The sequence below is a fragment of the Brassica napus genome, chromosome C9 (genome assembly GCF_020379485.1).
Source record: "Brassica napus cultivar Da-Ae chromosome C9, Da-Ae, whole genome shotgun sequence".
Classification (NCBI taxonomy): Eukaryota; Viridiplantae; Streptophyta; class Magnoliopsida; order Brassicales; family Brassicaceae; genus Brassica; species Brassica napus.
Genome location: NC_063452.1, coordinates 14,386,321 through 14,458,409, shown reverse-complemented (window position 1 = coordinate 14,458,409; position 72,089 = coordinate 14,386,321). Strand labels below are relative to the sequence as shown.

Below are 72,089 nucleotides of genomic sequence, written 5' to 3'. Positions count from 1 at the left end.
GGCCATATCAATATGTATATTTGTGGACCATGATTGCCTGTGTTAAGCAAATTGTGAACCTCTTGAAAACTTTATAAATTTATATTTGAATTTCATCTCATTGACCATTGACTTTGTCTTGGTGTTTTCCTTTTTATTTTAAACCAGACCATATATTTAACTATAGTTTCTTCCGGTTAGATATCATTATCAACACACATCAAAATTTTATCTTGGTGTTTTCCTTTATATTTTAAACCAGACTATATATTTAACTATAGTTTCTTCCGGTTAAATATCATTATCAACACACATCAAAATTTTGGTAAAATTGTGCTAACCAAATTAGTCTAAACGTGAATATTCATATTATTACCCTCTCACTCATAAGAAGGTTATATATATATATATATATATATATATATTGATTCACACGATTAGCAAACAGATTTGGTTAATCTATGGCACTAGCTTTTATTGCTACATTATTTAAAGTACTAGCTAGCATAGTTAAGTTAAATAAAGCACTGACACGGTTAAGTCAAACAATGCACACAACTTGCCAACTACAGTACAACGTTTAAAAATTATGAGTGGAACTGCTTAAAAGAATCTAGAGTTTTTGGTCAAACAATGCACAAAAATAAACGTTGGTTATATAGATTTTAGATAGGTTTATTGCCCTAACACGAGCTCAAACATGCATTGGTGCAATCAAAGAAGTATGACTAGATAAAACTAAAACAAACATGCATTGGTGTAAAATATTTTGTGTAAACCCATAAAATTTGTTCCGTTGTTCTATAAATATCATCATAGACACAGTATTAATATTCGTATCACAGTATTAATATGATCAAGCCATAGTAACCAAGCCATATCATCATAGACATAGTTATATTTTGCCATGTATATCTGAATAATTTTTGTAATAAATTTATGCAGATTAACCAAGCCATAGTAATGTTAAGAGAAGATCCAATGTTTAGAGGAGCTTAGAAATTTGAGCATGTTTGAGGGATTATTAAAAATTTTGAAAAATTTCAAGACAGTGTTGCTCATGCCAAACGTTTCTCTAACCCATGTGGTGTTGAGTAACCATCTTTAGAATCAGATAATCTTAATCTTGATTCTTCAACTCAAGCATCACCAAATTTATCTTCTTCTTCAATAAACTTAAATGATGATAAATTGATAGTGAGAATATTAGTGGAGCTCCCAGTTCACAACTACTTGGAGTTAAGAAATCCAAAATGAAGCGAAATATTGTTGATCAAAGCATTTCGGTTATCAATACGTTAGAAAAAGAAAATAAACACTTTTTGGAGCAACTAAAGAAGTCAAGTGAATAAAAAAGTCAAGTTAATAAAGACAAGATAAGTTGGAGATTCAAAGGTAACACTATGCTTTGAAATAGATGAAAGAAGAAAACAAAATTTTATTTTATGACAAATTTCATAGAAGATTCAAATGTTCGTGAATACTCCGTGCACCAACAATAATATCAACAAGCTCCTCTTCCATCCACCTCATTTGGATAATATTTTAACGATTTTTACAGATCCAAAAAATAGTTTATCAGAATATTAAGCTATTATAATCAAGCTGATTATAATATGTTATATTAATTAATATTTAAGTTCAATCTAGTATCAATATATAAAATCTATGTAAATTTTTTAATAATTACATGATAACTAATAATTTTAAAATTTAAATATAAATTTTAAATAATATTTATTAAATAAAAAGTTTGACTTTTAAATAAAGTAATATTTTATTTACAATTATAAAAATTAAGAATTATTATGTAAACAAAAAGTTGTGTGTCTTATACAGTGTTGGCTTAGATAGGGGGACAAGCAGTGCGACCGCCCTTAGTCCAATCATTTGTCCCTCTATTTCTTAATAGATGAGAGTACAATTTTTTATATGAAAATAGTTTCTTATATGAAAATAAAAAAGGGGTCCAAATTTTTTATATGAAAATAAGAAAAGGGGTCCAAATTTTTTTATATGAACGTTTTTATTTTTTAATAACAGTTTATTTTTTTTAATAAGTCTGTTATTTTGTTTTAAAGAAAATTAATTTGGAGATTTAAATTTATTTTTTGCCCTAGGGCTGATGACACTATTGAGCCAATCTTGGTTTTTATATTTTAAAAAAAATACAGTTTTCTATAAATATGTATTTTAGTTATAATCACAAAAACTTAAAAAACTATTTTATAAACAAAAATTATGTTTCTGTTATAGAGGAAGTCTATATTTCCCCTATATATAAAGCACAAAAATAGTAATCTTTATTTAATAAGAAGACATAGGGTTAGATTTTACTATATTATAGTATATAAAGTCAAAAATATCAATAGGTCGGAGATCATGGGATTGTCACGTTGCTCATCATGTTGAAGTGGTTTCCAACAAAAAAAATCATCCGACTATACATGTGAACTGCTGTAAATTCCCTAGACTATATTTGTGCAGTAAAAAATTTAAAATATTTTTAACAGATAAATATAAATTATATTTTAAAATAAAATTTTATTAGTATTGTAAATTTTCTTTTTCATATCAATATTTTAATATAAATTTGATTTAATTAAACTTAAAAATTATATTTAAGAATATGCATGTATATATTTAAAATTATAATCTTAGATAGATTTTCCTATCTATTTATTTTAATTAAATATATTAAATAAATTTGTAAAAGTTGCATGATTACCAAAAATTTAAATTAAACAATATTTATAAAATTGTAGATATATAGGAAAATAATGATTTTACGATTAAATTTTTATAATTTTCTAAAAAAATTGTATACATTTTTGAAAATTTTAGTAATAAATTTGTATAATTTAAAAATATATAATAAAATTATATTTCGAAATTTATAATGCTATATTTGAATATATTTACTTTAATGATGATTTATGAGTTATTCTCATATTCTAAAAAAATTTCCAAAATTATAAATTGACATTAAATGTAATATATGAGTTATTACCATATTTTAAAAAGTTTACTAAAAATATAAATTAACATTAAATGCAATTGTCCTTGTAATATTAAGTTATAAGACATGTCATCAATTTCAGTAGACATGTCATATTTGTTTTGTGAAATTGATTGTAGAAATGACAAGTGGTAAAATCACTTCGCAAATATAGTCTAGGGGATTTCACAAAACAAATATGACACGGCTACTGAAATTAATGACATGTCTTATAGCTTAATATGACATGGACAATTGCATTTAATGTTAATTTATATTTTTGTAAACTTTTTAAAATATGGTAATAACTCATATATTACATTTAATGTCAATTTATAATTTTGGAAATTTTTTTAGAATATGAGAATAACTCATAAATCATCATTAAAGTAAATATATTCAAATATAGCATTATAAATTTCGAAATATAATTTTATTATATATTTTTAAATTATACAAATTTATTACTAAAATTTTCAAAAATGTATACAATTTTTTTAGAAAATTATAAAAATTTAATCGTAAAATCATTATTTTCCTATATATCTACAATTTTATAAATATTGTTTAATTTAAATTTTTGGTAATCATGCAACTTTTACAAATTTATTTAATATATTTAATTAAAATAAATAGATAGAAAAATCTATCTAAGATTATAATTTCAAATATATACATGCATATTCTTAAATATATTTTTATGTTTAATTAAATCAAATTTATATTAAAATATTGTTACGAAAAAGAAAATTTACAATATTAATGAAATTTTATTTTAAAATATAATTTATATTTATCTGTTAAAAATATTTTCAATTTTTTTACTGCACATGGCGCAGAAAGACACTTAGTTAGAATATATATTGCTTAGCAATTGTTAATTAGGTTTGACTTTACCTTGGCCATCATAATTGTTTAAACTTTCTACAAGTGCCATGCTATTGGTTTCTTTTTAAAAATGTGTGCAAAAGAAAAGGTAAAAAAGGGAGAGTATTGCTAATAGACCATGGATTTTACCCACTTTCAGCCATGGTTTATAAGTGTTTTGGTATATATTTACTGCTATATAGAGTCTATTTAGAGTGTTTACAGGTTCAGGTACATTCTGGAGAAATATGGTGATTTTGGAGCTTTTTGAGTGCAGATTTGCACATATGTTTAGCTATGGATGGAGACATTCCCACCGTTAGATTGAGCCCATCTTTTGACAAAAGATAGATATTTGATTTATATTTCCAATGCCACCGGTTTGAGGTCAATCAACATTCTGTAGCAGAAGTTATGCCCGTTTTACTGAAGAATGGTTAGTCTGCCTCGCGAGAAGAAGCTGTCGAGAAAATGAAGGACTGTCGATCGATGAAACATCATTGGTGTCGGTCGACAGTGATCCAAGAAAACAGGCCAAGGCTGTTTCGTGACCAATTTAGGCCCAGAAGTCACCACATATTACCAATATACCCTTGGACGGCCTGAAACCCTATTTTACTGTTTCTAAGCCATTGTTGACGGCTATGCTTCATACTATTCTAGAGAGAGAGAGCTTAGGATTGGAGAGAGAGATCTGTACACCTTGAGAGAGGGAAGATCTTGAACTCCCTTTGTTTCTTTACTCTGTTCTGTTTATTTATCTATTGCAATATTATCCAGACCATCATGACCATGTCTTTTATGAATATGTCTGAGTAATCTCACTATTAGATTTAGGATTCTCATAAGGTTGATATATGTATTGCTAGCTTAAATTGTTGTTAGGATGATTTAATTAGTTCTTCATCTAGTTGTTCTTACTACTAAGCTTAGGGTTGATAAACCCTGAATCTTAGATCTTATGATTAATTGAGATCAAGCCATTGCTTGACTCAATACCTGAAAATAAACTAGTACGATTTAACTGACTAGATACAGACGAGCGTTAATCTAGTGAGTTATAGAATATAAATCAAACCTTTCCGTAAAGCTTTCTGGAAGAAGTATCGAACGACGCAGCGACAGCCCTGTCGATCGATATTTTGAAACCTAGGATCCAGCGTGAATCTCATGCCACACTCTATCGCGATATCCCTGTAATACGACGAGTTCAAACCCACCAAACTAACTTTGGTTCTTCCTGATAGATCCATTAGAATACCTGAGGGAGTGCTAGATGACGTGCCGGTAAGAATTAAAAACTGCCACGTACCAATGGATTTCGTTGTGTTGAAATACCAGAATGAACCAAAAGATCCCCTCATCTTAGGTAGACCATTTCTAGCTACCGCTGGTGCAATCATCAACGTCAAGGAAGGTCGAATATGTTTAAACATTGGAAACATTCCAATGACCTTCGATATTGAAAAACTGATAAAACGACCCTTAATCGATAAACAAGCCTCTTACGTGGACGATATCTCTGAGTTGGCTGAAGAATCCTTCATAGACCAATTCTCAGATGATCCCGTGAAAAAAGTGCTCACATCTACCGAAGAGGAAACATTTAGCATTGACATCAGAGCTGATGAATACGCAAGATTAATGGACGCAAGTGTAGGAATAGCATGTCGATGATGTGGAGGATGACGATTCGGAAATGAAAATCGATCGAAATTTAAGGGCCACTGTCGATCGACAACCATCCCCTCTAGAGAATTGGAATCCCGAAAAAGCACCAAATATTGAGTTAAAGCAATTGCCTGCCGGACTAAAGTATGCTTTTCTCTACAATAATTCTTATCCCGTAATCGTAAATGCCAACCTAACCGACGGAGAACTTACGTTGTTATTAAATAAACTGCGCAAGTATAGGAAAGCCCTCGGATACTCTCTCGAGGATATTCTTGGTATCTCTCCAGATCTGTGCTTGCACCGGATTCACTTAGAAGACGATTCCAAATCGTCAGTGGAACATCAAAGAAGGCTAAACCCGAACTTGTAAGAAGTTGTTACGAAGGAAATTATCAAACTTCTAGATGCTGGAATCATCCACCCAATTTCGGATAGTAACTGGGTGAGCCCCGTGCATGTTGTACCTAAGAAAGGCAGAATTATAGTGGTTAAGAATGATAAAAACAAACTCATTCCCACGCGAACTGTCACTGGACATCGAATGTGTATCGATTATAGGAAGCTAAACGCTGCCACCAGAAAAGATCACTTTCCCTTACCCTTCATTGATCAAATGTTGAAAAGATTGGCAAATCACCAATACTACTGTTTTCTTGACGGATACTCTGGATTTTTCCAAATCCCTATACATCCTGACGATCAAGAAAAGACCACCTTTACATGCCCTTACGGAACATTTGTATACCGTAGAATGCCATTCGGTCTTTGTAATGCCCCTGCCACTTTCCAACGATGCATGATGTCAATCTTTACAGATATGATAGAAGATTTCATGGAAGTCTTTATGGACGATTTTTCCGTATATGGATCCAATTTCAAAAACTGTCTCGATAACCTATGTAAAGTCTTGGCAAGATGTGAAGAAAAGAACCTTGTTCTGAATTGGGAAAAATATCAATTTATGGTTAATGATGGAATCATCATAGGACATAAAGTGTCCGCTGCTGGCATAGAAGTAGATCGGGAGAAGATTGAGGTAACGACCGGCCTGTCTGCACCCGCAAACGTAAAAGACGTGAGAAGTTTTCTCGGGCATGCCGGATTTTACAGGAGGTTCATACATGATTTTAGCAAAATCGCTAGACCTCTCACCTCCCTCCTCTATAAAGAAGTTAAATTCGACTTCTCACCAGAATGCGTAAAGTCTTTTGAGGAAATAAAGAAAGCCTTGATAACTGCCCCCATCGTACAAGCACCTGACTGGAATCTTCCTTTCGAAATCATGTGCGATGCGAGCGATTTCACTGTAGGAGCAGTTCTAGGCCAAAGAAAAGAAAAAAAGCTACATGCAGTTTACTATGCCAGTCGAACACTCGACGAGGCACAAAGGAATTACACAACAACATAAAAAGAACTGCTTGCTGTAATTTATGCATTTGAAAAGTTCCGCCAATACCTGGTTGGTTCGCGAGTCATCGTTCATACTGACCACGCTGCAATTAAATATTTAATGAAAAAGAAAGATGCGAAACCACGACTCCTGCGATGGATCCTTATACTTCAAGAATTCGATATCGAGATTAAAGATAAAAGAGGAGTAGAAAACGGAGTTGCAGATCATCTTTATCGGATACGAATAGAAGATGACGTTCCTATCGATGACTTCTTACCAACAGAAAACGTTTACCAAACGGGTTCATTCGTCGGAAATATTTGTCTCACTTCTGAGGAACTGTCGATCGACGACGACGATGCTATGTCGATCGACGACGACAATGCTATGTCGACTGACACTCCAGATGATCTAAATAAATAAAAAAATCCCATAACCCTCACCTTCGATATAAAAGTAAACGTCGCATACAACGAGCTGTACCCTGACCATGATTCCCCCGTAGATGAAAGTCTGCATCGGGAAGTGCACGCAGTCGGACAAGGTTCAAAGAGCATACTTTGGTACGCTGATATAGCGAACTATTTAGCTGCTGACATAGAACCCGAAGAGTTGAGAGTGTATACAAGAAAGAAGTTTTTAAGAGAAGTGAGGAGACATAACCGGGACGAGCCACATCTCTATAAACATTGCTCTGACGGGATATATAGACGTTGCGTCGCCGAAAATGAAATCCATGATACTTTATTCCAATGCCATGGATCCGACTACGCTGGACATTGTGCAACCTTTAAAACAGCATCAAAAATCCTTCAGGCTGGATTCTGGTGGCCGACCATGTTTCACGATGCTCATGCATTCATAGCACAATGCGACAGATGCCAACGAAGGGGGAAAATCAGTAAAAGACATGAAATGGAACAGAAGTCTATTCTAGAGGTAGAAGTCTTTGATTGTTGGGGAATAGATTTCATGGGTCCTTTCCCTTCTTCGTACAGGAACAAATACATACTAGTCGCTGTTGATTATGTATCAAAATGGGTCAAAGCAGTAGCTTCCCCAACAAATGACGCATCTGTAGTTATCAAGCTTTTCAATAGCATAATTTTTCCAAGATTTGGAGTTCCTAGAATAGTCATAAGCGACGGTGGCTCCCATTTTATTAACAAAGTTTTTGACGGATTACTCCGGAAGAACGGAGTTCACCACAGAGTTTCTACACCCTACCATCCGCAAACAAGTGGACAAGTAGAAGTTTCAAATCGACAGATCAAAGAAATCTTAGAAAAGACCGAAGGAACTTCTAGGAAAGATTGGTCTTGAAAACTGTACAATGCATTTTGGGCCTACCGAACTGCATACAAAACCCCATTAGGAACAACCCCATTTCACCTACTCTATGGAAAATCCTGTCACTTACCAGTTGAGCTAGAACATAAGACAACATGGGCTATACAATTACTAAATTTCGACATCAAACCAGCTGCCGAAAGGAGACTAATGCAGCTTAACGAGCTGGATGAAATAAGTCACTTAGCCTATGAGAGTTCAAAGATCTATAAAGAGAAAACGAAAGCATAGCATGATAAAAAGATCATCTCCAGGCACTTCGAACCAAATGATCAAGTGTTGTTATATTACTCTCGGCTTACGCTGTTTCCCGAAAAACTCTGATCTCGTTGGTCAGGTCCTTTCACTGTTGTGGATGTCAAACATTATGGAGCCATCACACTTATAAACGATAAAGGAGAAGAATTTACAGTGAATGGTTAACGAGTGAAACACTATTGGGCTAAACCGCCAATTAGCAGGCCTTTAAACTTAGGCCTTCTTCCTAATAATTAGACAGATCGGACCTCGAGTTGAGCTCAAGACTTAAAATAAGCGCTGAATGGGAGGCAACCCATTTCTAGTTTTAGAATATTTAGGATTTAGTTTAAGTTAATTAAAAAAAAAAGAAAAAAAAATCCGAGTTGAAGATTATAAAATCGAGCGATAAGAGCATGTCGATATCGATCGACAGTACATCACCTGCAGCGACCGATGGTAACTCCTTTCCATCGATCGACACTTAACCCGGTCAGGTATATCGTTCTAACATGTTAAATTGTGTACTTATGATTAGTTCTCACCATAACTCCGACTGGATATACACTGGGGACAGTGTAATTTAAGTCTGGGGGATGTTTACTGATATCTAGTTTATTGTGAGTCTTATCAAAGGTTTTCAAAAGAGTTTTATTGAGTCAAGAAGGGGATAATGAACTTATTAGATTTTTGTTTGTTATCTAACCACTCTTTAGCACCATTCTAGACTTACTGATTGCAGATAGTACTAAAGATACTAAAGTGGATCAACCTGTCAACTATTCATACTTGCTGAGATTGTTCGAAGGAACCAAAGCTGACCTCCAACACTAAACTTGACACAACTGCTTGTCTTGGGGCTTGGTATACATGAGATCGGATTCTTCAAACAAGTCTTGAAGGTAAAGCCTTGTGTAGATTTATCACATTTTCTCTCTCTATTTCGACCATAGATTTATAGGTAGAGATATTTATTTTCAAAAAAAAAAAAACCGAAATGAAAAGAAAAAAAAAGAAAAAGATATATATATAAAAAAAATTATATATATATAATAGGTGTTAGTTAGGTGGAATCCGAACATGACTTGGTGGCTACAACCATTAAGGCTTACTTCATAAGGATTCCAACATAAAGAATTCGAACGGGACTTGGTGGTGGCAATCATCAAGGTTCGATTCACATGAATTCTTGGATATAGGTCAAAAAGAAGTGAACAAAACTTGGTGGCAACCACCATTAAGGCTTGATTCATGGAAGCATGTCCAATTTTGGTCAATGATCCTGCAATAGAAGCAGACTTTGACTAAAGAGAGAAATTAATAGAGAGAAAAGATATGAACTAACTTTTACCTGCAGATCCAGATACTTATTTGATAATCCTTGCATGTTGTGATCGATACTCCCGAGGTAAAGCCTGCACTTTTATTTATGCTAAGAAATGAGGTTGGTAGAGGGGAATGTCAGACATGGTTTGGGTAAGTTTTTGGCTAGGTGAATTTGGTTGCTAAGCTAGGATATGGTATAATGTGCTTTTGTGATTAGGACTTTTTAGATGTGGATTGCAATATTGCAGATGTGATGATTCTAAGTTTTAAATCATGAGAATCCCTGCTGTTTTCAAACCTCTCTCAGAGAGACTGCTCTAGTATGTTTTGCTTGAGGACAAACAAAAGAGTAAGTCTGGGGGAGCTGATAGACCATGAATTTTACCCACTTTTAACCATGGTATATAAGTGTTTTAATATATATTTACTACTATATAGAGTCTATTTAGAGTTTTTACAGGTTCAAGTACGTTCTGGAGAAATATGGTGATTTTGGAGCCTTTTGAGTGCAGATCTAGACAGACGCATCAGATGTTTAGCTATGGATGGAGACCTTCTCATCGTTAGATTGAGCCTATAGTTTGACATAAGATATATCTTTGAGTTAGCTTTTCAATGCCACCGGTTTGAGGTCAATCAGCATCCTGTAGCAGAAGTTATGCCCGTTTTACTGAAGAGTGGTCTGTCTGCCTCTCGAGAGGAAGCTGTCGAGAAGATGAAAGACTGTCGATCGATGAAACATCATTGGTCTCGGTCGACAGTGATCCAAGAAAACAGGCCAAGGCTGTTTCGTGACCAATTTAGGCCCAAAAGTCACCACATATTACCAATATATCCCTGGACGACCTGAAACCCTATTTTACTGTTTCTAAGCTATTGTTGATGGTTAAGCTTCATTCTATTCTAGATAGAGAGAGCTTAGGATTGGAAAGAGAGATCTGTACACCTTGAGAGAGGGAAGATCTTGAACTCCCTTTGTTTCTTTACTCTGTTCTGTTTATTTATCTAATGCAATATTATTCAGACCATCATAACCATGTCTTTTATGAATATGTCTGAGTAATCTCACTGTTAGATTTAGGATTCTCATAAGGTTGATATATGTATTGTTAGCTTAAATTGTTGTTAGGATGATTTAATTAGTTCTTCATCTAGTTTTTTTTACTACTAAGCTTAGGGTTGATAAACCCTGAATCTTAGATCTTAGGATTAATTGAGATCAAGTCATTGCTTGACTCAATACCTAAAAATAAACTAGTATGATCTAACTGACTAGATACAGACGAGAGTTAATCTAGTGAGTTAGAGAATATAAATCAAACCTGTCCGTTAAGCTTTCTGGAAGAAGTATCGATCGACGCAGCGACAGCCCTGTCGATCGATATTTTGAAAGGTGTATCGATCGATATTCGTAACGAATAATCGATCGATATTTTCTCGTGATTAACATACGAGAGTTGAAATCCGAGATCCAGATTAGATAATCTAATTGTTTATATCTGAGTTTGAATTCAAGAACAATTAATATCAATAAACCCCTAAAGACCCGAATTAAGTTATTTACTTATCATACCTGAGAATATACCTAAATCTAGCTATTCTCCCAACTGTTAACATCCTCAAAACAAACCAATCGAGCAATAACCTTGCTCACCAATTCATTTAGTGCTTTAAAACCTATAAACCAATTAATCTAGCATATTTCAAAGACCATAATCTATTGTGTAATCCTAGAGTCTCCGTGGATTCGATCCATAAGTACTATATCTGAACCTCTTATTTGAGAGAGTAATTCACTCCTTAGGGTAATTTGAGTGATATCAATTGCATCGGGTTTGCCATACGAGATCAAACTCTCCGAACGTCTCCAAGTTTGCTTCAGAGAAATCAATTTGGGCCCAAAGCCTAATTATATTATCAGAAGCCAAAAGCCCAATCAAGACCATCGTCTTGATTGAGCTTGCCATGAATATGGAGTTCATCGTCTTATCACACGATTACATCTCGGCATTCTCGAACTTGATCAACATCTCTGAATTATCCTCGAAACTTCAAACCAATTTGATGTTGAGTTCGTCGTATTAACACATGTCGTGATCTATGCAGTAACAGTTCAAACTCACCGGTCTCGGCAGTACTTATTGTCTATCAAACTCGAATGCATGAACTCAAAGATAATAAGAACTCACTCTAGTTAGTGCTTAAGAAATTCACACAAAACTTAAGCTCTCTAAACTCACACACTTAGACAATGCCACAACTCGACATTGCTATTTATAAGACCACACTTATCCTAATCCTAACTGTAAACACATATATTTAGATAACTCCTAAATATAACTTTGATCATAAACTTATTAGGACTAGGGTAGCTTGACACTCAAGCTTCCTTCAAACTTACAACATTTTTCCCCTTAAGCTTGAATTTCATGTCTTTCAAATCTTGAACTCCAATCAACTCTCTCATCTCTTTATACTTGATTCTCCCCAATGCCTTTGTTAAGATATCTGCCTTTTGTTCACTTCCAGGTACATGCTCAACTTCAAGTAGTTTCTATTCAACACATTCTCTTATAAAATGATACCTTGAACGAGTCGGTCGCTACGTAGCGACCGACCAAGCCATTCGTTTGGTCGCTACGTAGCGACCGATCCAGCGCGGATCAGGTCACTTCGTAGCAACCAAACTGTCTCGAACGTCGATCAACGGGTACGACCCAAATCCGTGCATTCTCGTCTGTTCCTTAATGCTAGCTCCTATGTACCACAGCCATATCATTTCTCACTCCCATCGATTGGAGTTATCACTTAAGCTTTACGATAAAGATCACGGAAAGTTTAGTTTTATCGATAAAAATCGTAATAAACGTTTCGAGTCGAAAGACGGTCCAAATTGGTCTAAAACATGATTTGAAACCCACTTACGATTTTTTAAGGAAAAAGCCATAGATACTATGACGGTTTATACTCAGTCCGTAAGAAAAGTTAAAACGTAAAATTTCCGCAGATAAATGTTAAGTTTCCGCGGATAATCACGAAGATAAAAAAAATGGAATATTTCCATTTTCGAGTTATGACGGCTTAAGGGTAGAAGAGGAAAGCTCAAACCGACCTTGGAGGGAGTATATAAGGAGTCCTAGGCGAGAGGCACAAGGGAGAACTTTTTTCAGAGCAAACTTAGCACTTAAAGCATTTAGGCAACTTTCTGTTTTTTGTTATCTCGAGCTGCAACTCAACTAGGTTTTGCAGTCTTAGGTTGTTAGAACTAGGAACCTCGCCGACAGCTCTCGTAGCCGAGGCTTCTACCTTGTTGTAACGCTCATACGCAAATTAGGAATAAGACTTCTTTTTGCTCTCTTTTTACGATTTTCTTATTTTTCTCGTCTTTATTTCGTCTTCTGATTGCTTGGCGCGTGGTTTAGCAGATATCCGGGACCTCTGGGAAATTAGGGTTTTCCTAACTTTCCTAATTTAAACGGAAATCGACAGTGCGAATTTCGGTTCCCACAGTTTGGCGCTAGAAGGAGGGGGAGGGGTACAAATCAATCTAACTCTCAGCCGCAAGACGCTCCACCAGACATGACAACTGACGACATGAATAACCTGCAGACTCCTCTCAACGGAGGAAGCAACACCAATCTAAACACTCCAGCGGCAGATGTCTCCGCGGCCAACGCACCAGCCAACGCCGAAACGCTCGAGGAGTTTAAAAAGATGTTTGCCACCTATGAAAAAAAGTCGGAAGAACATGATAAACTCGCGAACACCTTGACTAAACAGGTCGAAACCTTAACAGCAGGGACTCGAGCAATCCGTCCCCACGGAACCACAAAGATTTGCGGGAAAAGACTCGACTTCAAAACTCCACTCGAGTGTCCGGGAACGTCGCAGGAACGTCCTTCGGGTCAAAACCCCAGCGAAACATCCCCTGTTGAGAAACGAAACTCTGAAAACCCTCTACCTCCCTGATATACCATGAATTTTACACATTATTAGCCATGGTATATAGGTGTTTTAATAACTAATTACTATTATATAGAGTATATTTAGAGTATTTACAGGTTCAGGTACATTCTGTATAAATATGGTGATTTTGGAGCCTTTTGAGGTGCATAACTACACAGGCGTGTCAGATGTCTAGCTACGGATGGAGACCTTTCCACCGTTAGATTGAACCCATCGTTTGACACAAGATAGAGCGTTGGGTTAGATTTCAAATGCCACCAGTTTGAGGTCAATCAGCATTCTGTAGCAGAGGTTATGTCCATTTTACTGAAAAGTGGTCAGTCTGCCTCGCAAGGGGAAGCTGTCGAGGAGATGAAGGACTGTCGATCGACGTTGTAGCATTGGTATTGGTCTACAGTGATGACAGAGTATGGGCTGAGCATATTTTATGACCGACTGAAGCGCAGAAGCAACCACAAATGATCAGAATACCCTTGGACGACCTAAAACCCTATTTATGTGTTTTCTAAGCCATTGTTGACGGCTAAGCTTTATTTTATTCATATTTCTAGGTTAGGAGAGAAGAGAGGAACTCCTTCAGAGTCCTCTTGGAACTCCATTGTTTTGGTTTTATTTGTATTTTATGTTATTCATCTATTCATCTATGATTTCTGTGACAAACATCATGCATGAGTAGATCCACCTGCTAGGTTTAGGAATTTCTAGGGTTTTGAATGAATTTCTGAATTATATAATTGTTAGGATATCTAAAGATCTCTACATCAGGATGGCTTGCAATACTAGGATCTAGAGTAGTTGGAAAACCACGAGAGTGTGACTAATTGCTTGAACCTAGAATCATAGGATAATTGAGAGGCACGAGAGTGCAATCAATTAACGGAACCCGAATCCTGCTGGATTAGATACCTAGGCGCATACGAGAGTTGGTCTAGGAATCTAGTTGAACATAATCGATCAGATCGATAACGCTTGACTAAGGCAGTGTCGATCGACGCTTATACCATAGCATCGATCGACACTCAATCCGTAGCATCGATCGACGCTCATACCATAGCATCGATCGATGCTCGATCTGTGTTAACATGCGAGAGCTGAAGCACTGAACTTGGTCAATAGATTAGACTCATAGTGAGAGCTGGTTGTCTTTTGCATTAGATATCGAGTTCTAGAATCAATCCTTAGCATCTATAGTTTAGAGTTCTAATAACCTGAATGAAACCCTAAGTCTAGTAACCATCCTTCGATCAAACAACTCTTTGCCAAGCTGAACAATTGTTTTGTTCAACTTGTTTACTATTTACTGCTTTGCATATATTTATTTACTGCTTTAAACTTATTAGCCTAGCTTAATCAAACGAATTAGATTTATTTGGTTCCCTAGCTCCTTGTGAATTTGATCCCTAAGTACTACAACTCGACTTCTTATTTGAGAGAGTATAAATCACTTTTTAGGGTAATTTGAGTGATATCACTCCCGCAAGGGACACATAGGTCGATGAAATCGAGCCTGTCAACTTGGATCCCAGCGACGTTTCCGACGATACAAAAGAGGACGCTGACGTACATCCAAGAAGAACCAGAAGCCGTTCGGCTCGGGAAGACTCTCTGTTCGATAAACCTATGACGGAAGAAGAGGAAAACCTCTACTGGGTCAAACAGAAGGAGTTAGCCGAAAAACAGACCGCGATTACTCGCAGCAAACGCCGACAGGCTCGGAAAGCTGCTGGCGAAAAATCGGACATACGCGACCTTCGTGATTACATAACTAAAACTGCAGCAGAAGTAAAGGCCGTGAAGTCCCAGATTCATCATGCTACCAGGGTTGCCCCAGAGATCGACAGATTACTTGAGGGAGCTCGGAAAACACCTTTCACTGCTCACATCTCTGATACCAAGGTATCTGACCCGGGAAAAATCAAAGTACCAATATACAATGGTACGACTGATCCTAAAGCACATCTTCAAGCCTTCCACATCACGATGGGAAGGGCCAGAATGAAGGAGAGCGAAAAAGACGCCGGGTGTTCGTCGAAAATCTGGAAGGAGCAGCGCTCGAATGGTTTGCACGCCTTAAACGCAACTCCATCAGAAGTTTTCGCCAGCTGGCATCTGAATTTCTCAAACAGTACTCGATTTTCATAGATAGAGAAACATCTGATGTCGATCTCTGGAGTCTATCTCAGAGAGAGGACGAACCTCTCCGCGAGTTCATAAGCCAATTCAAGCTGGTTATGTCAAGGGTTTGCAGAATAAGCGACAAGGTGGACATGGACGCACTCAGAAAAATGCCCTGGTACAAGTCAAAATTCAGAAAATGGATAACCCTCGACAAACCACGAACGATCCAAGACGCCCTTCACAAGGCAATGGACTACATCATAATCGAGGAAGAAACCAAAGTTTTGTGGAAAAAACATAAGCCGACAAAGACGTCCTCAAAAGATGCAGACCAAAAGACTAAAAAGAAAAACTCTTGTAACGACAAGTACGTCCATCACGAGGGGGAAGAACTCCAAGGGGCGCATAACTACGCAGTCAGTTCGGAACAAGGCAGAACCTCAGGCAATACATGGACTCGTAATCCAGGATACGACGAAAACATCTTCTGCGAGTTCCTCCAGACCCGAGGACACTCGATGACTAACTGGAAAGTCTTGGGAGCGAGACTGGCCTCAAAGCTACTAGCTGGACAGATCTCCGAAGTAACCAGCGTTAAAGATCTCGTCCTTGAGACCGATCGCCCTCCAAAAACTGACAAAAGTCCACCCGCAGAAAATTCTCCTCGAAGAAATCAAGTAGGGGATAAACGCGGATGGAGATCAGACCACAAAGGAAACGATAAAAATCGTCGCAGAGTGAACATGATCATCAAAGGATCACAGTACTGCAACGACATGGTCTCGGCCATCAAGGCCTACCAGCGAAAGGCCGAGTCAAAGGCAGAGTGAACATGATCTCGTGGTCTCCTCCCCGAGATGGTCAAAGCAACTCATAACTTTCACGGAAGAGGAAGCCGGCGGAATCGATCAGCCTCACTGCGATCCACTCGTCATAGACCTTGTCATACGAGATTCTGGAAGTCGCAAGGGTCCTCATTGACACAGGGAGCACAGTTAATGTTGTCTTCCATGACACTCTCAAGAGGATGAACATCGAACTTGAGGAAATTACCCCGATACCAAAACCATTGACGGGTTTTTCAGGCGAAACGTCAATGACTCTCAGATCAATCCGACTACCAGTCATGGCCAAGGAAGTCACCAAGATCGTCGACTTCGCGGTAGTCGATCACCCTGCTATCTTTAATTTGATCATGGGAACCCCATGGCTGAACCCCATGAAAGCCGTTCCGTCTACATATCACCTGGGCATCAAATTCCCGACCCAGAGCGGGGTTGCTGTCATCTGGGGTTGTCAGAAACAGTCGCGACTTTGCTTTCTTGCAGAGCATAAGCTAAGACAAATCACAACCACTGCGATGATAACTCGCAAACGCATGAAGTTAACTCAGCCTTCGGCCGAAAACACTTCAAAGAAAGACGACCAGACATCGTCTGCTGGAGAAAATGCCTCGGATATCGAAATTCAGCCTGATTCCAAAGTCAACCCTGTCACTCAACCGGAAAAGAAAAACCCGGACAAAGACATTGATCCTGCCACAGTCACCACGATTAAGGCGATCAACACAGCACCAACCGCCGAGTAGAAACACTCTCGGCATAAAATAGAACTACGAGATGGCTTGATCCTCGAAAGAAGTACGTAGGCAGCTCGTCGAAAGATGAGTTCAGCTATCCCCCTCTCTAAAATGGGGGGGGGGGGAGTGGGTACGTATACTCGTATACTCCCACGTTTTAAAACATGCATTATTGTACTCGGGCTTTTTAAAACTTTTACTACAAATACACATTTTATGAACTCTTACGCTTTAGCTACACAAAAATCTCTACAAACATTAAATTCTTGTCAACGGCCGTATCTGGTCCAAGTTGCAAAACATTCGCAAACCTTTCAGAACTTAAAGCGAATTTATAACCTTCGAAGTAACAGCGAGACGTCGTCAAAGTTAGAATCGAAATTATACGAACAACGGTCCAAACGCGACAATAAAATTTCAACAAATATTTACATCCTACCCGACGAGCACATCAGCCGTCTTAAACAAACGCACCCTGATCATTCTGATCCTCAAACATCCGACACCAGGATAAAAGCGCGCTATATAAAAAATCAAAAATTTTGGTCAAGCACTTCTAGTTGGCTTAAAAATTGTCTCTGGAGAGATGCTCGATTCACACCATACAAGTTGTATAAGCCGAGAACCTATCGCGGACTTTAAATCGGTATGAATCAGGTTGAAATCGCAACAGGAAAATCGATAGCCAGCTAGTCACCGCATAAACCTTAAAACCGAAAGTAAACCTAGGTCTTGCCTTAAACCCATCGCACTGGTCTCTAACATCTCAAGACATGATATCTAAAAAATGATACGAGATCTTAAAACATGTCTCTCCGTCCATATCTGAACATTCATGAAACTTCGTAAAAATAAATAATTAACTTTTACGAAAATTCACATCTCGAGCAAACCAACAGATTGAACGTCTCGCTAGAACTAAATATGAGACGACAACTTATATTTATTTCAGACATATTCAGAACAAAATAGTTCGATAAATATTTATCATATATAAAACCGCAAAACGGTAGAGATTCGAAGCCACCACCGGCCAGTCTCGATAAAATCGAAGCAGCCAAACAGGCCCACACAAAGTCTAAACATAAAGGCCACACTCGGCCAGATACAGATAATAAAGGCCACACTCGGCCATAAACACAAGATAGGGGGAAACCTCTTCCCGTCAAATGCTAACTTTGATTCTCACAGATCAAAGTTAAAACCCCCGGACATGGAAGCTCCGAATGCATCCGCGGGACAATCCACTTCCTCATCATAACCAGCAGCCTCGGTCGCGACCTCCTCCGTATCGGGAGAAACCGGAATAGGATCCCAGAATCCCTGAATCCTCCCATCAATCGGGGAAATAAGTGCCTCAGCGTGGGTATGATCAGTCATGCTACCTTTCATGATTTTCATCTCATCCTTGAAAACGAAGTCGTCCACCTGCGTCTTCCAGAGGGCACCAACCGAACCACGACACTCGCGAAAATCGCCTACCAGGGAATAAGCCTCCTTAAGGTTTCTATACTCGGTCTTGAACTGAGAGGAATAGTTTCTCATCACCTCGACAACCTCTCTCCTACCTCTCCTTTCCGCTCGACGGATGGCCTTGTCATGATCCTTGGCAAGCTTCGAATCTCGCTCTAAAAATTCGTTTTGCATACGCGCAAGGTCCTTTTCCGCTTTCTCTGCCTTGAAGCGGTAAACCACCATGGCCTCCCTGTGGCTCGTTTCATGAGCTGAGCCAAGTATGTTCAAGCCCTGCAAAAATGACTAAACGTAAAGAAAAAGAGAAGCGCATGTTTCTATCCGCAAAGTTCCTAAAGAAGAAAGAGACTAACCCCGTTGATTATGCGTGATCCTTCCGCGACTACCTTGGACCTTCCCAATTCATCCTTGGACGAAGGAGTATCAAAACTCGAGGGTAAGCTGGCAAAGAACTCGTCAAAAATCCAGAATAGGTACCTCGCTCGAACCGCTACCGTCACCATAAGAAAGGTCCGGATCCCATCCTGGAAGAATAGATTCATCTACGGAAAACTCTATATTACCAAGATCAATGCCTTTACCCTTAGAGGACCTCACGTTCGTCTCCTCCGCGGAACGTCACAAGGAGCAGGATCATCGGACTCGGAATCATTATCCGCTTCTACGGCCACTCCAAGATTGAGATGCACGAGTCTCAACGCCTTGCGAACCCTCCTCGGTGTAAAGAAGATCCAGAAAAATGGACCATTCCTGAGGAGATCCCTCATTTCGATTACGTCTTCGGGTTGATGAAGGGACTGTCATTCGGCTTGCTCCGGAACAGTGGAATGCAATTCTCTTCGACGGACGCAGCATTTACACGAACAAATAAGAAGAACTCCGTCCACGAGTTAGAGTTGGAAATCAGCCCCTTAATCACCGTCATGTATTTCCGAGGAACCAACCGGTAGAGGTGCAGTTTCGAGACAAGTTGCATCCTGAAGATCGCTTCAAAGTGGTCAGTGGTAAGGGAGAGGCCATGCTCATAGCTCAAGATTACGACGCCAATGAGATGCTGAAAACTGTTGGGACTCAGCTGGCTTATCGATACCTCGAAGCGGTCCAACACACGGACTATGATTTCAGGGATCGGAAAGCACAAACGACAGCGCACTAAGAATGACTCGTAGCAAGTAAAGTAACCCTCCGGGGGATTATCAGAACTTTCCCCTCGACAAGGAATTCGAAACTCTACCGCATCTAAAATTCAGTAGAACACCCGCACGGCCTTAAGAAATTGAACGGTTCTTCTGCTCGGCGCGCCTTTTTCGACCGAACGCTGGTTCATGACAGGAATTGACTTGTCAATAGGGGGAGTATTCAAACCATATCTCACAATCCAGTACGCCTCCCCATCGGCAGGATTGATCGAGTGAGGCAAGGACTCAGCCTTCGGGACAAGAATATCGTCATCTTGAACACCCTCGGACGAAGAACCGTGGGAGGTACCTCTTTTCAAAGTTTTTTTTCTGCTAGACATCTTTTAAACTTAAAAAAAAATAAAAAAAAAGAGAAGGAGAGGGAAAAGGAAATTTTTTCTCAAGAAACTTCTTATGAAAATAAGTGAGTGAAAATTATGAGGAAAGTTACCTCCTTTCTTATAGGCATTAAAAGTTACTATTTGTCCACGGATTCTTGGATATAAACTTCGTCCAAATACGCCTATCTTGTCCAAATCGCCAAAACCGCACGCTAGAATCTCATCGCAATCCACGATTCTAACGGGGTGGGGGGGCTAACTGTTGGGGGTAAAAAACGGACACGGTGAAATTATCATCCAAATATCCGTAAAAATTGGCATGAACGCTTTTACGAAAAAGAAATCTTCGTAGAGAAATCTTTACGAAGACCCTTGCGGTGAAATCTTGCACTAATCTCGGTTGATCCATCGAAACTAAACACCCATAGTCCAAGAACACGTTCATAAAACATCAGAAAAGGATTCAAACAAGGTCGCCTCGTAGCGACCGGTCAGGAACGAGCCGGTCGCTACATAGCAACCGATAGCGACCGACCAAGCCACTCGGTCGGTCGCTACGTAGAGACCGACCCGCGAACGAGTCAGTCGCTACGTAGCGACCGACTCTATGTAGCGACCGACCCGCGAACGAGTCGGTCGCTATGTAGCAACCGACCCGCGAACGAGTCGGTCGCTATGTAGCGACCGACCAAGCCATTCGTTCGGTCGCTACGTAGCGACCGTTCTAGCGCGGATCAGGTCTCTACGTAGCAACGAAACTGTCTCGAACGTCGATCAACGGGTACGACCCAAATCTGTGCATTCTCGTCTGTTCCTTAATGCTAGCTCCTTTGTACCGCAGCCATATCATTTCTCACTCCCATCGATTGGAGTTATCACTTAAGCTTTACGATAAAGATCGCGGAAAGTTTAGTTTTATCGATAAAAGTTGTAATAAACGTTTCAAGTCGAAAGACGGCCCAAATTGGTCTAAAACGTAATTAGAAGCCCACTTACGATTTTTAAGGAAAAACCCATAGATACTATGGCGGTTTATACTCAGTCCGTAAGAAAAGTTAAAATGTCAAATTTCCGCAGATAAATGTTAAGTTTCCGCAGATAATCATGAAGATCAAGAAAAATGAAATATTTCCATTTTCGAGTTATGACGGCTTAAGGGTAGAAGAGGAAAGCTCAAACCGACCTTGGAGGGAGTATATAAGGAGTCCTAGGCACTTAGAGCATTTAGGCAACTTTTTTCAGAGCAAACTTAGCACTTAAAGCATTTAGGCAACTTTCTGTTTTTGTTTTCTCGAGCTGCGACTCAAATAGGTTTTGCAGTCTTAGGTTGTTAGAACTAGGACCCTCGCCGACAGCTCTCGTAGCCGAGGCTTCTACCTTGTTGTAACGCTCATACGCAAATTCTGAATAAGACTTCTTTTTGCTCTCTTTTTACGATTTCTTATTTTTCTCGTCTTTATTTCGTGTTCTGATTACTTGGCTCGTGGTTTAGCAGATATCCGGGACCTCTTGGAAATTAGGGTTTTCATAACTTTCTTAATTTAAACGGAAATCAACAGTGCGAATTTCGGTTCCCACACTTCGTATGAGACTCCAATGATCTCACCAAGAAGATCTTTCAACCAAATCGCTTGTCTGGCCGCTTCAGTCCCAGCCATGAATTCAGCCTCACACGACGACAGTGCCACCGTATCCTGTTTTTGACTGCACCAGCTTATTAGGCTCCTTCCGAGGTAGAAGATGTGACTAGTAGTACTTCAATCTGGATCCGTATTATAGCTACTATCACTATAAACAACCAGCTTCGTTGTATCCTTTGTTGGCCAAAAGTCAAACCGAACGTAGTAGTACCTCGTAGATAGTGTAAGCATTGTTTTATTGCTACTCCATCTGATTCTCTGCTCAGCACTCCAATACAATAAGACAAGTCTGGTCTAGTGTGCAATATATATAGAAAGCACCATATAACCTTCTTGTAGTTAGTCGCATCAATGTCTCTCTTTGTCTCAGACTTGGCTAACTTGAGCCCTGGTTCCATAAGTATGTGAACAGAGTTGCAATCTCTCATTCCATATTCCTCAAGTATATTTAGAGCATAACAAATTTGACTCAAGGTTATACCCTCTTCATGTTGCTTTACCTCAATACCAAGATAGTATGTAAGATTTCCTAAATCACTCATCTCAAATCTCTTGGCCATCTCTCCTTTAAACTCTTCAATCATCCTCATACTCGTTCCAGTAACAAACAGATCATCCACGTACACATCAACAACTAGAAGATCTCCATTCTTGGACTTTCGATAGACATATGGTTCTTTCAAACATCTCTCGAACTTCAGCTCTAATAACCACTTGTTCAACTTGTGATTTCATGCTCTAGGTGCCTTTTTATGACCATACAACGCCTTTTTCAACTTATAAACTTTGTTCTCACTACCTTTCACCACGAAACCTTGAGAAACATACACTGTCTCTTTTAGTTCTCCATGTAGAAACGCGGTTTTGACATCAAGATGGTGAATATCCCATCCGTTTGCGGCAGAAAGATTAATTAGTAGGCGCATGGTCTCGATTCGCGCCACTGGTGCAAACACTTCTTCAAAATCTATACCATACTGTTGTATGTATCCTTTGGAATCTAGTCGACCTTTGTATTTGACTATGCTTCCATCTGCGTTATGTTTGATATTGAATATTTACTTAAGACCGATAGGTTTAATTCCTTGTGGTGGAACGACAAGACTCCAGCCGTCGAGGTTGGTGATATATCGTATTTCATATTCATACGCAAGAATCCATTACCTTAGTTCCTTCGCTTCTTCAAAGCAACGTGGCTCATCGTTTAAGGTCAATAGCAACTGCTCTCCTTCGTATTAAGCGATGAAAGGTAGTGAGAACAAAGTTTATAAGTTGAAAAAGGCGCTGTATGGTCTTAAACATGCACCTAGAGCATGGAATCACAAGTGGAACAAGTGCTTATTAGAGCTGAAGTTCGAGAGATGTTTGAAAGAACCATATGTCTATCAAAAGTCCTAGAATGGAGATCTTCTAGTTGTTGCTGTGTACGTGGATGATCAAAACATAATCATCCAAGTACTTTGGTTTAGAAGTCTGTCTGTCCGATCTCCTTAGTATTGGTTGATGACTCTCTGTCGACTCTTGTTCATTCTCGCTGGTCATGTCTCCATCTTCTTCGTTCTCTTCTCTATTAACCTCTTCCTACTTTTTTTCAGGTTTCTCTTCATCTTGTATACCATGATTATCGAAAGTTCCCAATGTCACCTTAAAATCCCAACTTGATTTTTCTCTGAGACATCTTGCTTCTAGTTCCATCCCTTCGTCTCATCAAATACCACATCACGACTGTCAACTACCTTTTGAGTCTGAGGATCGAGCATTCGATATGCCTTTGATCCGGGCTCTGTCCCGAGATGAACTAACAAGCGTGATCTATCATCGAGCTTCCTCAACAACTTTGATTCACTCTTTGATCCAGGCTCTGTCCCGAGATGAACTAACAATGCCACAACTCGACATTGCTATTTATAAGACCACACTTATCTTAATCCTAATTGTAAACACATATATTTATTAACTCCTAAATATAACTTTGATCCTTATCTCTAAAGATCATAAACTCATTAGGACTAGGATTGCTTCACACTCAAGCTTCCTTCAAGCTTACAACAGTAATGGCTTGATCCCGACATAGAGAAAGGAGCTTGTAGATAGGAGAATCAAGTCAAAACACACAACATACTCAATAAGTCAACAATATGGGGTCATGTACAATTCATGAGAATAATGATATGATCACATATCTACGTGACAAGTTTGCTGCCTCAAGCAATATCTTAGTGACGAGTTTGTCGCAATCAGCTCCACATTTCTTCGAATGCTTACTCAGTTTCATCGCGGCAGGCTCTCAGACTTGGATTTGATCTGATCAACAGCTCACAAGTATATCGCAAAACATACAAACCCAATACAGAACCAGCTTCTTATTCAAATTCTTTCGGGTTCGTTGTACGGCACCAACACCGGCGCGTCAACAAGCCATCATGCAAATTCCATCGTCGCACCAATATCCTCAAGACGTTGATCGAAACAAGAGCTTGCCTGTCCCCACGTCTCATGGAGCAATCCAGTATAGACCCGTTATAAAACATGGACATTTCTAGCTTTATTTAATTGAGATAGTATGTAAGAGACCATAAAACCATAGGAAAGTTGAGTTATGCCTAGTTGTACCGAAATTCAATCCAACCTAATTGAAACCGCGACCCAAACTAAACCTAAACCGTAAATCATTCTTAAACCGATTCCACCCAGTCCGATTCCACCCAGACCTAATTAATGAAACCTTAATTTCGGATGTAACAAAATCAAACCGTTGAAGAAAAAATTCTCTTGTTCTTCCCCTTTTGAAATCCGGTCCCCGAATCCCCTCTCTTCCCTATTTGTGTGTGTGAATCGATAGAGTGAAAAGAGATGACGGAGACGCCGGAGGAGGGGCCGCAAGGGGGACCAGCAACGACGACAGAGACAGATGGGGTCCTCTCGGAGCCGATAAGTGTCCTCGTCGAAGCTGCAGTGGCAGTTACATCTGGAGAGGAGAATAACGGTGAGGATAAGGGTTCGGAAAGTGTAGTGGAAAGAGATAAGAATGGGGACAAGGAGGAGGACGACGACGAGGTAACAATTTAGGAGAATTCCTAATTAAGGATTTGATTTTGATTCGTAGGTTTTTTTTGAATTGGTAATGTTGGTGAAGGAAGGAAGGGAAGGAAGGAAGGAAGGAAAGAAAGGAAGAATGAATTATGGTAATGATGTGTAGAACTAGGAATTACGGTATAACTATACGTAATACCCAGGTTCTAAAACGCAGCCGCACCGCCGAGTACTCGGCCGGAGAAGCGCTACGCGGTGGTGAAGCGCGGCGATTTCAACGTAGGCGGCCATTAAATCGGAGTCAACAAAATTATTCATGTTTTTAAGTTTTGAAAGCTTGAAATTGGAAGATACATGCTAAATCTACAAATTTAAACCATACCCAGCAAGAAAAACGCAAAAATAATGGACGAAATCAAGCAAAAAAAGCATGGCGGCTCTGTAAAAATGTATCCGTAACCCTAAAACCTGTTTGAGGAAAATGATGACTTATTTATGGTTATGCCATTAAAGAAAATAAACACTAAAAAGAGAAAAATGCGCTAATTGGGGCTTGAACCTGACAACCGGGCAACATAAACCTACCCAATTCCCACTGGGCCGCTTCAATAAATGATGTCCTCTATGCAAATCGTTAATTAATATATACAATTTTCAGAAAATTGAAAAACCGTGTTTAGAATTAATCCTTGATTAATCAGCGATTAATCTCTGATTTTTTTCAACTCGCTAGGCCCAGACCGACCGCTCGACTCACGCCTAGCGAGTTTACGAACATGGCGTAATACTAGTACCACTAGGTGAAAAATTGAGAAATTGGTAAAATTAGTAATAGGTAGGTATACTAGGAAATACTACAATAACTTTGGGAAACTATTTGGTATTACTAATATAACTGACGTAGAAGTAAATGTAACTTTCAGGAATTTGAGCTCATCGAAGCAATCAAAGAAGTGTGGTTCATTTTCGATAGTGTTCCCATCTGTTTGTGAAGGAAGGGCAGAAGGAATCAAAGAGAAAGAGAAGAAAGGAACCCGAAGTTGTTTTGTTGATGTTTCATGGGAACTGTTTCAAGTCGGATTATTTTTCAAAACTCTATGCTTTTCGGTATGTAGAAGTTTGAAACTATCATTTTCTGGCATTTTCTTGATGTTACGATTTCAATTTCAATTTCAATTTAATTTTCGGGATGTTGCAATTTCATGAGATCATGTTGCAATTTCAATTTCATGCTATCGTTAACCACAAAATAAATTATAGAAAGTTTGGAGTTTTACAAGTCTTAGACAAACAAAAAAATAAAGACTTGTAAGCCTATCCGCCGAAGCAAAGAAATGGAAAATAAACAGGAAAATACCGACCTGAAATGAGGAAAGATCGACAATCCAAAACACTTAAACATAAAATTCTTCAAACTTTCTAACAATCTCATCTTCATTTTCGTCATTCACTGTCTCTTTGGTCTCCAAATTGATTTTCTTTTCTGAGATGGTTTTAATTAATTGCTCAATAACTCTTGTCTTCTGCTTGATCTCATCACGGGCTTCAATCATCAAAGCTCTTCTTTGCCATTTTGTACCTTCCTCTTCATCAAACAAAGAGAAGTAATTGCATTCATCTCCAAGTTGCCACAAGGTCCAATTTCTTTTTAAATATATCTTTCACATCTAAAGTTCAATTATCATATCATATCTCATACCTTAAAACGCTGACAGCTATAAAATCGTTGACCTGAGTTTTTGTCAGTCCAAGCTTGCGTTATATTCGTCGGTAAGCCACAAAACACAATCTCCTACAAGAATTCCGGCTCCTCGTCGACGATCCCAAACCCATGTCCATCTTCGCTTTTTCCACCTTCGCTTTTTCCATCTTCACTTTTTCCATCTGAGAAGAGAGAGAGAGAGAGAGAGAGAGAGAGAGAGAGTAAGAGAGAGAGAGAGAATTGGTGTCGGTAAATGGAAGATTCGGGAAATGGACCGGTTTGACTCTCGAAAGGAAGGAAGAGAGAGATGGATAAGAAAAAGTGAGAGGATCTTGTGTGGTTGAGATGAGAATTCCGAGAGAGAGAGAGAGAGAGAGAGAGAGAGGGAGATTAGGAGGAGATTGAGATGGATAAGAAAAAGTGAAGGTTCTAACTGTTGGGGTCAAAAACGGTTACGACGAAGTTAACGTCCAAATCCCCGATGAAGAAAAACGTAGAAAAATTCTTCGACAAATATATTTTCGAAATAGATTCTTCTTTATGAAAAACCTTTGCGGAAGAAACGTGAATCATCGGACAAGAGCTCAAGAAGGATCGTTATGCAGCGACCGAACGCGTGCTCCGCTCGGTCGCTACGTAGCGACCGAGTTCGAGCCAAAGCTCAGTCGCTACATAGCGACCAAACGTCCATTCCGCTCGGTCGCTACGTAGCGACCGAGCTCGAACCAAAGTTCGGTCGCTACGTAGCGACCGAGCTCTTCCGAAACGTCGATACGACATCAGTCCATGCATTCTCGTCTACCATTCGATGCTATCTCCCGAATACCGTAGTGAACCCATCTCACGTTCCCCGCCATTTCTAAGTTATCAATCAAACTTTACCGTAAAAACCGTGGAAAGTTCATTCTTTATCGAAAGAAGCCGTAATAAATGCTTCGAGTCGAAAGATGGCCCAAAGGGACCTAAGACACGACTCGAGGCCCAACTTACGATTTCTTAACCAACAGCCCGTAAACCGCATGTCGGTTTACGCTTGGTCTGCAAGGGAAGATAAATGTCAAGTTTCCGCGGATAAATACGAAATTTTGAAGATAATTACGAAGATCGGGAAAAATGGAATATCTCCATTTTTATGCTATGGCGGCTTAAGGGCAGAAGAGGAAAGGCGTAAACCGACCTTGGAATCAGTATATAAGGGGTCCTAGGCGAGTGACATAAAAAAGAACATTTTCAGAGCAAACTTAGCACTTAGAGCAATTAGGCATATTTCCGTTTTTGTTATTCGAGCTGCGACTCAACTAGGTTATTGCCGTCTTAGGGTTTTAGAACTAGGAATCTCGCCGACAGCTCTCGTAGCCCAGGCTCTTACCTTGTTGTAATGCCCAAACGCGAATTCGGAATAAGATCTACTTTGCTCTCTTTTCGATTTCTTATACTTTATCGTTGTCATTATTGTATTCTGATTGCTTGGCGTGTGGTATTAGCAGATATTCGGGACCTCTGGGAAACTAGGTTTTTCCTAGTTTCCTTATTTAAACGGAAATCGACAGTGCGAATTTCGGTTCCCACACTAACTGAGATGAGAAATTTCTTTCGTTCTTTTTTATTGTTTAGGCGGAAAAAATATCATTTCCCTCCTAAGATTTGTTCTTAGTTATACAGAAAATACTAGTGTTACAAAATTTGGTCATAGTTCTACTTTTGGTGGTTTCTAATTTATTTAGTTTTACTAATTTTTTTAATTTATTTTTTTTAGTTTTGCTTTCAATTTTAGTACTTTAAATTGTAATTTATATTGTTCTGTACAATAATGTAGGTTTAATAGATATAACTCGAAAAATTCATTTGTAAGAAGTTCTTCATTGAGAAAGTGTGATTGAAATTACAAGGTTTTATAATGCATACATTACAAGTTTTCAAAATTTTGCAAAAACATTTGTCATGTTTGTAAGAATTATAAGTTAGAGTATAGAAATCAAATGTAAAACTATGATAACCGAGTTTTGATAATACTAATGTCATTACAAAACAAAGGAAAAAAACAAAGCAGATAACCAAGTTTTACACAGTTTTTCTGAAGCATACAACACAAAATAAACAAATAATAGAGCTAAATGCATTACTCCTAATTCATCCAAATAACTAACTTTTAAGTCTTTTCCTTCACTTTCGTGTGATGCGATCCGGAGGCATGATCTTCACCTCCTTGATGTTATCCGGTTCATTCCACGAAGACCTGTCGGGCACAACGTAGAGTGTCCTGGAATACGCCAATGCCAACAGTTCCGTCCAGTAGTATTTTGAGCACAGCTCATGGATATCGATGTGCATGCCAACGTTTGTAGTGAAATATATGTAAGCAGCCAGTCCGTGCAGACAATGAAATTTTCATAATCCCACACCTTGCAAGTACAATTTTTCTCAATCAAGCTCGCCAAAAACATCTTTCCTTCAGTGTCGGTGACCTCGTACTCATAACTATCAAGCTCCCCAACAGATAGCTTCTGTGCAACAGCCCACAGATCGTGCAAGTAGTTTTCAGCCCGAGGCACCAGTTTCGTATCGATTAATCCAGAAACAGCATCCTTCCGTTGATTGAACCAATAAGAGAATTTCCTGATGATACAATCTAGCATTAGTATTAAGGCCCACCTCGTTGCCTCTATAAACAAATTCTTCATTGATTCCACACTGTTGCTTGTATCCAAGTTGTAACTGTCATGTGGGGAAAAAACCCTTGCCCATTTGTCTTTTTCAGTATGCTCTGCCACATACTTGTACGCAGCAGGATATCTTATCTTAAATGACTCGTAAGCAGAGTTGAAGTCACCCACTGTGTAATATCTGCCCAACTCCATAAATCTATGTCCGACTATATTCTTGTTGACGTTACAAGCATATGCCATTTCACATTTTCCTTCAAATTCCATAAACAATGACCATGGTTAGCCTGTGGAAACACGTTTCCTATAGCGAAGATCAGGCTCTGGTTTCTGTCACTCATGAAAACAAGTTCAGAAGAGTCTGGTATAACACTTTTAAGCATCTCGGAAAACCAAGTCCAACTAGCATGACTCTCACCATCTAGTACTGCAAACACAAGTGGATAACTGTGACCATTAGGATCCTAAGCTTTCGCGAAAACTAGAACACCACCATATCCATTCTTCAGCCATGTCGCATCCACAACAATCACTTTCCTCATAACTGCAAACCTTTCAATGCAAGCTCCCAAGGCTACGAAGAGGTACTTGAATTTACATCCCTCAACCAATTCTACACAGGTTTTTGTTCCTGGATTCACTTTCTCTAACATGAACAAATAGCTATATATCATCTTGTGGCTCTCTTCCGGACTACCACGTATATCACAAACCGCTAGATTATTTCCGGACAACTATCTGACGTGATTTCTCATTGTACCCTGCCAAAAAAGGAACAAACATAAGAAACTGACTACCGTTATCCAAAGTTATACCAGTTGTTCCTAGTTTTTCCTAGTTTTTCCAGTTATCCACAGTTCTACTAGTTGTTCCTAGTTTTCCAATTATCTACAGTTCTACCCGTTGTTCTGAGTTATACAATTATATTACAATTATCAAGAACAAATTGAATTAGGTTTCAGTTGCCCCAGATCGATCTAGGTCCAATCTACTGCCTATACACTCTCATTCCACCACCGAAATGCATTATATATCAATTTCATTTACAAATCAACCCCCAAAACAAGACAATGCCGTTGTGCATACTCCTAATTAGATTAAATTGCAAACCCATTAAAACCTACTTCTGAAAGAAAGCTCAAGACGGAGACCACAACTTACGGAATGCTAGACATCGGGTGTGGGAACCAAAATTCACACCGTCGATTTCCGTAATCGGAGGAAAGTCAAGAAACCCTAACTTTCCCTGAGGTCTCGGATTCTCTGCGAGAGCCAACGACAAATGACCAAATAAATGCGGAAAATATGAAATGATAACAAAACAAATTTATAGAAAAGGTAGATCTTATTTCGAATCCGCGAAAGAGCGTTGCGATCATTACAGGAGATTATAAAAGCTTCGGCCGCAAGAGCTGTCAGCGAATTACCTAGCTCTAGCAACCTAAAACCTTAAACCTAGTTGAGTCGTAACTCGATAACAGAAGACGGAAAAGATATGAAAATGGTTTTGATTAATTTTGGACTAAACTTTATGAAAGGCTGCCTACGTACCCCTTTCGAGGATCAAGCCGAACATAGTTCAAGAGTGAACCAAGAGATCGAACTGCTTGTGCGCGTTCGTCTGGTAATCGGACGCCAGTCATAGAAACAGAGCATGTCGAGAATAATGCCTCAAAGTTTCTAAGTGCCGAGAGTTCTCGTTTTGTTCCTCTCGCCTAGGACTCCTTATAAACTCCTCCAAGGTCGGTTTTAGCTTTTCCATTCCTACCCTTAAGCCGTCTTAAGTGAAAAATGGAGATATTTGTTGGGGTCAAACGGTCACGACGGAATTAACGCTTGAATGTCGTCAAAAAATTACTTAAAAGAATGTTTACGATAAAATTTATTGGAAAGACTTATCCGAAACACTGTTGGGGTCAAAAACGGACACGACGAAGTTAACATCCGAATATCCGTAAAAATCAGCATGAATGTTTTTACGAAAAGTAATCTTCGTAAAGATATCTTTACGAAAAACTTTGCGGTAAAATCTTGCACTAATCTCGGTTTATTCGTCAAAACTAAACACCAATAGTCCGAGAACACGTTCATGAAACGTCAGATAAAGATCCAGACAAGGTCGCCACGTAGCGACCGGTCCACGAGCGAGCCGGTCGCTACATAGCGACCAACCAAGCCACTCGGTCGGTCGCTACGTACCGACCTACCCGCAAACGAGTCGGTCGCTACATAGCGACCAACCCGCAAACGAGTCGGTCGCTACGTAGCGACCGACCAAGCCACATGGTCGGTCGCTACGTAGCGATCGACCCGCGAACGAGTCGGTCGCTACGTAGCGACCGACCAAGCCACTCGGTCGGTCGCTACGTAGCAACTGATCCATCGCGGACCTGGTCGCTACGTAGCGACCGCATTGTCACGGACATCGATCAACGGGTACGACCCAAATCTGTGCATTCTCGTCTGTTCCTCAATGCCAGCTCCCATGTACCACATCCATATTATTTCTCACTCCCATCGATTGGAGTTATCACTTAAACTTTACGATAAAAATCGCGGAAAGTTTATTTTTATCGATAAAAATCGTAATAAACGTTTCGAATTGAAAGACGGCCAAATAGGTCTAAAACGTGATTAGGAACCCACTTACGATTTTTTAGGGAAAAGCCCATAGATACTAGTGCAGTTTATATTTAGTCCGCAAGAAAAGATAAATGTCAAATTTCCGCAGATAAATGTTAAGTTTCCGCAAATAATCATAAAGATCGAGAAAATGGAATATCTCCATTTTCGAGTTATGACGGCTTAAGGGTAGAAGAGGAAAGCTCAAACCGACCTTGGAGGGAGTATATAACGAGTCCTAGGCGAGAGGCACAAAAGGAGAATTTTTTCAGAGCAAACTTAGCACTTAGAGCAATTTTAGGCAACTTTCCGTTTTTGTTATTCGAGCTGCGACTCAACTAGTTCTTGCAGTCTTAGGGTTTTAGAACCAGGAATCTTACCGACAGCCCTCGTAGCCCAGGCTCATACCTTCTTGTAACGCTCATACGCGGATTCAGAATAAGATCTATTTTACTCTCTTTTCGATTTCTTATTTTTCTCGTCTTTATTTCGTGTTTTGATTGCTTGGCGTGTGGTTTAGCAGATATCCGGAACCTCTGGGAAATTAGTATTTTCCTAACTTTCCTTATTTAAACAGAAACCAACAGTGCGAATTTTGGTTCCCACAGTATTCCATTTTCTCCGATCTTCATGTTTATCCGCGGAAACTTAACATTTTTATTTGTTTTTATAATAAAAACATAAACCGCCATAGTATCTACGAGCTCATTCTTAAAGAATCATAAGTGGGCTTGTAGTCGCATTTTACACCTCGTTGGGCCGTCTTTCGACATGAAATGTTTGTTACGATTTTCTTTTCGACAAAAACAAGCTCTTGCGGTTTTTATCATAAAGTTTCAACGGTAACTTTGATCGGAATGATGTGAGAGATGATATGGCTGCGGTACATAGGAGCTAGCATTGAGGAACAGACGAGAATGCACGGATTTGGGTCGTACCCGTTGATCGATGTCCGAGACAGTTCGGTCGCTATGTAGCGACCTGGTCCGTGCTGGTTCGGTCGCTACATAGCGACCGAATGAAAGGTTTGGTCAGTCGCTACGCAGCGACCGACTCGTTTGAGGGTCGGTCGCTACGTAGCGACCGACTAGCTCGCGGGTTGGTCGCTTCGTAGCGACCAACTCGTTTGCAGGTCGGTCGCTACGTAATGACCGACCGAGTGGCTTGGTCGGTCGCTACGTAGCGACCAACCGAGTGGTTTTGTCAGTCGCTACGTAGCGACCGACCGGGTGGCTTGGTTTGTCGCTACGTAGCGATCGGCGCGTTCGCGGACCGGTCGCTACGTAGCGACCGACCAACATAGCGACTGACTCGTTCGCGGGTCGGTCACTACGTAGCGACAGACTCATTCGCGGGTCGGTCACTACGTAGCGACCGACTCGTTCGCTGGTCGGTCACTACGTAGCAACCGACCGAGTGGCTTGGTCGGTCACTACGTAGCGACCGACTCATTCGCGGGTCGGTCACTATGTAGCGACCGACATAATGGCTTGGTCGGTCGCTACGTAGCGACCGGCTCGTTCACGGACCGGTCGCTATTTGGTGACCTTTTTTGGATTATTTTCCGACGTTTCATGAACATGTTCTTGGACTATGGGTGTTTAGTTTCGATGAATCAACCGAGATTAGTGCATGATTTTACCGCAAAGTTCTTCGTAAAAATCTATTTACGAAGATTTCTTTTCGTAAAAACGTTCATGCTGATTTTTACGGGGACTTTCAGACATTGATTCCGTCGTGACCGATTTTGACCCCAACAGTTAGCCCCCCAGCTCGTTAGAACCGTGAGCTTCTAACGTGAGGTTCTAGCGAGTGGCTTGGCAAGTTAAGCAAGTTAGGTAGGTTAGGCGGAATTAATGTTTGAAAAGGTCTGTGGTAAGGGCTCATCTCGCTCTTCTAAGAGTGGAACGCGATAAGATTGGGGCTGCACCTTATGATGGCTGCCTACGTATCCTTGTTGAAGGGATCAAGCCTTGCGTAGTTTGTCTTGGAGTTAAGGTTCTTATGACCTGTTTTCCAGCGAGACCTTTACGGTCTAGTTTATATGTAGAGGTTATCTGGCATGTTTTTGCCTATGGCATTTTATATGGGTGTAGAGGGAAGACTACGAGTTGTCATCTCGTAATCTAACTCTGTATAAACTGCTATATTCGTTATCTGTTTCGAGAGTTTTCCGTAGTGTGTAAACTTGCGGGATTTCTGAAGACACTCGAATATTGACCAAAAGACAAATTTTGGGATCTCGTATCAGGGTGTTTGATACTATGCCTAGAGATGTTAGAGACCAGTGTGCTGGGTTTAGGGCAAGTCCTAGGTCTAATCATGGATTTAGGGGGTGCGATGATTACTTCGACTTACGTTTCCCATATCGTTTTCGACCTGATTCCATCCACTTTAAAGTCCGCGATATGTTCTCGGCTTACGTGACTTGTATGGTAGGAATCAAGCATCTCTTCGAGGACAATTTTTAAGTCTTCCGAAAGTGCTGACCAAAATTTCGGATTTTTTTTATATAGCGCTATTACCCTTGTGTCGGGTGTACGAGAGCTATCTCTACGAGATGGCTAAGTCTGTTTAGGATGTTAAGAGTTTGTTGTGATCAGCAACAAACTTATCGGTAGATACTACCGTTTTCGAGTCTTCGCGAAGAATACGTATTTGAGAAGATGTTAGTATGTATGACTGTTTGGTCTTCCAAGATGGTGCCTCTATCGAGGAAGGTAATTTTGTCGAAAAATGGTTCTTCAGGCGTCTGCGACGTCTCGCAATGCCGAAGATTGATTTCTTCTTTCGTATGCCGTGTTTCATGCTTGAAATGTTCGCGGGCTTGAAGATGTTTCGCGATATTGCAAGGGTTTAGTCTTAGCCCTGCGTTTGAGAAATATTCTGGTTTGTCTACGGTTGTTCGCAACCAAAATTGTTGTTCCTGTTTAGATGCTAATAATTTGATTTGCGATCGAGGAATTAGCACTGAGGGGTCGCGTAAATTTGTCTATGGGAAGAAGTGTTTTCATTCATTGTGCTTTGTGAAGTGTTGGTCTTCCGAGATCTATTTCGTGCAATTTTGAGGATGTTTCGTACAGCTCTAGAAGCTTTGTTACGAATTTTTCCTTACATGCCGCGTAATATAGGTAAAACATAGCGGGTTTAAAGTGAATTGTGGAATGTATTGAACTTGGTCGATTGTCGACAAGTTTTGGTTTTCCGTTAACCGTTTGATTGTTAGGACTGAGTTTCGTTACGAAGAATTTATCATATGATTTCCGACTGTGAGCTATACGATAATTATTCTCTTAATAGTCACACGACGTTTTCAGGCGAATCGTAGATAGTCGTTTAGCCGTTAAGTGATGGAGCGATGGTTTCTCAAATAGTTTGGCTTGGCGTGAAGGATGTGTTCACTCAGATAGCCAAAGATGTTGTAGGTCAAGGATTAGACCATGGTACTTTTAACATTTAAGGTCATGTTATTTTACGATCGTCCTTAAAGGGGATGGCAAATTCTGGTTTGGACCTTCACTGGAAGGCATAATTGACCGAGGGCCAAAGAGCGCTTGTCGAGATTGATTGGCCAAGTTTGCCAGAGTTATCCGTGTTAAGATAACTGATAGTCATAGAAAACGATTCTATGCTTTAGGTTTCAGTTATACGATGAATTTTTCGTATAATGTTACCTATAGTCTTATGAAAATTGATTTGTTTTTGTCTGAGGAAGACGTAGCCTAAGAGGTTTGATACAGAACCAGTGCGGAGTCAGTTGCGGGATGATGAGATCTATTAAATCGTAATGCGAAGAGATCTCTCTTTAGATACGAAACGCAGAAGCCAGTGAGCCGCATGGCTAAAATATGAGATCTATTAAATCGTAATGGGAATAGATCTCTCTTTAGATTGGTCATCCAAAGTCAGATTTTACAGCCTTGTGTTTGCTATACAAAATATACTTCTTCGTAAAACCAGTTATGTTTACTTTCAAAAGTTTCTTCGTAAGACTTGGTCTGATTGTACGAAGGATTTTTCGTGTAAGTAATCGGGACCGGTTTTACGAAGATTGTAAATCGGTGATATGTATACACATGTCAAAGTAGCGTTGTTTCTGCGGGTTTTACGAGAAACGTTTCTGCTGTGATTTCGATTTTAAATGAAAGTTGCTTGGAGTTACTCATGGAGTGTTACCGAAGTTTATTTCAGTACGATCTAGTCGCAGAACGTTTTTCATTGGGTTTTTGAGAGGATTCTCATGACACATTCGTTTATGGAACGATTGAGAAGAAAATGTTCCCTTTAATGTGCTCGATGCTACATTTATTTTCGAGTTTTCTTCGTCACAAATGTTCTCGATTCTTTTCCGTGACTCACTTGGTTCAACGGAAACTGAAAGAAGTGCTTTGATGCTTGAAGATTTCTCGTAGAAATTTTTATACGAAAATGGCTTTATAAAGCCGGAAAGGGCTTCAAGACTTTGGCGAATCGTCGAGTTTCAGTTTGATATTGGTGCAGGTTTTCTGTACGCATGATTGCGACAAGAAATGTTATATAGTCTTTTGAGATATGTTCATGAACGTCTGGATATGTTGCTAGCGTTTAGACGAATTTTATATTGTCATTTGCTTTTCTGGGATGATTTATGGAGGCATCGTATTGCCTAAATGATTTTCTGCCTATTGTTGCGAGAGTTTGCTTTAACAAGGCAAAAGTTTTTGAAGTTTGGGAGTATACGAGTATAGTATATGTACCTACTCCCTCCCCCTTTTTTTTACGAAAGAAAAAGGTTGAACCGATACTTTCAAGGGTTGTGTACGTTTCTTCTTCCGAGGAATGGAATGATCGACAGTCTTGGTCGATTTAAAGACGACGTTGGGACTGTGAATTGGATGTTGACGACTTGGGATATGTCAGCTTTAAGAAAATCGCTAGAAACGAATCGGTTTTAAGACGAAGTTCGTGTCTCTAGTTCTTTCTCTCTTTAGGAAGTGATCTGAATATGCATGGCGATCGTTTCTCAATTTTCAGAGAGTTTAGATCGTTTTGCAAGATCTGCCTGAACAGTCATGGAAAAATATACCGGGACAGGAAAAATCGCCTAAGACTTAGTTCGTTAGACTATCCACCTAGGTTTTAAGTTCCCTAAAGTTCTACAGCAGTCTCAAAGGCGTTTCTATTTCTTAGTAATCTCCTACAAAATTCCAAGAATGATTTCAAGTAGGAAATACCTTAGTTCTCTCGAAGATTCGGGTTAGCCTCTTCTCCGTTTTGCTTGCTCATTTGCCCTTACTCTTTTCGTGTCTGTCTGCCCATTTCAAGAATATTGATTCTTCCTGGACTTCTCTGCATTCCTGGCCGTGTTTAGGCTGCTGCCAATATTTTCGGTTTTCGTGATCCATGTTTCAATCTTAGATTGGATTTATGAAAAATAAATGAGCATCTCGTCGAAAACCTTTTTTTTAGCGTTTAGGAATAGCCAGGGATGATCAAGAGGTGCCAAGGATGATCAGGAAGACTTGCCAGGTGATGAGATTTTGGCGACAGATCAAGGCGAGACAGGAAGGATAGTGAGACCGTGGAGAGAGGCGGATGGGCGAATTTTGATTCTCGGATTTCGCTCCATCTCTTTCCTTATCCGAGATTCTTTTTCTACGATTGTTGTTAGATTTTTCGAAGGTTGTCAAATGTTACCAACTTTAGTTTTACGAAAGTTTTTTCGAAAAATAATATCGAATTTAATTTTGAGAAAGTTATTCCGCAAAATATCGATTTTAATTTTACGAAAGTTGTTTCGTAAAAAGTTTTCAAGTTTTGGTTGTACGAGAGCCGTGACGAGGTTAATTATTGCAACCAAACTTAATCAGAAGTTTTTCTCATATCCGTGGGATTGATCCGTGGAAGTTTCGAATAGTTTTTTCCGAATTACGTGACAAACATCGACAACTCGCGGAATTTGTTACTATGGAAGTGATACTTGAATTCTTACGAAACCTTAGGCTTCAGAAAACGTATTAGCGGTGGGGATACGATCTCTCGTTTTGCTTTATTTAGTCTTCGTCAGCCGTTTTAAGTTTCAAGTGGTTCTATAGAAATTAACTTCGTTTCTCTAAAAGTTATTTGGTAGAAGTACAACCGTGGGGGTTTCATAACCGATTTGCTGCGCTTCATTTTTCCACGATAAATCTAGGGTTTTTCCGAAAGATATTCGGAAGAAGTACAGCGGCGAGTTATGTACCTGATTTGCTGTGCTTCCTTTTTTTCGCGACTAACCTAGGGTTTTTCCGCAAGATAGTCGAAAGAAGTACAACAGCGAGTTATGTACCCAATTTGCTGTGCTTTCTTTTTTCGCGATTAACCTAGGTTTTTCTGCAGTTTTGGGGAGAGGAAGTTTTACTTTTCCGAAAAGTTTTCGGAAAACGTGTTTTGGTAAAACCCTTACACGTTGAGATTTCTTTAGTTCGGTAATGAGCCAAACTTACGGGGTTTGATAAGATTTATCGTTTCCCTTTATGTTTAGAAAGAGAAATCGCGAGCTCGTTTCATTGCACTTCCTGTGGTGAAAGGTCGCGGCAAGGTTTTCGATTTTCTCAAGAACTGTGGCGTTTGCGTAAGCGTTGGCCATAGGCGCAGTGGCGGCTGGAGTTGTTTTACCAGCATTGTTGTGAACTGCGATTTTGTCTTTCGTATTTCCAGACATTGTTTCAATCAAGATTAATCCGTACCCCCCCCCCTCCTTCTAACGCCAAACTGTGGGAACCGAAATTCACACCGTCTATTTCCGTAATCGGAGGAAAGTCAAGAAACCCTAACTTTCCCTGAGGTCCCGAATTCTCTACGAGAGCCAACGACAAGTGACCAAATAAATGCGGAAAATATAAAATGATAACAAAACAAATTTAAAGAAAATGTAGATCTTATTTCAAATCCGCGTAAGAGCGTTGCGATCATTACAAGAGATTATAAAAGCTTCGGCCGCAATAGCTGTCAGCGAATTACCTAGCTCTAGCAACCTAAAACTTAAAACCTAGTTGAGTCGCAGCTCGATAACAGAAGACGGAAAAGATATGAAAATGATTTTGATTGATTTCAGACTAAACCTTATGAAAGGCTTCCTACGTACCCCTTTCGAGGATCAAGCCGAACGTAGTTCAAGAGTGAACCAAGAGATCGAACTGCTTGTGCGCGTTCGTCTGGTAATCGGGTGCCAGTCATGGAAACATATCATGTCGAGAATAATGCCTCAGAGTTTCTAAGTGCCGAGAGTTATCTTTTTGTGCCTCTCGCCTAGGACTCCTTATATACTCCTCCAAGGTCGGTTTTAGCTTTTCCCTTCCTGCCGTTAAGCCGTCTTAATTGAAAAATGGAGATATTCCATTTTTTCCGATCTTCATGTTTATCTGCGGAAACTTAACATTTTTATTTTTTTTATAATAAAAACATAAACCGCCACAGTATCTACGAGCTCATTCTTAAAAAATCGTAAGTGGGCTTGTAGTCACGTTTTAGACCTCGTTGGGCCGTCTTTCGACATGAAACGTATGTTACGATTTTCTTTTCGACAAAAACAAGTTCTCGCGGTTTTTATCGTAAAGTTTCAACAGTAACTTTGATCGGAATGATGTGAGGGATGATATGGCTGCGGTACATGGGAGCTAACATTGAGGAACAGATGAGAATGCATGAATTTGGGTCGTACCCGTTGATCGATGTCCGAGATAGTTCAGTCGCTATGTAGCGACCTGGTCCGCGCTGGTTCGGTCGCTACATAGAGACCGAAAGAAAGGTTTGGTCGGTCGCTACGTAGCGACCTACTCGTTCGCGGGTCGGTCGCTACGTAGCGACCGACTCATTCGCGTGTCGGTTGCTACGTAGCGACCGACCGAGTGGCTTGGTCGGTCACTACGTAGTGACCAACTCGTTCGCGGGTCGGTCGTTCCGTAGGGACCGCCAGAATGGCTTGGTCGGTCACTACGTAGCGACCGACCGAGTGGCTTGGTCGGTCACTACGTAGCGACCGACTCGTTCGCGGGTCGGTCACTACGTATCAACCTACCGAGTGGCTTGGTCGGTCCCTACTTAGTGACCGACTCCTTCGCGGATCGGTCACTACGTAGCGACCGACCGAATGGCTTGGTCGGTCGCTACGTAGCGACCGGCTCGTTCGCGGACCGGTCGCTACGTGGCGACCTTGTTTGGATCCTTTTCTAACGTTTTATGAACATGATCTTGGACTATGGGTGTTTAGTTTCGATGAATCAACCGAGATTAGTGCAAGATTTTACCGCAAAGTTCTTCGTAAAGATCTCTTTACGAAGATTTCTTTTCGTAAAAACGTTCATGCTGATTTTTATGGGGACTTTCAGACATTGATTCCGTCGTGACCGATTTTGACCCCAACATCGGGTTACGATAGATCTACGCCGACAGACGGTGGCGATGGAGAAGCTAAGGGAGAGAGGAGCTGGGGTTCCGGAGGAGGAGCTGAGCTGCGGGAGAGAAGAGTGGCCGAGGAGCTGCGGGTTTCTTTTTCCAGGTTTTTATCAATTTTTTTTTAATTGATAAAATCCAAACCGATTTTTAATCAAACCCAAATACCCAATCCCCAAACCAACCAAACCAAACCTCAATTTTTGTTTTTTCAATTTTTTTTCTTAAAATATGAGGGCATTTTCATCAATTTTGCATTTCATTAATGAATTGGGGGTATAGGAGACTTCATGAAGGCATATACGATTGCTCCATGAGATGCGGGGGCATGGGAGCCATTGTTCCACGTTGATCGCAACATGTAAGGTTAGTTTTATCCCAATGATCACTTATACTTGGGATTTCTAAGAGCATCTCCAATGGTGCATCAAAATGAGGGAGAACATCAAAAAATGAGAAAAATACATCTCGAATGATACATCATTTTGAGGAAGAAATGAGTATATGAACAGTATTCCCTCAAATTTGAGGGAACACTATTCACAACATCATTTTGATGCCAAGCTTTTTTAATTTACATAATGGTCCTTTATTTTTTGACAATCTTTATTTTATGCATAAACAAAACATTAACACTAAACATAACTTTTATAACTTTATATCCAATATGTATATACTAATTAAACTTCTTCAAATATAATTACCAATAATTAGTTATTAAAATATAATTTATAATTTTATAAATTATACTATATAATTAAAAGAAAATAAAATAGAAAACAGTTCCATTAAGATACATAACTAATACAAAGTTACGAAAAACACAACAAACTTAATACAACATTTAACAACTCTAAACATAAGACAAACTTAATATAATATTGATTAAAATAACTTAATAATCAGGTAGGTTATTTCCGGATCCACCAAGATCATTAAAATATTGACTAAATTGGTAGATGATGAGGAGTTCCTTGATCTTGGTGTTGTGTAGCCCTTTTCTTTAAAATCCGTGTTTGTTCAGCTTGGACATATGCACGAATATTTGGATCTTGAATGGAAGCTAAATCTCGATGTAAATTTTGTTCTCCTCCTTTAGTTCTTTTAAGGCATAATTCCGGTTTTGAATTTCCAAGTGGTATTCTCTTTGTGCAGTTGTCTTTTTTAGTTGCTCCAAAAGTCACTTGTTTCCTTCTTCTAAAGTATTGATGAAGATAGATGTTTGATCAGCACATTTTCTTTTTAACTTAGATTTTTTTCACTCCAATTGGTCTCTGAGATGAAGTCCCACCAGTAACATCTTCATTGTCATCTAAATTTAGAGAAAATGAAGACAAACCTGGAGATACTTGTGTAGCAGAATCAGGAGTAGGATTTTCTGATTCAGAAGACGTATATCCAAAACCACATGGATTTCTCACTTGTCTAGCATGAGTGTCTTGATCTTGAAATTTCTCAATTTTTTTAACAATATTCCAAACATGATCAAACTTCCAACCTGATTTGTATTTTGGATCTTCTATTAGCATCACTTTGGCTTGATTAAACTGCAAAATATTTTAAACTAATGATTATTTATTCAAATAAAACATGAAAAAATTACAAGTAATATATTATCACTTACAATATCATCATTTGAAGCACCACTTGGACGCCTATTTTCGCATTGTCTGATGCATGTATGTAATATTTTTGTTGCTTTTTAAATAGTCAGAACTCGAGCTTGGATGGATCTTCTTGAACGTTCGCTCCAATTTGCATTTTTCTCATTCTCGTAGGTTTCTACCACACGAGACCAGAACTGATCAGATGTTTGATAAGCACTTTTGATTGGATCTTGAGAAATTTGCATATAAACTGGACATATAAGTTTATCTTCTTCTTGGCTATATCCACATGTACGGAGTGGCATTTTGTAGATAGATATAAAATTTTATGAAATGTTATAGTGTTGTGAATGAAAACAATAGGTCATGTCATGCTATTTATAGATTTATATTCTTTGAAAGAAAAATAATATGTCGTTGTAATGAACAAACATTTTTTGCATGATTAGACAATACAAAGAAAAGTGATTCCAAAAGTTTTATATTTTTTACCGATTGTCAGCAGATATGATAACACAATACAAATAATTTAAATATTTTAACACTAGCAAACATATTGTGACAAGATAAGACAATACAAAGAAAAATGATTCCAAATTTTTCACACTTCTCTGCAAAGTTTCAGCTGATTTGAAAACTCAATGAAAGTAATTTAAATTTTTTTTGACTAACATAGATAATGTGACACGATAAGAATACAAAAAGTGATTATAAAGTTCTTGCACTTCTCTACAAATTCAGCTGATTTGATAACACAATAAGAATAATTCAAATAATTTTTCACTAGCAAATATATTATGACAAGATAAGACAATACGAAGAAAGTGATTCCAAAGTTCTCACACTTCTCTACAAAGTTCCAGCTGATTTGAAACACAATAGAAATAATTCAGACAAAATTTTCACTAGCATACATATTGTGATAAGATAAGAAAATACAAAAAGTAATTATATAGTTCTTACACTTCTCTTCAAAATTCAGCTGATTTAATAATACAATAAACATAATTTAAAATTTTATATTTCTCAATTTATTTTGTCAAGATTAGACAAATACAAAGAAAAGTGATTCTAAAGTTCTAATAATTTTAAATTTATTTGTAACAAAACTAGACCAAAAAATAATAAATAAATTTGTAGAGGTTTCACATTATTTCTATAAATACCACAACGATTATATGTTTTGTAAACATAAGAAAAACTCAACCAATATGATGGCATTTACATGGTGTTTTGCTTTCTCAACTTCTGCCTCTCTAGCCAAGGCTTCTTGCCTCTTTACAGTGTCTCCAGTCTGAACCACTTGCATTTCAAGCTTCCTCATCTGAGTCCCTAAGGTCTCAATTCTTGTGTTCAGACTGTTGTACGCGGAATCTATCTTCCCATTGAAATCCATAGTGAGTTGTTGCTGTTCTTCCAGAACTCTGTCGAGCATTGCTTTAATCTTGTTTTCCTGAGTCTGTGGTGGTGGATTCTGGTAGAATGAGTTTCCATAGCCTCTGCTGTTGTTGCTGAAAGGTTTCTGGAACTCTGAACTCTGGTTACTCCTCTGACCATTGCCATAGAAGTTTCTGTTTCCACCCTAGTTTCCAGACCTCTGAAATCCAGTACCTCCAATGTAGTTCACATCTTCTTCTCCTTCCATGTCTACAGCTTCTTCTCCTTCAGCTCAGGAGACCTGCTTCCTAAGAATCTCATGAACCACATCTAACATTGCTCTAACTTCGTCCATCTGCTCCTTCCCTAGGGATGCAACATACTTCTTCCTCTCAAAGTCAGTGTTCTTGGTGCTGCTGTTGTTTGCTAGATTTTCTATCAGTGTCACAGCTTCCACCGAATTCCTGGTGTTAAAGTTTCCCTCGCTAGCTGTATCAAGAGCCATCTGATACCTCAAGGCGATAACTCTGAAGAAAGTGCTCAGCAGTTGCACTTCGTTGAATCCGTTGTGTGGACAGTCTCGCTGGAAGAACTTGAATCTGATCCACGCATCTTTGAAAGACTCTCCAGTCTCCTGCACGAATGTAGCGATTTTTCTCCTCAAGTCTTCAGCACGTGCCTCATCTAAGAAGTTTCGCAAGAAAGCATTCTTGATTTCGGCCCATGATGTTAGAGATCTTGTGGGTAGCTGCTTAAGCCAGTGCATCGCTTCTCCAGTAAGAGAATACTTGAAGAGCTAGCACAATAGGTAGTCCTCAGGGACTCCATCCAAATGAATAGCAGCGATAAGATCCTCGAACCTCTCTAGATGGTCCATAAGATCCTAGAGTAGGGTATCTGTGACACGAGTGTGTAGTACTGAGGATTCAGCTCGAAATTCTGGTTTTGAATCTCTGGAAGTCGAATAGCTGATATGTTGGGGTAGTACTCATCTGGACGATTGTAGTCAGCCAGTGCCCTTCGTCGAGCAGCCTCTTCTACAGGTTGAGCAGCTCCTGTAGCATCAGTATCAAGGATTACATTCCCCTGAGCATCTAGTTTCTGACCTGTTGCATTACGCAGATGACCATCCTGGTCATACATGTTTCCATTCTCGTCCTGTCTGAGAATAACAATCGCAACCATGTTTCACGACTGATGATCGATCGATGTACGCGGTGTAGTATCGATCGATGTCGAACGATGTAGATCGGTCGACGATGAAGGTCAGGTGTCGGTCGACGGTTGGGTGCGAGAATCAGTCGACGTGAAAGCTATTGCGTCGATCGATATGGAATGTTGGTCTTTGCGGATCGTTCGTTCCAAGTTAGTAGGATCTTCTGAGAATAGCAGGTGTTTGTCCTTGTTGGTTCTGGTACTGCTGGGCATGCATCTGAAAAGACAAGAAATTTTTTTGTGTCAGAATGGGGGTAGAGAAAAGAATAAGAATTAATAACACTAAATCTAATGGCGATCAAAGCTCTCCGGCAACGGCGCCAAATTTGATACCACTCAAATTATCCTAAGGAGTGAATTACTCTCTCAAATAAGAATTTCAGTTGCAGTACTTAGGGATCAAATCCACAAGGAGCTAGGGAACCTATTAAATCTAGTCAAGTTATTAATTCTAGGTGTTTGTTGTTTTATGGTTTAAAAGTAAATAACAATCCCAATTGAGCAAGTCTATTGCTCGACTATCAAGATGATTGGGGGTGTAACTTATTGGAAGATATTAGATGCAGGGTTTCTATTCAGGTGTTGGAGATTATAATCCTAAAGATGCCTAACAGTTGCATGCATGATATATTAGAGCTCAACTCCTTAATCACAGTGATCAGCGATGGCAATGTTTCACTGGTTAACTAACTAGATCTTGGATCTCAACTGTCGTCTTTTGATCACAAGAAAGTGTCGATCGATGATCCTATATGGATATCGATCGATACACTTTTCGCAAATATCGATCGATTGTCAGAAGACAATATAGATGGATGCTTCTAGCTAAGCTCTAGGCGCAGGTTGATAATGCTCACTAGTCTCCTAGATCAGCGGTTAGCATCTCTCTAGTAGTCCTAGCATGACAGATTAGATTCAGGACAGGCTAAAACAAGCATTAAGAACAATCATTAAGAACAATCAATCAATGAATATCAATCAATCAATGAACAATCAATCAATGAATATCACAACTTAGCAAATCTATAGTTGGGGCTAATCCCTCTAACCTATTTGAACCTTGAATCTAACAAGTGAACTACTCAGACATAGCTAAGCAATTCATGACACAAAATATAGATAAAAACTGCATAGAATAGAATAGATGAATCAATGGAGTTCCAATCACAAATCTCTCTATGATTTTCTCTCCTAAAACTCTCTGCTGAAAATAAAAATACAATGGTGGCTAAAAGATCTCTTGCCTCCTAACACTTAAGCAAGTATATAACTATTAGGTTAAAAACTCGTCAGGGGTAATCTTGTAATTTGGTGAAGCCTTGGGTTTAAAGTCGGCTGGAACCAAGTCGCGCATCTCGCGTCTTGACATCGATCGATGGTACAGGAAGTACATCGATCGATTAAAATCTTCAATCGTCGAGGCTTCTCTTCTGTATCGATCGACGGCACTGGATGTGCATCGAACGATTGATGGGGTTTCGAGGGAAAGGTATCGGGGTGAATGTTTTGCAGCCACTGGTGGTCTATCCTTTTGTTTCTCACGGGTCGCCATTGTTCCTCTGGTCAGATCATGCACCCTTGTATGTTCTTCTTATTAGGGCTTGATCTTGTCAACTGTTATCATTATGCTCGCTCTCTCTTCTCTGAATGTAAGGCATTAACGAGTAAGGGGCTGCGTCAATCATGTCCTCTCCGACCTTTTTGCACATATCTGCACATATGACATTGAAAAACAGAGTGCATGAGGGTGAAAATAAAGGCTTAGGTACAAGGTTGGAACTAGCTAAAGATGAGCTAGCCACTCAGGATCAGCAAGATTGGTACAAAGAATAAGAAGCCCTGAGCGTGGGTCTCGTTTCCCTGATCTTGTGCCCATAACAAGAAGAATTTCAGTCAGGATTAGGTTCAAGTTAGGTGGAGTTGAGTCTACCCAGTGTAACCTGATCGGACGAGAGCTTCTGGAGAATCAAATTAGATAAGTCAGAGGGTGTTCCAGGTCCAAGTGTGGGTCTTTCATCACTGCTAAGGTCACTGGATAAGAATGTTAGAGCACGAGGTGGTTAAAAGAATATATCACAAGGTCCTAATTTCCACAAGAGTTTTAGCTGACTCGATTCTAAACTGACTCAATAAAACATTCAAATGACATAAGGACTGACTCAAAAACAAAGAAATAAAGTTTCAGCACACAGTGCTTCCCTCAGACTTAATTTACACCATCCCTGGTGTGAAATGAATCTGAGGTCAGCCTAAAATCAACACAAGGCATAAAAATAAAACATAAAAATAAAGAGTTCAGATGGATAGAGAATAGTCCTCGCGGACTCAGTCTGACTCGCCGCTCTCGGCTGGATCAAACGAACGTCTGTTGCGCGAGCGATGAACCTCCTCGGTTGAAGTGCCTGTTCTAATAGGCGCCTTTCCTGGTCGGGGCGATCGTGGAGTCTGCTCTGCTGGAGGCTGTCGCTGGTTACTTCCGCCAATGCAGCCCCCAGTGACGAGACTGAGGATTCTCCGCATGAGGCTGTTGTTCTTCTGCTGCAAGTCAACCATCCAGCGTCGGTAAGCCTGATCATCGGTCACATCAGCCAGCTCTCCGAGGTCGTATGACGGTTCAGCTTCTGGGGTGATGTCCTCAACATCTTCCATGTCCGCATCAGGTGCTGAAGCACGTGGATCAGTGCAAAGGAGCTCAGGTGGAGGGAGGAAGCGTATGTTGTCGAACACGCTAAACCTGGTGATCTCGGGGTGAGGCAGTTTGGTGAACAGCTGGGTACCGGCCTTATCAAAGAAGTTGTAGGTCTCTTCATCACGCATGATGTGGCATGCCATAAGGTACTTGATGTCAAGGTATTGAACCTCTTTGTTGACGCTGTACTTGCTGAGATCAATGCCGAAATGCTTGAAGAGCGGTGTGAGCAAGCTACCGCTTCTGTCCTTCTTGTTCGAACCGTGCATAAGATACTGCCGCCTCTCACAGATCATGGTCATGAAGTTGAAACCGGGGTTCGTCTTGACCATTTGAATTGGAATGCCGGACCCAGAAGCTCGGATTTCATCCTCAACACCAGCGTACAGGGTTTGCAGCTCCCCGTTGGTGACCTTCGAGGTCAGATCTTTAGCGAAGAGGAGGTTTGTGATGATCTTTGCAATGACCCGAAGCGTCGGGTTCCTGATCTGCGACTGGTAAGCCTTTCCTGGTGTGAAGTTCCCATTGGCAATGCAATCCCAAAAGGCGTTAGAAGGAGAGAACTTTTTCGCCACCGCTACTCCTTTCGGTTCATTGGCTGTCTCATAGATCTCATTGAGCTTGTCGAGGGATAAGGAGCAGTACTCTCCCTCGGCCATGAAAGAGAATGAGCAGTTGGCGTAGGAGGATGCATTGGAATCCTCGTACGTGATCGTGGCGGTGGCGAGCAAGGTCTGGGTAGAGCTCATGTGTTGTATGGCACAGAGGAGCTATCCCTATGGTGTGTAGCGTCTCAAACACGTCCTCGTCGATCCCAAGATCAGCCAGAGTCTCCGCGTGGCAGAAACGAGTGGGTATCATGTCAACCCGGAGGAGGGCGTTGTAACGCGCTGCTGTTCCCTTATCCCATCCCTCGCAGTTGAAGTCCAAGAGCAATGGGCTGTCGAGATCAATCGGTTCACCCTCTTGTTCACGGGGCCATGGGTAGGTCGCGGAGGTTTGTTGTTGTGCTTGCGGGGGTGGCGTACTGCTCGGCAGGTCGCTCGCGTTCTCTTGGCTGATCGCTTATTGCGTGCCATCTGCAAAGCAAACAAAATAAAGCTTTAGTTCTGGTATGTCGCACAGAAGAAATGGAATAGAACAATTTCAATCTCTCCTTATGCAAACCGCAAATTGCCTTGACACGACAACCAACAAATCGAAACTCAACCCAATAACTCCATTCAACTATCCACAAACCGAATCCAAACAGTCCTATCAATCGCAAATCGCAAATATGAAATGAATTATGAGTTCATCTTCTAAATCAACCCTAACAGCAAAAGGGAAAATCGAAATCAAGTAGTTAAAAAAGAATCGATCTATGAAACGGTTAGAATGATGAACTTTGCAAACCGAGTTTTGCGATTTGGATGGGGATTGTCGAGCCTTTTACCTGTTGAAAATGGTGAAATGGACTGCAAAAACAGAAAGAACTCGAAATTCCAAATGAGTGAGAAGCAAAAACCACTTAAAATGGATGAAGATCTGAGCTTTGGTGGTTGCTTAAAAATCGCAAGGGTTGGGGAACAGTGTACGGCAGAGTGAAAGGGGAAAGTGGAAGGGTGGGGCCTTAAATAGGCAAAGCCCTAACTGCCCTTTTTTTTTCGTTCAGAACACTTACCTGGAACAGGCAATGGAATGTTCTACCAGAAGAACAGTCCTTTAGTAGTTCTGACTGAAGTGTCTGATTTTTCTTGTTTTCGACATACAAAATAAATCTGAAAAGAAATAAAATAGACTATAGAAAACAATATACACACTAATCAGTAGGTTGCCTCCCACCAAGCACTTGGTTAAAGTCATTAGCTTGACTTGGATCAGCCGATCAGGCTGATGGGGGATCGCTTAGGGGAATTTCTTCGCCCTCTGCGATAGTGGAGTCAGCAAGGTAATGCTTTAAGCGCTGCCCGTTCACTACGAACTCGTCTCCTTTTCTGTCCAGTAACACAACAACTCCGTAGGGTCGAACTTCCTTAACAGTGAAGGGTCCGGACCATCTAGACTTCAGCTTGCCTGGGAACAACCTCAGCCTTGAATTGAAAAGCAAGACCTTATCGTTGGGTTTGAAACGTCTGGCAATGATTCGCTTGTCATGGTAGGCCTTGGTCTTTTCCTTATAAATTTTGGAGCTTTCATAGACGAGGTGCCTTATCTCTTCCAGCTCATGGATTTGGATCATGCGCCTCTCAGTTGCTGGCTTGATGTCGAAATTCAGTAACTTGACTTCCCATGCAGCCTTGTATTTGAGTTCGACAGGAAGGTGACACGCCTTACCATAGACCAGGTGATAGGGGGTGGTCCCTAGCGGCATTTTGTAGGCCGTTCTGTAGGCCCATAGGGCATCGTCCAGCTTAAGTGACCAGTCCTTTCATGAGGTGTTGACAGTTTTCTGGAGAATGCTCTTGATCTCTCTGTTGGAAACCTCAACCTGTCCACTCGTTTGTGGATGATAAGCAGTCGCCACCTTGTGCCTTACTCCATTCTTCTTTAAGAGGCCCTGAAATGCCTTGTTGATGAAGTATGTTCCACCATCGCTAATGACCACTCGAGGCACTCCAAATCTCGGAAAGATGATGGAGCTGAACATCTTAGTCGCCACTTTTGCATCATTAGTGGGACTCGCCATCGCTTCTACCCACTTAGATACATAGTCAACGGCAACGAGGATGTACTCGTTCTTGAAGGATGGAGGGAATGGGCCCATGAAATCGTCTCCCCAACAGTCGAACACCTCAACCTCAAGAATGTAATTCTGAGGCATCTCATTCCTCTTGCTGATGTTCCCAAGTCGCTGGCATGCATCGCATCTGGCTATGTAGGCGTGAGCATCCCTGAACATAGTTGGCCACCAGAAACCCGCTTGAAGGATTTTGGAAACCGTTTTGAATGTACCGAAGTGGCATGCGTAAGAAGAACCATTGCAATGATGTAGTATTCCTGGGATGTCTGCCTCTGGAACACACCTTCTGAACAAGCCATCCTTGCAATGTCTGTACAAGTACAGTTCATCCCAAACATAACGCCTCGCGTCCCTTAAAAATTTCCTCTTGTCGTTTCCAGTGAACTTAAGAGGTTGCTTTTCAGCAGCAAGAAAATTCGCAATCTCAGCAAACCACGGGAGGTGAGAGTACTGCTTTTGGATCGCGGCGACTGGCTGTTCCGCGATGCGAGAACAGTCGGGTATCATTCCCAGAGGTTGTTCCGCGAAACGCAGACCAATCGCGTTGACGTGTTCCACTGGGTGTTCTTCATCAAGAGTTGTGTCGTCCTCAATCTTCATTCTGGACAAATGGTCTGCAACCCCATTCTCGACCCCTCTCTTATCTTTTATCTCAAGATCGAATTCTTGGAGAAGAAGAATCCACCTCAACAATTTTCGGTTTTGCATCTTTCTTTGTGAGCGGGTACTTTAGAGCAGCATGGCCGGTGTGCACAATCACCTTAGATCCCACCAGGTAGGATCTGAACTTCTCGAATGCAAAAACAATAGCCAGAAGTTCCTTCTTAGTCGTAGCGTATCTGCATTGAGCTTCATCCATGGTTTTGCTTGCGTAATAGATTACATGAAGTTTCTTATCTTTGCGCTGCCCAAGGACTGCTCCAACAGTAAAATCGCTGGCATCAGTCATGATTTCAAAAGGGAGATCCCAGTCTGGCGGTTGTACTACAGGCGTGCTGACTAGAGCTCCTTTGATGGTATGGAACACAACTAAGCACTCACTGTCGAAATTAAACTTGATCTCCTTGCAGAGCAGTCTGCTGAGTGGTCTCGCTATCCTTGAGAAGTCCTGGATGAACCTTCTGTAAAACCCCGCGTGACCCAAGAAACTCCTGATAGTTTTCACAGTTGTTGTTGGTTGCAAGCTCATCATCACCTCGATCTTTGCCTTATCCACCTCAATGTCTTTCTCGGAGATCTTGTGCCCCAGAACAATCCCATCCCTGACCATGAAGTGGCACTTCTCCCAATTGAGCACTAGATGTTTCTCCTCACACCTTTTTAGTACCCTGCACAAGTTAGACAACCAGGCAGTAAAAGAGCTTCCATAGACGCTGAAATCGTCCATGAAAACCTCCATAATGTCTTCAATCAGGTCAGTAAAGATTGACATCATGCAGCGCTGAAATGTTGCTGGCGCATTGCACAAGCCGAATGGCATTCTCCATAGATCACACCCGCTTCAAGAAGTTTCATAATCTCTTTCTTAACAACATCTTTTAGATTCAGGTTTAACCTCCTCTGATGTTCGATAGAAGTCATTGATTCATCTTCTAGGTGTATTCTATGCATGCATAAATCAGGTGAAATGCCAGGTATGTCTGCTAGTGAATATCCTAATGCCTTACGATATTTCCTAAGCTCACACAAAAGCAATGCAGTTTCCACATTATTTAGTTCAACGTTCACAATGACAAGGTAGGTGGAATTCAGACCTAAGAAAGCGTACCTGAGCCCCTTGGGAAGGGGTTTTAGCTCAACCTTGGGAGCTTTAAGCTCGCTCCAGGGATCATCTGGTTGGTTCGGCGGAACAGGCAAGTTCGGTGTAGGGGTCGCTCCAGCTGGAGTGTTCTCGTCCCTGTTGCTTACCTCCCCCAGACTTAGACTCGCTACCATTCTTCCCATACTCCTTGCGGAATCAAGCATCTTGGCATACCCGTCTGCATAAATGTTTACGACACTCTACTCGACCTCAGCTCTTACTACTGCAAGCTCAAGTGGGTCTTCTGTAAGAATCTCCTCGATCATTCCTTCACCAGGTTGCAGCGGGTCAATCCCTTCATCAACCTCAAAGGTCTTTCCATCTAACATTGGCTTTTTAGTAGTTCATCCATCTCGAATTGCATTACTATGTCCCCAAGATTCAGATCAATCTTCCCTTGTCGCACATCAATGATGGCTCCAACAGTACATAGGAATGGTCTTCCCAAGATGAGAGGATCTTTAGACTCTTCTTCCAGCTCCAGAACAACGAAGTCTGCTGAAACAGAGGTGTTTCCGACTTTTACTTGGAGATCCTCTAGTATACCAACTAGGGATTTGACTGATCTATCCGCGAACACTAAGGACATCTAAGTTGGTTTGAAATGCGTGTATCCTAGATGTCGTGCTACAGAGTAAGGCATGAGGTTCACGCTGGATCCAAGATCAACCAAAGAGCATGCAAAAACTGTCTTTCCAATCTGGATAGAGAGGACGAACTTGCCGGGGTCTCCTCGCTTCTTTATCTGCATGTTCTGAAGCATTGCGCTGCACTCCTTGGAAACTGTCATGAATTCACTCTCCTCTGATATTTTTCCTGAGATCAATCCCTTCATAAAGCTGCGCATGGAGGGCATCATCTGGATCGCATCCATCAAGGGGAGTCGGACGGTTAGGTCCTCCAGCATCTTCCTGCACTTCATCTCCTCTCTGTCCTTACGAGTGGCCTTTGCCGGAACAGGGTAAGGGACTTTAGGAATGTATTCGCGAGGAGGAACAACCTCTGGGATTGGGCGAACAGCTTCAGCTGGTTGTTCTGGCCCTGGCGAACTTGTTCCAACTGCTGGTTCCGTATTCCTCTCAACTGTCGTGGTTTCGGCTGGTAGTTGTTCCGACTCTTTCTGCTTCCCTTTCTCAGCCATGGTGAACCTCCTCTTCTCCGGCTCGGAAAGTTGCTTTCCGCTCCTCAGTTGAACTGCATTGCACTCCTTAGGATTTTTGTCTGTTTTACCAGGTAGAGTACCTTGCTGCCTCTTGACACTCTCAGCAGTCTGAGCTGTCTGAATGTCCATCTGTCTCATATGGCTTGCGACATTATCGTACTTGGTGCTTAAATCTCCGAACATATGGTTCCTTCTGGTATTGATCTTGGTAGTAACCTGGTTCTGAGCATTCCCTTGGAGTTGTTGTCCTTGGAGCAGCTGCTGCAACATGACCTTTGTCTCATCTTACGGAGCAACGATAGGAGCGGAGGTAGCTGGTTGAGGGTTCTGGTGTTTCTGCATCTGGGGTGTGTTGTTCTGCGGTTGGCTTAGAACATAAGCCCGGGGTTGGTAGTTCTTTTGATACCCGGCATACTGACCTTGGTTACTCTGTGCATGATCAGTTGGTTTATCTTGCTTAAGCCAGAAAAGCTGTTGGTTGTTCCGCACGTTAGGGTTTGGGTGGTAGTTTTTGAGCTACCATCCTTGCCCATTCACGTAGCTCACCTTTTGCTGATCGTCCCCTGATAATTCAGCTTCAAACGCCAGGTCACCGGCACTCTTCTCTGGAGTTGCTTCTTCCATTATGAACACTTGGCTTTGGTTTCCCTTAAGCAGTTGGTCCACCTTCGCAGCGAGATCATCTATGCTGTTCACACTCTTCGAGCGGTCATGCTCCTTGTTCTTGTTCAGTGAACTTGATGCCATGTTCTCAATCAACGCAAACGCACCAGGTGTGGTTTGAGTCATGAAGTCTCCATTACTAGAAGAGTCAAGGGTGTTTCGGAACTCATAACTCACTCCATCGTAGAACACCTCCAATATGTAATCATCATCAAACCCATGGTGTGGGCACTCTCTCTGGTATTCCTTATACCTTTCCCAAGCTTCATGTAAAGGTTCATCAGACTTCTGCTTGAAGTTGGAGATTTTGTTCCGTAGAGCCGCGGTTTTGGACTTTGTGTAGAAGTGGCTCAGGAATGCTGATCGAACCTGGTCCCATGAGGTGAGAGAACCGGTTGGGAGAGATTGCAACCAGCGAGAAGCTTTCCCTTCAAGAGAGAATGGGAACAACGTGCATTTGACATAATCTGGTGGCACTCCATTAGAGCGAGATAAATTGCAGATCCTCTTAAAGGCCTCTATGTGGTCCATTGGAATGTCTGAAGTGAGGCCGCTGAACGTGCTCTTCTGTACCAGACCTATCAGTGCAGGTTTGATCTCATAATCTTGTCGAGTACAGGGTGGAGGATTGATGGGGGAGCGGTTAGTAGCGAAGTTCCGCAGAAGGTTTCGCTCCCCAATAAGAGCACCACGCTCTTCTCGCGTGGCGTTCACGGCTGCTTGTTCCTGAGCAGCTTGTTACTGATTTTGGATGGTCTGCTACATCTACACTGAGTCTGCATTTGTTGTTGAATGAGTGCCAATGCAGCAGTGAGGTCATCCATATTGCCTTGATCACTCATGTTGGTGTCGGTTGTTCTTGGCTGTTGACGGTTCTGTCTTTCTAATCTTGCGAGTTCGTCGTTGGTCAGTTGATGTAGTGGTCCTTGTGCATTGCTCCGAGTATGTCTACGGGTCATGCACTTGGATCATCTGTTCCAACAAAGAAATAAAGCAAGTTAGATATCTCAGACTAAATATTAAACCGAAAAATAAAGGTAAAAGCTTAGTCCCCGGCAACGGCGCCAAAACTTGATACACTAAAAATGAATCCTTGCTACTGTCAAGTTAATAGTGGTAATTGTAATATTTGAGATTCAATCCAGAGGACCAGTTTACTCTTTACTCTTATGAGTTCAATACTAAGCTGAGAAACAAGTGGGGTTTTGAGAATTAATTGTGACGCAAGTAACTAGAATACCTAGATGGTTCAAATTTGATTTAAATGAAGCCGGCTTAGGGTTATTAATCGGGTGTCAATGCAAAACTGAACAACTATTCAAGTGCAATGAGGTGCAGTCTAGAACTCAGATCACTCGGCTAGAACAATCCACTATCGTGGTCTTGCTCCCTTTGCAGATCGGTCTTGAATCCTAAGTTCTCACTTGGAACAAGACGCGATAACAAGCCTTAGAGACAAGATCCGATTAGTTCACTTAATACCCTAATATCTACTCTCGCTGATTAGGGATACAAAGCTCATTCAATATATGTCAATTTATCTCCTAAGCGGTTAGCTAGGTAATTAAAACAGAAATCGAACATTAAGTGATCAATTCAATGTAAGCAGTAAGAACAATATGAATGAAGAACAGTTAAGATCACTTATTTGTGTTCAGTTCATGCGACTAACACCCTATAACCCTAAGCAAGCTTAGCCTACTACTCAATCATAAAGCAAGATGACACAGACATGGTTTCTGAATAATACTGCATATAAAATAAAGTAGAACGAAGCTACGACATCACCATCGATCGACATCACCATCGATCGACGCCAACAAAGCAACATCGATCGACGTCAAGCCACAGACATCCTAGATTCCTGCAGAGCCGGAAAGTTTGGCAGAGAAGAAGGATGAATGGAAGATCGCATACATCAACACGAGGATTAACGACGTATACAACCCTCTCAAAAACAATGTGGACTGGTTAAGCACGAGAATTGATCTGCTACAGCAAGATTTGGACACCATTCGCAAGAAGGATCCACAACCAGCCACATCGATCGATATCTGCACCATTACATCTATCGACAGCAAGTTCGCAGCCATGGAAGATAGGTTACAAACCTACGAGGATATGCACGACCGGTTCACCTCACCTATCATGCGATACTTGGACACCTTTTCTACACAGATGATGAATGTCCAGAGGGACCTTGGCAAGCTTAATGATCAACATGATTTTCAGGAAGAAGATTCAACATCGATCGATAGGTTCCGCAGGGCATCGCTCGACGGTAAGAAACCTACAGAACATCTTCCCTACACAGCAGTAGAAGTTGATCAGATCACATCAAAGCTTTACACAGCTATAGACACCATGGAGGAACGACTTGAGAAGCGGTGTGATGACATCTACTTTCCATTCGACGTCAGACTCGGTGGACTGGATAGCCAAGCAGAGTGGTTACAGAAGGTAGTCAAAGCCATTCAGAGGCAACTCGCATCTCAACACCAGATATCAACATTGATCAACAGAAAACACTCCAAATTGATCGACAGTACGGCACCAGCATCGACCGATAAATACTTGGTCGCATCGATCGATACCACGTCTACACCAGACGACGAGCAGCTGATACAAAACAAAATGGAGTCAATGCATGAAGAACTGAACGAGCTATCAGCATACGCATTGTGGGAACCGAAATTCGCACTGTCGATTTCCGTTTAAATAAGGAAACTAGGAAAACCCTAATTTCCCAGAGGACTCGGATATCTGCTAATTACCACATGTCAAGCAATCAGAACACGAGAATAACAACGATAAGAATAAGAAATCGAAAAAGAGAGCAATGTAGATCTTATTCCGAATCTGCGTATGAGCGTTTACAACAAGGTATAAGCCTGGGCTCGAGAGCTGTCGGCGAGATTCCTAGTTCTAGCAACCCTAAGACGGCTAAACCTAATTGAGTCGCATCTCGAAATAACAAAAACGGAAAATTGCCTAAATTGCTCTAAGTGCTAAGTTTGCTCTGAAAAGTCCTCTGCCATGCTCCTCGCCTAAGACTCCTTATATACTAGCTCCAAGGTCGGTTTACGCTTTTACTCTTCTGCCCTTAAGCCGTCATAGCATAAAAATGGAGATATTCCATTTTTCCCGATCTTCCAATTATCTTCAAAACTTCCGTATTTATCCGCGGAAACTTGACATTTATCCTTCCTTGTGGACCAAGCGTAAACCGTGCAGCGGTTTACGGGCTTTTGGTTAAGAAATCATAGGATGGGCCTCGAGTCGTGTTTTAGATCCCTTTGGGCCGTCTTCCGACTCGACACGTTTACTACGAATTCTTTTTGATAAAGACCGAACTTTCCGCGGTTTCTAATCTGCGAAGTTTGATCGATGAATTTGAATAGCGGAAAACATGGACTGAGCTTGCTACGGTCTTCGGGAGATAGCATTCGAAGGTTTGACGAGAATGCATGGATTGATGTCGTATCGATGTTCGGAAGGGTTCAATCGCTACACAGCGACTGAACTTCGGCTCGAGCCCGGTTGCTACATAGCGACCGAGCGGGACGAACGCTCGGTCGCTATGTAGTGACCGAGCTTTGGCTTGAGATCGGTCGCTACGTAGCGACCGAGCGGGACGAACGCTCGGTCGCTACGTGGCGACCGAGCGGGACGAACGCTCGGTCGCTACATGGCGACCGAGCGGGACGAGCAGTTGGTCGCTACGTAGCGACCGAGCGGGACGATCGCTTGGTCGCTAAGTAGCGACCGAGCTTTGGCTTGAGCTCGGTCGCTACGTAGCGACCGAGCTTTGGCTAGAGCTCGGTCGCTACGTAGCGACCAAGCTTTGACTCGAGCTCGGTCGCTTTGTAGCGACCGAGCTTTGGCTCGGACTTGGTTGCTACGCAGCGACCGGACAGCGTGTATGCGTGGTAATTATGCAACGGTCGAGCTTGGTTAGCTTGGTTTGAATCTTCAAGGATACTTCTTCGTAAAAACTTCGTGTTTGGTTATATTTTACGAAAGTTACATCTTCCTTTTTACTATCTCTTTCGGAAATACGATCTCCGAGGATTTTCGGGTGGTAATTCCGTCGTAACCGTTTTTGACCCCAACACGCATACGACAAGATAGGATGGCATCAGTTCAACATTGAAAACATCCTAGAAAGGCTACAGAAATGATGAGGCCACAAGAAGTTTCATTGCAGCTTGGTCCAGAATGTGCAGAGATGAGGTGGATGCTTGTTTCCCAACAAGTAGTTGTCTTTCCACCAACTAGCCACATACCTCCACAGTCAAGCTAAATGACTATAACAAAGCGATGAGTGGGAGGCAACCCACTATTAGGTAATTTTAATTGGTTTTCTCAGTTACTAGTATTTACTTTCATTTTCATTCTTTCAGATTTATTGCAAGACCCAAGTAGGATGATTACCAACAAATCGACTGTGGACGAAATGTCGACATCGATCGACCTACAATCACATACGACGATCGATGCATACCGATGCACATCGATCGATTCCCACTCCGGTCAGGTTTATCTTCCTAACTTGTTACATTGAGTACTGATGATTTATTTCCACCATAACTCCGACTGTGTTACACTGGGACAGTGTAATTTAAGTCTGGGGGGAGGTTTACTGATATTATTTATTCTGATTCTTATAAAAGAATTTTAATAAAATTATGCTTAGCTATGTGAAAGGACTATGATCTTATTATTGATTTATACTTGAATGTCTAACCACTCTTTAGCACTATTCTAGATTTACTGATTGCAGATAGTACTAAAGATGCTAAAGTTGATCAACCTGTCAACTATATAAACTTGCCTTGATTGTTTGAAGGAACCAAAGCTGACCTCCAACACTAAACCTAACATATTCGCTTGTCTTGGGGCTTGGTATACATGGGATCGGATTCTTCAGACAAGTCTAGAAGGTAATGCCTTGTGTAGATTCATTTATCACATTTCCTCTCTAAATTTCGACCCTAGAGTAGTTAGTGATATTAAAAAAAAAAATCCGAAATTTATTACTTAATTAGGACTTAGGATCTAGTTAGGAGGAGTCTAAACAGGACTTGGTGGCTAAAACCATTAAGGCTTGATTTATAAATATTTCAATAAAAGAATTCGAACGGGACTTGGAGGCGGCAATCTTCAAGGCTCGCTTCACAAAGAATTCTTGGATATAGGTCAAACAGAAGTGAACAGGGCTTGGTGGCAACCACCATTAAGTCTTGATTCATGGAAGCCTGTCCAATCTTGGTCACTGATCCTGCAATGGAAGCAGACTTTGACTCAAGAGAGAAATTAGGAACTAACTTTTACCTGCAGTTCCAGATACTTGTCTGAAAATCTTTGCATCATGTGATCGATATACCCAAGGTAAAGCATACACTTTTATATTTATGCTAAGAAATGAGGTTAGTAGGGGAATGTCAGACAGGATTTGCTGAGTTGTAGACTAGTTGAATTTGGTTGCTAAGCTAGGATATTGCATAATGTGCTTTTGTGATTAGGACTTTTAGTTGTTGTTTGCGAAATTGTAGAGGTGATGATTTCTATGTTTTAAATCTGTGAGTCCCTGCTGTTTTCAAACCTCTTTCAGAGACACTGCCTGTTTGTTTTGCTTGAGTACAAGCAAAAGGGTAAGTCTGGGGGAGTTGATATACCATGGATTAGACCCATTTTCATCCATGGTATATAATATTTTACTATCTATATATTATATATTCTATCCTATTAAGTATGTTTTTAGGTTCAGGAGTATCTTGGAGTAAAGTGATGATTATGGAGTATTTAGGAGCTTAAAAGAGATTTCATCCGAGCTGACAATTAGAGGTCGATACGAAGAAAAAGCAATTGTTCGATGCACATCCAGTGCCGTCGATCGATACAAAAGAGAAGCCTCAACGATTGAAGATTATGATCGATCGATGTACATCTTGTACCATCGATCGATGTCGAGACGCGAAATGCGCGACTTGGTTCCAGCCAACTTTAAACCCAAGGCTTCACCAAATTACAAGATTACCTCTGACGAGTTTTTAACCTAATAGTTATATACTTGCCTAAGTGTTAGGAGGCAAAGAGAGCTTTTTGGCCACCATTGTATTCTTACTTTCAGCAAGAGAGAGAGTTTTAGGAGAGAAAATCATAGAGAGATTTGTGATTGGAACTCCATTGATTCATCTATTCTATTCTATGGAGTTTTTATCTATATTTTTGTCATGAATTGCTTAGCTATGTCTGAGTAGTTTACTTGTTAGATTCAGGGTTCAAATAGGTTAGAGGGATTAGCCCTAACTATAGATTTGCGGAGTTGTGATATTCATTGATTGATTGTTCTTAATGCTTGTTTTAGCCTTGCTAACTAGAACATGAACCTAGGAATTTTCAAGTGTCAAGCATCCTTGATCATCATGTCCTGAATCTAATATGTCATGCTAGGACTGCTAGAGAGAGCTAACCGCTGATCTGGGAGACTAGTGAGCATTATCAACCCGCGCTTAGGGCTTAGCTAGAAGTTATCGATCGATATTGTCTTCTGACAATCGATCGATATTGCGAAAGGTGTATCGATCGATATCCATATAAGATCATCGATCGACACTTTCTTGTGATCAAAAGACGACAGTTGAGATCCAAGATCTAGTTAGTTAACTAGTGAAACATTGCCATCGCTGATCATTGTGATTAAGGAGTTGAGTTCTAATATATTATGCATGCAACTGTTAGGCATCTATAGGATTATAATCTCTAACACCTGAATAGAAACCCTGCATCTAATATCTTCCAATAAAGTTACACCCCAATCATCTTGTTAGTCGAGCAATAAACTTGCTTAATTAGGATTGCTATTTTCTTTTAAACCATAAAACAACAAACACCTAGAATTAATAACTTGACTAGATTTAATAGGTTCCCTAGCTTCTTGTGGATTCGATCCCAAAGTACTGCAACTGAACCTCTTATTTGAGAGAGTAATTCACTCCTTAGGGTAATTTGAGTGGTATCAAATTTGGCGCCGTTGCCGGGGAGCTTTGATCGCCATTAGATTTAGTGTTATTGATTCTTATTCTTTTCTCTACCCCCATTCTAACACAAAATTTTTTCTTGTCTTTTCAGGTGCATGCCCAGCAGTACCAGAAGCAACAAGGACAAACACCTGCTATTCTCAGAAGATCCTACTCACTTGGAACGCACGATCCGCAAAGACCCGCAAAGACCAACATTCCACATCAATCGACGCAGCAGCTTTCACGTCGGCTGATTCTCACACCCAACCGTCGACCGACACCCGACCTTCATCGTCGACCGATCTAAATCGTTCAACATCGATCGATACTACACCGCGTACATCACATCGATCGATACTACACCGTGTACATCGATCGATCATCAGTCGCGAAACATGGTTGTGATTGTTATTCTCAGACAGGACGAGAATGGAAACCTGTATGACCAGGATGGTCATCTGCGTAATGCAACAGGTCAGAAACTAGACGCTCAGGGGAATTTAATCCCTGATACTGATGCTACAGGAGCTGTTCAACCTGTAGAAGAGGCTGCTCGACCAAGGGCATTGGCTGACTTCAATCGTCCAGATGAGTACTACGCCAACAGATCAGCTATTCGACTTCCAGAGATTCAGAAGCAAAATTTCGAGCTGAAGCCTCAGTACTACACACTCGTGTCGCAGATACCCTACTCTGGGTTACCGCACGAGCATCCTATGGACCATCTAGAGAGGTTCGAGGATCTTATCGCTGCTATTCGTATGGATGGAGTCCCCGAGGACTACCTATTGTGAAAGCTCTTCAAGTATTCTCTAACTAGAGAAGCGATGCACTGGCTTAAGCAGCTACCCACAGGATCTCTAACATCTTGGGCCAACATCAAGAATGCTTTCTTGCAAAACTTCTTCGATGAGGCACGCGCTGAAGACTTGAGGAGCAAAATCGCTACATTCGCGCAGGAGACTGGAGAGTCTTTCAAAGATGCGTGGATCAGATTCAAGTTCTTCCAGCGAGACTGTCCACACCACGGATTCAACGAAGTGCAACTGCTGAGCACTTTCTTCAAAGGTATCGCCTTGAGGTATCAGATGGCTCTTGATACAGCTAGCGAGGGAAACTTCAACACCAGGAATTCAGTGGAAGCTGTGAGACTGATAGAAAATCTAGCAAACAACAGCAACACCAAGAACACTGACTTTGAGAGGAAGAAGTCTGTTGCATCCCTAGGGAAGGAGCAGATGGACGAAGTTAGAGCAAAGTTAGATGTGGTTCATGAGCTTCTTAGGAAGCAGGTCTGCTCAGCTGAAGGAGAAGAAGTTGTAGACATGGAAGGAGAAGAAGATGTGAACTACATTGGAGATACTGGATTTCAAAGGTCTGGAAACCAGGATGGAAACAGAAACTTCTATGGCAATGGTTAGAGTAACCAGAGTTCACAGTTCCAGAAACCTTTCAGCAACAACAGGAGAGGCTATGGAAACTCATTCTATCAGAATCCACCACCATAGACTCAGGAAAGCAAGATTGAACCAATGCTTGACAGAGTTCTGGAAGGACAGCAACAGCTCACTGTGGATTTCAAAGGGAAGATAAATTCTGCCTACAACAGTCTGAACACAAGAATTGAGACCTTAGGGACTCAGGTGAGGAAGCTTGAAATGCAAGTGGTTCAGACTGGAGACACTGTAAAGAGGCAAGAAGCCTTGGCTAGAGAGGCAGGAGTTGAGAAAGCAAAACACCACGTAAATGCCATCATAGATGATGATTTCTGGCAAGTAGTAAAGCATGAGAAGCTTGGAGAAGGAAACTTCGAAGTTGAAAGCTCCATGAGTTTCGGTGGATCACATTGGTGTCGACCGATGTCAATGGATACACTTCGCTCGACAGACCATGACAAGGATCGATCGACAGATTACTCTAAACATCTATCGAAGTAATCTGCTGAAACGACTGCGGAGTGTAGTGCAGTTCGAATCATGACTCATGAGGAATTCGCAGAAAAACATCCTCACCCACCCTCCCCTTTCTACGTCAGAATTGATCGACCGCATGAGCCAGCAGTTGACCGACAGAGAGAGACCGATATCGATCGACCTCCCTCACCTCCCATCGATCGACGGGCACCTCTCACCTACCGAGTGCAGTTACCATCTATTGATAATGACCGAATCAACGCACTCAGACCACCACCTAAACCTTTAGTAAACCCACCAGAACCTACAACCAACCCTTCAGACACTACACCAGAGCCTATGCAAGTTGATGAGGCAACTGAAGGAAGAAGGTTAAGGAAAAGGAAAGAGAAGATTCCTAAGAACCTTAAGAGGGAAGCTAATGAGAAGGAGATGGATGGTTTCACTAAGAGAGTCCTCAGAATCCCAGTGGAGAAACCCTTTAATGAAGTTTATTTCACACACCAGTTGTGGATGTTCTTCAGAGAGACTAAAGAGACTGAGGAGGACATTAGGAGAATGTTTCATCATGTCAGGGAAACATGAAACTAAGGATCACATTGAAGAAGAAGAGTGATCCTGGGAAGTTTGCAATACCATGTATGGTGAAGGGTATTGAATTTCCCCATGCACTTTGTGACACAGGAGCATCAGTCAGCATACTACTTAAGGTTATGGCAGACCAGCTGGGTCTGAAATTAGAGCCCTCATCAGAATCTTTCACCTTCGTGGACCTTTCAGAAAGAAGCTCAGGAGGCATCCTAAGAGACCTTGAAGTACAGATTGGTAATGCCCTTGTCCCAGTAGATTTTCATGTCCTGGACATCAAGCTTAACTGGAACTCTTCACTTCTGCTTGGAAGAGCTTTCCTGGCTACACTAGGAGATGTATGTGACATGAACACCAACAGATTGTGTCTGACACTGATAAATCCAGATGTCCACTATGACCTAGTTCGAGTTGTGAGACAACAGGACAACCTCGTGGAGCTTGGAAATGATCATGGCTACATTGCATCATGCCATTGTGGAGCAGAGTACGAAACAGAGTACTCAGAATCGATCGACACTCACCCTGCTTTATCGATCGATTCCAATGAGTCACCGACGACCGATGAACACTATCCCAAGTCGCTCGACGGGAAGCAACCGGTAGACCACTTCACATTACCAGATCAGTGTTATCCAGACTTTGCCTTTCAACAACCCAACAAAAGAGGACGTGATGACTATTCCATAGGCAGTTGGGCAGACAATGGATTCCATGAAAGTTTTGCAGTAGAGACTGTAATTCCTTCATCCAATGAGGATTCTACTGAGGAGTATGATGAGGATTACTGGAAGGAAAAAGCTATAGAAATTGCTATGCATGATGACAGATATTCAAGTCATTCCTTCAACAACACGTCTCCACCATCGATCGACAGAGTCTACTCAGCATCGGTCGATACCCACCCTCATCCAGCAAAACGATCTTATGCATCGATTGATATTAAAGCCGCCGCCTTTGAAAAGAAAAAAGGGAATATTCCAATTCCAAGTAGGTTTACCAATACCTATATAAGGAGTTTTGCACCCGAGATTACTTCTCACGACACCAAAGTAGAAAAGATGAATGCTCCCACAAACAAATCAGAAGGAACATCAAGGAAGAGCATTCGATCCAATATAATTCAGCAGACAAACGTCTACCATCGATCGATACTCCAGTATCAACATCGATTGATTCTCATTCTAAACCTAAACTTTCTTTATTTACTAAGAAGAATATGAGTATTGATTACGGTTTTCTAACTCTTGATGAATTTGGTATTTTCAGGGACCCAGATGACCATGCAAGAGCTATGGATTGAAGGATTCTACAAGTATCTAGAGAGGACATAGCAGACATTCTTCAGTTGGCCAATGGACCAGACAACTTATTTATCCAGGAACGCGGCATTCTAGATAAAATTGGTTCACACCAATCGTGCAGACCAGTTGGCCAAGCATCGATCGACAAGGTTGCTCCTACATCGTTCGACAGGGTAACACCAATGTCGTTCGACAAGGCACCTTCACCATTGATCGACAGACGTTACGAATGTGAACGTCGCGCTTATGACATCTATGGAGCAAGAAAGTTCAGATGGGAACAGAAGGACGAATATGGTGTCTACAGAGATGAGTCTGGATATGCAAGGAGCATAGCTGGTGAGATGATCCCTGTTACCAAGGATAATATCAGAAAAATTCTGGAGAGAGCATCACTATTTGAAGAGAGTCACTTATGTCTTCCATAACATGCCACTTCTTTCACACCCACAAAACTGGCACCAGAGATCTACACAAAGGATGAGATTAATGAGATGGTGACTGGTATTTGTGGAGCTCAGGAAAAGCTAGGAGATGAACTCAAGACATTGGTAGATGACACCTATCAGCCTTTGGACAGAGGTTACAATGAGCTTTTCAGAAGTATGGTAGAGATGAGGACATATATTGAGAGTATGCAGCACAACCTTGAGAAAGAAGCTACGGCATCACCATCGATCGACGCCAACAAAGCAACATCGATCGACGTCAAGCCATAGACATCCCAGATTCCTGCAGAACCGGAAATTTTGGCAGAGAAGAAGGATGAACGGGAGATCGCATACATCAACACGGGGATTAACGACGTATACAACCCTCTCAAAAACAATGTGGGCTGGTTAAGCACGAGAATTGATCTGCTACAGCAAGATTTGGACTCCATTTGAAAGAAGGATCCACAACCAGCCACATCGATCGATATCTGCACCATCACATCGATCGACAGCAAGTTCGCAGCCATGGAAGATAGGTTACAAACCTATGAGTATATGCACGACCGGTTCACCTCACCTATCATGCGATACTTGGACACCTTGTCTACACAGATGATGAATGTCCAGAGGGACATTGGCAAGCTTTATGATCAACATGATTTTCAGGAAGAAGGTTCAACATCGATCGATAGGTTCCGCAGGGCATCGCTCGACGGTAAGAAACCTATAGAACATCTTCCCTACACAGCAGCAGAAGTTGATCAGATCACATCAAAGCTTTACACAGCTATAGACACCATGGAGGAACGACTTGAGAAGCGGTGTGATGACATCTACTTTCCATTCGACGTCAGACTCGGTGGACTGGATAGCCAAGCAGAGTGGTTACAGAAGGAAGTCAAAGCCATTCAGAGGCAACTCGCATCTCAACACCAGATATCAGCATCGATCAACAGAGAACGCTCCAAATCGATCTACAGTAAGGCACCAGCATCGACTGATAAACACTTGGTCGCATCGATCAATACCACGTCTACATCAGACGACGAGCAGCTGATACATAACAAACTGGAGTCAATGCATGAGGAACTGAACGAGCTATCAGCATACGTCTACGACAAGATAGGATGGCATCAGTTCAGCATTAGAAACATCCTAGAAAGGCTACAGAACATCTCAAATGCAATACAGAAGATGGATGAGAGATAGATCAGAAACGATGAGGCCACAAGAAGTTTCATTGCAGCTTGGTCCAAAATGTGCAGATATGAGGTGGATGCTTGTTTCCCAACAAGTAGCTGTCTTTCCACCAACTAGCCACGCACCTCCACAGTCAAGCTAAATGACTATAACAAAGCGCTGAGTGGGAGGCAACCCACTATTAGGTAATTTTAATTGCTTTTCTTAGTTACTAGTATTTGCTTTCGTTTTCATTCTTTCATATTTATTGCAAGACCCAAGTAGGATGATCACCATATCGACCGTGGACTAGACATCGACATCGATCGACCTACAATCACATACGACGATCGATGCATACCGATGCACATCGATCGATTCCCACTCCGGTCAGGTTTATCTTCCTAACTTGTTACATTGAGTACTTATGATTTATTTTCCACCATAACTCTGGATGTGTTACACTGGGACAGTGTAATTTAAGTCAGGGGAGAGGTTTACTGATATAATTTATTATGATTCTTATAAAAAGATTTTTAATAAAATTATACTTAGCTATGTGAAAGGGACTATGATCTTATTATTGATTTATACTTGAATGTCTAACCACTCTTTAGCACCATTCTAGATTTACTGATTGCAGATAGTACTAAAGATGCCAAGTGGATAAACCTGTCAACTATACACACTTGCCTTGATTGTTTGAAGGAACCAAAGCTGACCTCCAACACTAAACCTGACATAATCGCTTGTCTTGGGGCTTGGTATACATGGGATCGGATTCTTCAGACAAGTCTGGAAGGTAACACCTTGTGTAGATTCATTTATCACATTTCCTCTCTCTATTTCGACCATAGAGTAGTTAGTTAGTTTTTATCTAAACAAAACAAAAAATCTGAAATTTATTACTTAATTAGGACTTAGGATTTAGTTAGGAGGAATCTGAACAGGACTTGGTTGCTAAAACCATTAAGGCTTGATTCATAAAGATTCCAATAAAAGAATTCGAACGGGACTTGGAGGCGGCAATCTTCAAGGCTCGCTTCACAAGAATTCTTGGATATTGGTCAAAAAGAAGTGAACAGGGGTTGGTGGCAACCACCACTAAGTCTTGACTCATGGAAGCCTGTCCAATCTTGGTCACTGATCTTGCAATATAAGCAGACTTTGACTCAAGAGAGAAATTAGAGAGCGAGAAATTAGAGAGAGAGAAATTAGGAACTAACTTTTACCTGCAGTTCCAGATACTTGTCTGAAAATCCTTGCATCCTGTGATCGATACTCCCAAGGTAAAGCATGCACTTTTATATTTATGCTAAGAAATGAGGTTAGTAGAGGGAAATGTCATACAGGATTTGCTGAGTTGTAGACTAGTTGAATTTGGTTGCTAAGCTAGGATAATGTATAATGTGCTTTTGTGATTAGGACTTTTTAGATGTGGTTTGCGAAATTGTAGAGGTGATGATTTCTATGTTTTAAATCTATAAGTCCCTGCTGTTTTCAAACCTCTTTCAGAGAGACTGTCTGTTTGTTTTGCTTGAGGACAAGTAAAAGGGTAAGTCTGGGGGAGTTGATATACCATGGATTTGACCCATTTTCATCAATGTTATATATAAGTGTTTTACTATCTATATATTATATATTCTATCCTATTAGGTATGTTTTCAGGTTTAGGAGTATCTTGGAGTAAAGTGATGATTATGGAGCATTTAGGAGCTTAAAAGAGATTTCATCCGAGCTGACCATTAGAGGTCGATACGAAGAAGAAGCAATCGTTCGATGCACATCCAGTGCCGTCGATCGATACAGAAGAGAAGCCTCGATGATTGAAGATTATGATCGATCAATGTACATCTTGTACCATCGATCGATGTCGAGACGCGAGATGCACGACTTCGTTCCTGCCGACTTTAAACCCAAGGCTTCACCAAATTACAAGATTATTTCTGACGAGTTTTTAACCTAATAGTTATATACTTGCCTAAGTGTTAGGAGGCAGAGAGCTTTTAGCCACCATTGTATTCTTATTTTCAGCAGAGAGGTTTAGGAGAGAAAATCATAGAGAGATTTGTGATTGGAACTCCATTGATTCATTTATTCTATTCTATGCAGTTTTTATCTATATTTTGTGTCATGAATTGCTTCTCTATGTCTGAGTAGTTCACTTGTTAGATTCAGAGTTCAAATAGGTTAGAGGGATTAGCTGAGTTGTGATATTCATTGATTGATTGTTCTTAATGCTTGTTTTAGCCTTGCTAACTAGAACATGAACCTAGGAATTAGCATGAGTCAAGCATCCTTGATCATCCTGTCCTGAATCTAATCTGTCATGCTAGGACTGCTAGAGAGATGCTAACCGCTGATCTAGGAGACTAGTGAGCATTATCAACCTTCGCCTAGGGTTTAGCTAGAAGCATCGATCGATATTGTCTTCTGACAATTGATCGATATTTGCGAAAGGTGTATCGATCGATATCCATATAGGATCATCGATCGACACTTTCTTGTGATCAAAAGAAGACAGTTGAGATCCAAGATCTAATTAGTTAACCAGTGAAACATTGTCATCGCTGATCACTGTGATTAAGGAGTTTAGCTCTAATATATCATGCATGCAACTGTTAGGCATCTATAGGATTATAATCTCCAATACCTTAATAGAAACCATGCATCTAATATTTTCCAATAAGTTACACCCCCAATCATCTTGTTAGTCGAGCAATAGACTTGCTGAATTAGGATTTCTATTTACTTTTAAACCATAAAACAACAAACACCTAGAATTAATAACTTGACTAGATTTAATAGGTTCCCTAGCTCCTTGTGGATTCGATCCCTAAGTACTGCAACTGAACCTCTTATTTGAGAGAGTAATTCACTCCTTAGGGTAATTTGAGTGGTATCAAATTTAAAAGTCATGATTCCTCATGATTCATGATTCGAACTGCACTACACTCCGCAGTCGATTCGGCAGATGGCGTCGATCGATGTTTGGAGTAATCTGTCGATCGATCTTCGTCATGGTCTGTCGAGCGATGTGTATCCATTGACATCGGTCGACACCAGTGTGATCCGCCGAAACTCATGGAGCTTTCAACTTTGAAGTCTCCTTCTCCAAGATTCTCATGCTTCACCACTTGCCAGAAATCATCATCTATGGTGGCATTTACGTGGTGTTTTGCTTTCTCAACTCATGCCTCTCTAGCCAAGGCTTCTTTCCTCTTTACAGTGTCCCCAGTCTGAAAAACTTGCATTTCAAGCTTCCTCACCTGAGTCCCTAAGGTCTCAATTCTTGTGTTCAGACTATTGTAGGCGGAATCTAACTTCCCATTGAAATCCATAGTGAGTTGTTGCTGTCCTTCCAGAACTCTGTCAAGCATTGGTTCAATCTTGCTTTCCTGGGTCTGTGGTGGTGGATTCTGGTAGAATGAGTTTCCATAGCCTCTGCTGTTGTTGCTGAAAGGTTTCTGGAACTCTGAACTCTGGTTACTCCTCTGACCATTGCCATAGAAGTTTCTGTTTCCACCCTAGTTTCCAGACCTCTGAAATCCAGTACCTCCAATGTAGTTCACATCTTCTTCTCCTTCCATGTCTACAGCTTCTTCTCCTTCAGCTCAGGAGACCTGCTTCCTAAGAATCTCATGAACCACATCTAACATTGCTCTAACTTCGTCCATCTGCTCCTTCCCTAGGGATGCAACAGACTTCTTCCTCTCAAAGTCAGTGTTATTGGTGCTGCTGTTGTTTGCTAGATTTTCTATCAGTCTCACAGCTTCCACCGGATTCCTGGTGTTGTAGTTTCCCTCGCTAGCTGTAGCAAGAGCCATCTGATACCTCAAGGCGATACCTCTGAAGAAAGTGCTCAGCTGTTGCACTTTCTTGAATCCGTGGTGTGGACAGTCTCGCTGAAAGAACTTGAATCTGATCCACGCATCTTTGAAAGACTCTCCAGTCTCATGCACGAATATAGCGATTTTGCTCCTCAAGTCTTCAGCGCGTGCCTCATCGAAGAAGTTTCACAAGAAAGCAATCTTGATGTCGGCCTACGATGTTAGAGATCCTGTGGGTAGCTGCTTAAGCCAGTGAATCACTTCTCCAGTCAAAGAATACTTGAAGAGCTTGCACAATAGGTAGTCCTCGGGGACTCCATCCATACGAATAGCAGCGATAAGATCCTCGAACCTCTCTAAATGGTCCATAGGATGCTCGTACGGTAACCCAGAGTAGGGTATCTGTGACACAAGTGTGTAGCACTGAGGCTTCAACTCGAAATTCTGCTTCTGAATCTCTGGAAGTCGAATAGCTGATATGTTGGCTTAGTACTCATATGGACGATTGTAGTCAGACAGTGCCCTTGGTCGAGCAGCCTCTTCTACAGGTTGAGCAGCTCCTGTAGCATCAGTATCGGGATTACATTCCCCTGAGCGTCTAGTTTCTGACCTGTTGCATTACGCAGATGACCATCCTGGTCAAACAGGTTTCCATTCTCGTCCTGTCTGAGAATAACAATCGCAACCATGTTTCGTGACTAATGATCGATCGATGTACGCGGTGTAGTGTCGATCGATGTCGAAAGATGTAGATCGGTCAATGATGAAGGTCGGGTGTCGGTCGACGGTTGGGTGCGAGAATCAGTCAACGTGAAAACTGCTGCGTCGGTTGATGTGGAACGTTGGTCTTTGCGGATCATGTGTTCCAAGTGAGAAGGATCTTCTGAGAATAGCATGTGTTTGTCCTTGTTGCTTCTTGTACTGTTGGCCATGCACCTGAAAAGACAAGAAAAAATTTTGTGTCAGAATGAGGGTAGAGAAAAGAATAAGAATCAATAACACTAAATCTAATGGCGATCAAAGCTCCCCGGCAACGGCGCCAAATTTGATACCACTCAAATTACCCTAAGGAGTGAATTACTCTTTCAAATAAGAGGTTCAGTTGCAGTACTTTGGGTTCGAATCCACAAGGAACTAGGGAACCTATTAAATCTAGTCAAGTTATTAATTCTAGGTGTTTGTTGTTTTATGGTTTAAAAGTAAATAGCAATCCTAATTGAGGAAGTCTATTGCTTGACTAACAAGATGATTGGGGGTGTAACTTATTGGAAGATATTAGATGCAGGGTTTCAATTCAGGTGTTAGAGATTATAATCCTATAGATGCCTAACAGTTGCATGCATGATATATTAGAGCTCAACTCCTTAATCACAGTGATCAGTGATGGCAATGTTTCACTGGTTAACTAACTAGATTTTGGATCTCAACTGTCGTCTTTTGATCACAAGAAAGTGTTGATCGATGATCCTATATGGATATCGATCGATACACCTTTCGCAATATCGATCGATAACTTCTAGCTAAGCCCTAGGCGCGGGTTGATAATGCTCACTAGTCTCCCAGATCAGCGGTTAGCTCTCTCTAGCAGTCCTAGCATGACAGATTAGATTCAGGACAGGATGATCAAGGATGCTTGACACATGCAAATTCCTAGGTTCATGTTCTAGTTAGCAAGGCTAAAACAAGCATTAAGAACAATCAATCAATGAATATCATAACTCAGAAAATCTATAATTGGGGCTAATCCCTCTAACCTATTTGAACCCTGAATCTAACAAGTAAACTACTCAGACATAGCTAAGTAAGTCATGACACAAAATATAGATAAAAACTGCATAGAATAGAATAAATGAATCAATGGAGTTTCAATCACAAATCTCTGTATGATTTTCTCTCCTAAAACTCTCTCTCTCTCTCTCTCTCTCTCTCTCTCTCTCTCTCTCTCTCTCTCTCTCTCTCTCTCTCTCTCTCTCTCTCTCTCTCTCTCTCTCTCTCTCTCTCTCTCTCTCTCTCTTGCAGAAATTAAGAA

General features: G+C 40.9%; 3 protein-coding genes and 3 non-coding genes across 6 annotated transcripts; 2 read left to right on the top strand and 4 right to left on the bottom strand.

The window, feature by feature from the left end:
* Positions 1 to 49,306: 49,306 nt before the first annotated feature.
* On the bottom strand, positions 49,307 to 49,792 carry LOC106399144. The gene has a single exon (XM_013839612.2). It carries the CDS (start codon positions 49,790 to 49,792, stop codon positions 49,307 to 49,309), a length of 486 nt encoding a protein of 161 aa, XP_013695066.2.
* Positions 49,793 to 49,849: 57 nt separating this feature from the next.
* LOC106399145 lies at positions 49,850 to 52,551 on the bottom strand. Its single transcript, XM_013839613.2, has 4 exons — positions 52,290 to 52,551; positions 51,930 to 52,140; positions 50,890 to 51,489; positions 49,850 to 50,846 (listed from the first exon to the last, which is right to left on the bottom strand). Exons 1-4 carry the CDS (start codon positions 52,549 to 52,551, stop codon positions 49,850 to 49,852), a joined length of 2,070 nt encoding a protein of 689 aa, XP_013695067.2.
* On the bottom strand, positions 52,552 to 53,394 carry LOC106399146. Its single transcript, XM_013839614.1, has one exon. The coding sequence runs from the start codon at positions 53,392 to 53,394 to the stop codon at positions 52,552 to 52,554; it is 843 nt and encodes a 280-aa protein (XP_013695068.1).
* A 607-nt stretch (positions 53,395 to 54,001) lies between these two features.
* On the top strand, positions 54,002 to 54,108 carry LOC125593667. The gene has a single exon (XR_007329567.1). It is a non-coding gene; the product is annotated as a small nucleolar RNA R71 (small nucleolar RNA).
* Positions 54,109 to 61,737: 7,629 nt separating this feature from the next.
* LOC125593707 lies at positions 61,738 to 61,845 on the bottom strand. Its single transcript, XR_007329605.1, has one exon. It is a non-coding gene; the product is annotated as a small nucleolar RNA R71 (small nucleolar RNA).
* An 8,267-nt stretch (positions 61,846 to 70,112) lies between these two features.
* On the top strand, positions 70,113 to 70,220 carry LOC125593713. Its single transcript, XR_007329611.1, has one exon. It is a non-coding gene; the product is annotated as a small nucleolar RNA R71 (small nucleolar RNA).
* Positions 70,221 to 72,089: the final 1,869 nt, after the last annotated feature.

What these genes read in the sequence shown, in the direction of transcription:
- LOC106399146 (XM_013839614.1), bottom strand. Translation starts at nt 53,394, where the DNA reads ATGTTGCAGCAGCTGCTCCAAGGACAACAACTCCAAGGGAATGCTCAG.
- LOC106399145 (XM_013839613.2), bottom strand. Translation starts at nt 52,551, where the DNA reads ATGTCCTTAGTGTTCGCGGATAGATCAGTCAAATCCCTAGTTGGTATA. An exon ending in TGAACTACTAAAAAGCCAAT is followed by an intron (nt 52,141 to 52,289) that starts GTTAGATGGAAA and finishes ACATTTATGCAG; the next exon opens with ACGGGTATGCCAAGATGCTT. An exon ending in ACCGGCCATGCTGCTCTAAA is followed by an intron (nt 50,847 to 50,889) that starts GTACCCGCTCAC and finishes AAAATTGTTGAG; the next exon opens with GTGGATTCTTCTTCTCCAAG.
- LOC106399144 (XM_013839612.2), bottom strand. Translation starts at nt 49,792, where the DNA reads ATGCCGCTAGGGACCACCCCCTATCACCTGGTCTATGGTAAGGCGTGT.